Source organism: Maniola hyperantus, chromosome 16 (assembly GCF_902806685.2).
Source record: "Maniola hyperantus chromosome 16, iAphHyp1.2, whole genome shotgun sequence".
NCBI lineage: Eukaryota > Metazoa > Arthropoda > Insecta > Lepidoptera > Nymphalidae > Maniola > Maniola hyperantus.
Window position 1 is genome coordinate 248,438 of NC_048551.1, and position 72,089 is coordinate 320,526.

At 40.0% G+C, this 72,089-nt stretch overlaps 5 protein-coding genes across 8 annotated transcripts in view; 2 read left to right on the forward strand and 3 right to left on the reverse strand.

Moving 5' to 3' along the window:
• Positions 1-36,432: 36,432 nt before the first annotated feature.
• Positions 36,433-44,111, reverse strand: mdu (meduse). Of its 4 annotated transcripts, none has more exons than XM_034976675.2 (2): positions 43,910-44,111; positions 36,433-41,694 (listed from the first exon to the last, which is right to left on the reverse strand). In XM_034976675.2, the coding sequence occupies exons 1-2, from the start codon at positions 43,916-43,918 to the stop codon at positions 40,807-40,809; spliced, it is 897 nt and encodes a 298-aa protein (XP_034832566.1). In that variant the 5' UTR covers positions 43,919-44,111; the 3' UTR covers positions 36,433-40,806. The 4 variants fall into 4 exon arrangements, with proteins under 4 accessions (XP_034832566.1, XP_069359906.1, XP_069359907.1 ...); XM_069503805.1 differs by lacking the exon at positions 43,910-44,111 and adding an exon at positions 43,638-43,875; XM_069503806.1 differs by lacking the exon at positions 43,910-44,111 and adding an exon at positions 43,566-43,699.
• Positions 44,112-45,919: 1,808 nt separating this feature from the next.
• Positions 45,920-47,881, reverse strand: LOC117989326 (endothelial zinc finger protein induced by tumor necrosis factor alpha-like). Its single transcript, XM_034976673.2, has one exon. The coding sequence runs from the start codon at positions 47,748-47,750 to the stop codon at positions 46,215-46,217; it is 1,536 nt and encodes a 511-aa protein (XP_034832564.1). The 5' UTR covers positions 47,751-47,881; the 3' UTR covers positions 45,920-46,214.
• Positions 47,882-48,962: 1,081 nt separating this feature from the next.
• LOC117989327 (zinc finger protein 883-like) lies at positions 48,963-51,219 on the forward strand. The gene has a single exon (XM_034976674.2). The coding sequence runs from the start codon at positions 49,142-49,144 to the stop codon at positions 50,528-50,530; it is 1,389 nt and encodes a 462-aa protein (XP_034832565.1). The 5' UTR covers positions 48,963-49,141; the 3' UTR covers positions 50,531-51,219.
• Positions 51,220-66,018: 14,799 nt separating this feature from the next.
• LOC117989717 (gastrula zinc finger protein XlCGF26.1-like) lies at positions 66,019-68,210 on the forward strand. The gene has a single exon (XM_034977129.2). The coding sequence runs from the start codon at positions 66,028-66,030 to the stop codon at positions 67,522-67,524; it is 1,497 nt and encodes a 498-aa protein (XP_034833020.2). The 5' UTR covers positions 66,019-66,027; the 3' UTR covers positions 67,525-68,210.
• Positions 67,647-72,089, reverse strand: part of smg (sterile alpha motif domain containing protein 4 smaug) — an 11,657-nt gene continuing 7,214 nt past the window's right edge. Inside the window, exon 8 of the mRNA XM_034976702.2 lies at positions 67,647-72,089. This exon is cut by the window's right edge and continues 198 nt beyond it. The gene's annotated coding sequence lies outside the window, so the exon portion shown is untranslated.

Here is a 72,089-nt window from a genome sequence, read left to right on the forward strand (position 1 = left end):
CAAGGTGCTGTAATGGCGACCTCGCACCGGAAGACGCAGCGTTGGAAGACCCCCACTAGGTGGACGGACGACATTAGACGAGTCGCAGGGAGCCGCTGGACGGCGGCGGCGCAAGACCGTGGCGTGTGGAAGTCTCTACAAGAGACCTATGTCCAGCAGTAGACGTCTATCGGTTGATGATGATGATGATGAAGTAAGTAATTAGGGGTATGAAATATGCTGAAGCTCGAGTAAGAGAACGAGATCGTTTTTTGCTACACTTTTTTTAAATAAAATAAAATAGCGAGCAAACGAGCAAGCGGGTCACTGAACATTTGCAGCACCAGAGGAACCGCCAATGCGTTGTCAGCCTTTTAGGAATTTGTTGGGCCGCCCCTTGAATAACCCCATATTGTAATCCAATGGGAACACCGCCCAAGAGAGTTGATCCCACAGTTTGGCTTTACCTTCCAAGTGATCCTGAAATTGGACCTCGCTCGAAATTACTACTCCAAGAATCCCAATGGATTCTTGGCTGGAAAAGCTGTTGAAAAGGGTGAGGGGTCAGGGGAGTAAAAAAAGAGGTATTGTAAACGGGGTCTTCTTGTCGGTAAACGCACAAACTTGTGTCTTTGACGGGTTGAATTGCACTCGGTTTTGTGTACCCCATTCCGACACCTAGGTCGGCAAGAAGAAGCTCTGGAGATGTGGTGCTGGAGGCGAATGCTAGAAGTCTCGTGGACCGAATTTCGTACCAACGTGTCTTTACTCCACAACTACATTCAGCGTTAGTACAGAGTCGCATATTAAAATTCTTCGGACACGTCTCCCGGCGTGAGAGTGACTCCATCGAGCGTCTTGTCGTGCAGGGCAAGGTGGAGGGCACCAGAGGGCGAGGAAGGTCGCCCATGCGATGGACCGACCAAATTAAATCTGTGGGCGGTCCTTTGCACGAGTGCACCAGGCTGTCGGCCAGCAGGGGGAAGTGGCGAATACTCGCGAGGCATATAACATCTACCCTCAAAGACGTTGCTTCGTGTTGACCACGACCGCTCTGCCAAGAGTGCTACGACGAAGAAGAATAAAAACTAGGCAAGTTTGTATGTCAGACCCAAGCCTGTCTATCCAGATTTTTGTTGTATTTGGATAAAAATAAAATAAATAACGCATTGACCACCAATAATAATACTTTAGACTAATAGAGTTTCAAAGAGCAGACAGACAAAGTAAGTAGGAACATAATTCGGCGAGGATGAGGACGGCCGTGTATAATCGCCTCACAATCGCATCACACAATCCGCTTTGCCCCAACCGTGTAATTGGATTCCCATGCGTGGACGTGCGTTTTCACTGACACTAAATATCATACAGTTAAAAAGCCGTACCTAATGCATCCATTTTTATTTCTCACTCGCCATTTTAACTCTATGTGTCAAGTGTCATGCCAAAAGTACGGTTCGCCCATTTTCGACATACACAGTTGACACATACCTAGAGTTGAAATGCCGAGTGAGTTAGACTATATCTCTATATTATGTATGATCGTAATAGCCTAGTGGTTAAGACGTCTGCCTCCTAATTGGGATTGAACCCCCAATGGGTTCGATCCTGGCACCTCTAACTTTTCGAAGTTATGTTCGTTTTCAGCAATTAGATGTCACTTGCCTTAACGATCGTGAAGGAAACCTGAATGCCTGAGAGTTCTCCATAATGTACAAAGTGTGTGAAGTCTGCCAATTCTCACTTGGCCAGCGTGGTGGACTGTTGCCAACATCCTTCTCATTCTGAGAGGAGACCCATTCTGAGTATGGGGCCGTCGATGGGTTGACCATGATGATAATTTAGGGCCAGTGCAGATGACGGACTAAGAATTCCTTATTATTTACATAATAATATTACCAAAGTACTCTGTGCTGTTTACTTTAGTAATTGATGTGACGTGTGAAACGTGATATAATTATGAGCTTTTCTTATCTTAAAAATAAAATATTGATTTGCACATTTAAGTTTCTAAAATCAATAACAGCTGAAATATTTTTTATTTTATTTTTTTAATAGAGATAGCGAGCAAACGAGCAGGCGGGTCACCTGATGTTAAGTGATTACCGCCGCCCATGAACATTTGCAGTACCAGAGGAACCGCCGATGCGTTGTCGGCCTTTTAGGAATTTGTTGGTCCGCCCCTTTAAAAACCCCATGTTGTAATCTAGTGGGAACACCGCCGATGGGAGTTGATTCCACAGTTTGCATGTGCGTGGAAAGAAGGATCTGGCGCAGCGGACGGTCGAAGTGCACCAGACACCCGGGTGGTGAGGGTGAAATAATAATGTTAATCTGTCTGTAATATACGATAAGTTACTTAGCAACGTTGCTATTTTGTCCAAAAACCATATACCTACTTACTTTTTTCTTTAACTTTGTTAGGTAACTTATTGTGGAGATATTTTGATTACTATTAATTTCGGCCGTCAGTTCTATTCTATCGCTACTATGCGTGACGTGTTACAAGACGGCGCAATGGAAACAGTGTAAGGTACTGTATAATCTCCGTGTTTACTCACATCGTCGCACAGACCCGATACACTTTGTATATTATTTGGGTCTGTGCTGTACATGTGTGAAATGTACAGTTGCACAGGTCACAGAGTAACGAGACCGTTTCATGCAGACATTGTAAGTTAGTCACTTCTTACTTAAAACTAACTTGTTTAGGCATGGTTCTTTTAACGATACGATCAAAAGGGCTCTTGCCACCATAGACATTCCTTCGCTCATTGAGCCGGCAGGGATTAGTCGGGATGATGGCAAGAGGCTTGATGGATTGGCGCTGGTTCCCTGGGAACGGAGACGGGCGCTAATGTCTGACGCAACGTGCGTTGACACATTGGCCCCGTGTCATATCAGGGAGACGGCATCAAGACCGGAAGCCGCAGCAGAAACAGCTGAAAAGGGCAAGCGGCACAAACACAAACAAGTATGCCTCTCTTATCGAGAGTTACATTTTTGATCCGTTTGTCGTGGAGACCCTGGGGCCATGGAGTCTTAGTGCTAAAAAAATTTTACGAGACATTTCACTGCGATTAAAAGGCTCATCTGGGGGCTGGCTCATTTTTCAGTCTGGCTGTCCAGCGCGGAAATGCAGCCAGTATTCTTGGCACCATTCCACGCGGGCATGATTTGTATTATATAAGGCTAGTTTTAGAGTTTATTGTAATACTAGTTGATACCCGCGGCCTCGCCCGCGTGGATTGAGGTTTTTAAAAATCCCGTGGTCTCGCTCTTCGATGTCCCTCTCCAGGATATTATATCTTCTGTGCTCCAGGTCTTAAACTATAACCCATGCAAAAAATCTCGTCGATTCGTTGTTCCGTTGCTACGTGATTGAATTACAAGCCAACAAACCAATAAACCAACAAACGAACAAACAAACACACTTTCGTATTAATAATGTGAAGTAGTGAGGTCGTGAGTTTCATTAAAAAAGTTGTTTCTTACATTTTTCGTTTTATTAGTCAGGGTTGACCAAGAAGGAAGAAGATGGTGGGAAGCGGGTGGATGAGGAAGGCGGAGGACCGTGTTTGGTGGCGCGCTCTTGGCAAGGCCTATGTCCAGCAGTGGACGCATGCAGGCTGATAGAATAGAATGGAGTCAGGGAGCCAACATGTAAGCTGTGATCTATAATCTAATTATGCTAAGCGGGAATTCATGTAATGCATTCTAGCCAAAATAGTGGGACTGAATATAGAGCGTACTTTAACTTAAAGAGCTTAATAGATTACTTGCCTCGTTACAAAATATATTGCAGTTTGAAGCTAAGTTGTTAGCAACTTAGCTTCAAACTGCAATATATTTTATAAGGCACTATAAGGTGCCCTATAAGTCCGCACTAAATATCGTTTTAAACCAAAGTGCGGTGTGAATGTGTTACTTTACCTAATCCAATATTTGAAAATCGTATTAGCCTACTTGTTTTAAGCTCTTTAAATATAACTGTCCAATTGGATTTCGACACATCTGCTTTTTGTCTAACTCAGACTAACTCAGTTGTGCTCAATCTATAAACTAAAATGACAATTGAAACTATTGCAGTCCCTTTCGTCGAAAAAAGACTCGGCTGAGTTTGCTTTTCTCCGGACCTGGGCGCGTTTGGAACCCTCGTAGAAAGACTCAAAGAGTTCCCACGGGATTTTTAAAAACCTAATTCCACGCGGACGAAGTCGCGGGCATCAGCTAGTAAGAAATAAAGGAGGAATACATTCAATACCCTTTTACTTTTGCTGCCCCCCCCCTGCCCCTCTCGCGCCCCCCTCACATCACATGATGCGCTTGTTGTAATGATTCGGCAACACGCGATGATTGATGTTTTTGTCTACTTACACTTGAATCACAGTTCTGCTTCAATTGAACGGTCAGTGTCTAGTGGTGCCAATTACTATAATAGCTAACTAGGTACCGCATGTTCATTCCAAATGCGAATCGGACTCGTCCCCGAAGCGTGCCGTACCTTCGTACAAGAAATAACCGATACGAGACAGTGCTCTACAAATCTGCTGTCTCCTTCTAAAGATCGATGTTCATCACTTTTGGCCGCGTACTTTATCGATCAAAAGACTGCTATGAATATAGGTACCTACTACCTCGCCTAGCGTCTTGGCTGGCGCAAATCTGACACATCGCAACGCCAATGCCATGCGATTGCATTCCATCAGCCTGTTTGCGTCCACTGCTGGACATAGGCCTTTCCAAGAGCACGCCACCAAACACGGTCCTCAGCCTTCCTCATCCACCCGCTCTCCACCACCTTACCGTAATCGGGAATAGCAGGGCTGCCGGGAACTGGGGGCCTTTGTCTGTTGGCGCTGCTCATTAGAAGTAATGCCCATACTGACCACGCTGGGCCGGCGGGGTGGTCAGCGCAGGGCTGTAGGCTATTTCGCACCAGTGACGCTGCTGCCCGTCTCTGGTCTGTATTATTTAAAGCAAAGCCATATGGAATGGTTATCCCGCCATTCTTCGGTCGTCATATCCTCGTTCGCTGATTCGCAGGCGGCAGGGGGCACCGCGTGCAGGTGAGGTTGACATTCGGGGGGTTAAGATGTTAGTGCACCCCCTTACCCCCCATGCGATTGCATTAAACATGCAAAACTAAATATAGAAATATATGAATATATCAATATTGTAACTGTCAGTTACCGAGCTAGGTAATAGTATACAGTTACAAGTTACAGATTGAGACATTCGCGGTGAGATGTCCGCGCCACGTTCCCACTCAGTTACAAAGTGCACTATCGTACAATGGGCATGCTAATGATCTGACGGCTCTATAGAGAGGCAGGCCCATCTCTAACCATACTACAGTCCGACGAGGCTCTTATTGAAAGGATTTTTGAAGATTCAATCCCTAAGGGGGGTGAAATAGGGCTTTGAAATTTGTGTAGTCCACGCGAACCAAGTAACTAGTAATAAATAAAATAAAAATATTTTTTGTTCTATTAAACTTTTACAAGCACTTTTGAATCTTCAAATGCATCTACCACTCCACTTGTTCGGAATGATTTTCCTACCGAGAAGAACCAGCAAGAAACTCGGCAGTTGTTCTTTCAAAGATTTGATATACATAGGCCTAATAAATTATTATAAATGCTTGTTCTATTAAAAACACAAAAAAATTATACAAAAGCGAGACTGTGAGAAAATTTCTCTATAATGCATAGGTTCGAGCGAGTATGTAGTGGTACCTAGCTATGTAGGTATACGTCGAGGTGTAACAAAGTTGTTGTTAATGTATTACTTTCCTTGGAAGATGAATGATGGTGGGATGGTTCCATTTCATTTCACCATGAGGTCGAGCGGTAAGTAATGATGGTACGACCTGGCTGAATGGATGTTGCCAACAACAATGGCTTTATTTTTTGGCTGCTGTATTATTCAATTCAATTTTTTGCGGTGATTTTGTTTACTACTGGACACAGATCTCTCTCTGATTGAGAAGTCACAAGGTATAGTCCACCACGCTGGCCAAGTGCGGATTGGCAGACTTCACACACTTTTGAAAACTCTCAAGTATGCAGGTTGCCTCACGATGTTTTCCTTCACCGAAAGCAAGTGAAAAAAAGTGATACATATTTATAATTCTGAAAGGTGCGTGCCCGGAATTGAACACCTGACCTTAGCTCCCAAACGGGAAGTTGACTAGGCCATCACCGCTTTTTTCTCACTGAAAAATGTACCTACCTTAAAAATGTACATATTATATCAAAATAAATAAAATATTATTGCAAAATATCGAAAGCGAAACCCGATGAAATCGAATAAAAGAGAATTTAAATATCAAAGGATGTTAAACACAAGAAAAAGGACCTAGGTATTTTATTATCTTTCTGGGTTATCTACTAATTAATTGAATGATACAGATTTTGTTCAGATAAGCCAGCACAGCACTAGCCATTTCCATGTAAATAACCCGTCATATAATGACGAAGCTTTACGTAGGTACCTACATACCAGATAATATAATAAATAGGTGCGGTTTACATCCCAGGAACATTCATATGTTCGGTTTACGATTTGTTTTTAAATTATCAGGTTTTTAGGGTTCCGTACCTCAAAAGGAAAACGGAACCCTTATAGGATCACTTTATTGTCTGTCTGTCTGTCTGGCAAGAAAGCAACAGGGTACTTCCCGTTGACCTAGAATCATGAAATTTGGCAGGTAGGTAGGTCTTATAGCAGACATATGGAGAAAAATCTGAAAACCGTGAATTTGTGGTTACATCACACACAAAAATTAAATTGTGGTCATGAACTAATAATTAGTGTTTTTAAATTTCAAAGTAAGATAACTAGGTAAGTTTATCAAGTGCGGCATCAAAACATGAAAGGGCCTTCACTTGTGCATTCTAAAACAGATTTTTGTTTATTTTTATGCATCATAGTTTTTGATCTATCATGCAAAATGTCGAAAAGATATGACTGTAGTATGGAACCCTCGGTGCGCGAGCCTGACTCGCATTTGGCCGGTTTTTATAGTAGTTAAGTAGGTACCTACTCTTACTTTTGTAGTACGTGCGAACCGTTATGATTGTGTTTATTATTATAACCGGAAACTAAAGATCGTTTCATTGTCGAACGGAGGCGCTTACATTACAGCGGCGCCAAAAACCTTGGCTTAAACAATACGTAGGTACCTATTTACGCGATTCAATTCCATTTGTCTATCTCGAAAACTAGAATAACCGGAATTTTTAATTAGATTTATCGAATATATCGAAGTTATGTATACCTAGGTAGGTATATTTTATTCCAAAAGTGCTGAATTATATCTCAATAGAAGTCTTTCAAAGATGATGTTGGGCAATGAACCAAGGATTCACAAAGATCATTTATTTATTTTTATTTTTCATGTAGGTACCAAAATTGTAGTTACAAAGTAATATAGAATGCACAGGTAAAGCTCTTTCATAATATGATATCAAGTGGGATACCTACTTGATATCTTACTTCGAAAATTGAAAATACTAATTATTAGTTTATAACCTCAATTTAATTTTTTTTGTGTAATGTAACCACAAATTAACGGTTTTCAGATTTTTCCCCTAATACCTGCTATAAGACCTACCTACCTGCCAAATTTCATGATTCTAGGTCAACGGGAAGTAACCTGTAGGTTTCTTGACAGACAGACAGACAACAAAGTGATCCTATAAGGATTCCGTTTTTCCTTTTGAGGTACGGAACCCTAAAAATGCAATAATCACAATTGACTCGTCCAGACTGCAGTCCACTCAGGCATTGATAACTCACCAAATATCTACAAAATGGCGGACTTTCACCCCGAGTGAAACGCAAGCGAATGTTTAATAAAAACTGGTAGGTATTTAGTATTTACGGAATACCTGTACCTACCGTTTTGATCTTATTCCTATCCGGTTACTGTTGAGAAAAAATTACTTTCTATAGTATAGTAATGTACATCGACCTTTAGAAGGAGATAGCAAACTTGTAGAGCACTGTCTCTGTCGTTGTGACCGACAAAATGTCATATAGGTATGAGTGACAGAGACAACGCCGCGCCTACTAAGCCGAAATATCATTGTAGGCCGATGTACATTATTTTCAGCCGCGTACTGTAAGTCGTAGGTATACTATGTTACTCTCAAGAAGTCAAGAGGCATGACTCACGCAAGTCCTGGATTTGAGATCTCGGTGGGCAACTCGAGATCTAAAGTATGTGAGTGACGAGTGGCGACTCCTGTGGCATAGCGATGTGTCTCTCATAAATTAGAGGTTCAGGTTTCCATTTCAGTTTTTTTTCAGCTACCTTTGAGCCACATTTAGCAAGATCAGTTTAGTGGGCAGGTCAAAAGGCAACCGATAGATCGTAATATAAATGCGAAAGTGTGTCTGTCTATCTGTTAGTTTTTCAAGGCCCGTTAGTTTAGCTGATGTTGACGTTTGGTACAGAGATACCTTCCATCTTAAGGAAGGAGTAGGCACTTTTTGTCCAGAAAATCAAAGAGCTCCCAAGGACTGTCTAAAGACCGACGCTTATGCATACGAAGTCGCGGGTATTACTCGCTCTCGCCCGCACCGCCGCGCCCGCACCGGGTTAGCGCGGGGGTTGTATAGCGGGTATGCGGGGCGTTTCCTCCCCGATTGCCATCTCGACCTGTCGCGTACCTACTATACATAGATATGGAATATGAAAAAGTATGGATTATTTTGATAGAATCGGTACACATACCTAAGCTATTTAATAACATTTTGTGGGAAAACTACGGTTGGTTCAAAGATTAAAGCGGTTCTCTTTGAACGTTACATAACTCCGTTTACGTGTGATGATGTTTGAACTGCTCGTAGGTATGTTGAGATCACCTGTAATTTCATTGTCGCTTTCGAAAATAACGTTCGAAATTATATCGTTACAAATTGTGCACAAAAAGTTTAAAGTTCAGTCACGCAGATTACGTGGGAGACGACTGCTCATTCCTCAGGCAGAAATGTTACGTTATATAACGATAATCGCTTTTTTTTGTAAATAACTGTTACATTTAGAGATGATAGAAGAATATAACAATTGAAAACATCAACTACTGAGCTACTTCAAATTCAACTTTTTGGTTTGAAATTGCGTCGAATGTAAACCAAACGCATTCGCAAAGGAGCTTATAACTATCTATAATTCAATCCTAAGGAGTAAAATAGGGGTTTGAAATTTGTGAAAGTACGCGGACGAAGTCGCGGGAATAAGCTAGTTTATTATATTATCTGATCCCCTTTTCAATAGTTTATGATATAACGGTATAGTAAAGTATAACAGTAGATACGTTTGTGTGAGCTACCGTGTAATTAGAGATTCAAATCTTTTCCTCCATTAGTGTAGGAGCCACTTTGTTGATCGTAGGAGCGATTAAATATCTATAACTGTGGTATGAATTGTTATCTAATGTTTGATAACGTTAATTGTCACCACACGTATAACCTACTATAGCCGGTGGAGTTTGGACGATGTAGGACGTTTACAGCAGAGTTTAGATTATATTAGACTGATAGTTTTATGAATCGAACTGATAGTTTAAAATTTAAATGTATGCGAACCAAATAGGTACTTACTAGAGCTAAGCGATCCCTTGAGGAATCGCCACCATCTTGAAGAATACACTACCTTGAAAAATATAAGGGATATTTTTCGCAATAGGGTCGCAACTCGCAGTAGCAGTTTTGAAAAAAATCACGTACCTAATTACCTATTAATGTACGTACGTACATATTTTTTTAATAATTTCACTAAGAATATAATTAGAAAAATATCGTGATTAAGATTTCAGACAATCCCGTCAATCCACACTGAAGCCGAGAGTCCAGAGTTGCAGAGGGCTGGGGGTCTATCAAGACCTCGCTCTCGCCTTGCGCTCGGCTGCAATCAGACCTGCTAGCTACTGCAGATGCAGCCTAAGATGGAGGGCGCTTGCCTAGAAAGCTCTCACTCTTGACTTGAAGATGCCAGAAGGGCGTTCCATATCCTAGCGGTTCGAATTAGAAACGAGGAGGCAAATCGCTCCGTACGTGTCCTTATATAAATATAGTAAGGTTGTACTACGAGTATGTTGCAAGTAAGTATATGAAATTGAGATTTCCTAACAGTAAGATAGTATAAATGGTGACTACGTGTTATAAAATAAAAACAACAAAATAGACAATACACGACCCATTTTAGTAACGTTTTGTTCGCTCGTGTTCGCATTACAGCACTGTTAGATCACAGATAATCATTATTTGAGCGATGCTACGTCAACACACGTGCAATAATCATTTATTTTCACTTTCAAAAGATGCGCGGGCGCCGACTGTACGCGACCTTTGCGTGCCGACTGCCGACCTACCTAGTACCTACGCATCCTGCCCGAATATGTTATTTACTGACCACATTAACATAATTTCATACACTGATACGCATAATTTTTTTGTCTATGGAAGTTGATATGTTGCAAGATTTATTTGTTAGGTAAGTAATTGACTACTATCAAGGTTTTTAAAACAACTCAAATGGAGTGGGTGTTTGCAGATAGAACTGGAACGTAGGTACGTGGTAGGAACTGACCTAAATCCATATCCATCCCTACACTATATTCAAATACAAAAGTGTGTCTGTCTGCCTGTCTGCTTGCTTTTTACAGCCCATATTTTGATTAAGTTAATATATTTGACGTCGTAGTAACTAAATTCAAAATACGTTAGAACATCTCTCTACTGTAGTAATTTCCGTTATGTAATTAGTAATTACTTCCCCTACGACATATTGCTGTACAGAAGCGAAGTCTTGTCTAAAGTACCTATGTACCATAGTGGAGAATAGTTTACCGTCTGAATGTGGAGTGTAATCCACCTCTCCGAAGACAGGAAGACACGTTCTCGAGCCATCGCAGCATTGTTGCTATCGAGCGATTAGGCTACGTTCTAGTCGCTACAAGCACGATTTGTATAACTATTAACCATCGTTACTGTACAAGAGTCAAGAAGTAATTTATTATTAGGTAGGTACCTACTAGATAGAGAGTGGTTGAATAACTGACAGTTGTGATTGTTGTTGTGACAGAGAGGAAGTAAACAGTATCAAACTCCCGTCCCCCGATTCTCCCGACTATTTGAACGCCCTCTCAGCATTTTGCGCCTGAATCGCAGCCGTGAATTTTCCTGCGAATCACACGTGATGGGACAAATAATATCATGTCCCCCTACACCTTACTACTCACAACCTTTTAAAGTCTTTTTAGTAGTCTCTCAATTCATGGATAAGAAAACCGACGACATCGGACGAACGGAGAACGCCGCAAAGCGAGAAAGCTTTTACAACGGTGAGATCGCAATCAAGGGCTAACTTGTATCGGAATACAAAAGGAGTATAAGCGGACAAAACAAGCTTCCTTGTCCCCACCAAATTCTTCCCATTTTATACCTACTTCATATAAAACGCGTGGGCAAGAAAATATCAGCTTAAATTTATGACCATAATATTATTTTATCAAGTTAGATAGAAATAATAATGGCTTTTGTCAAAGTAGGTAGTTTACGCAGACAGCTCATATTAACGGTAGCCTCAATATAGTAAGTCTCCTAATATAGTTTGATTTTATAAGCCTCTGGCCTTGCGCTCTTATAATAAAACTAACTGATGCCCGCGACTTCGTCCGCGTGGAATTAGGTTTATTAAAAATCCCGTGGGAACTCTTTGATTTTCCAGGATAAAAGGTAGCCTATGTCCTTCCCCGGGTTGCAACCTATCGTTGTACCAAATTTCATTAAAAAGGGTTGTTAAAAATCTAAATGCACGCGGACGAAGTCGCGGGCATCATATAGTACTTAATATTATACTTTTTATTATTCAAATAAGTAGCTCCCCATTCAAACATAATACCAGACGAAAAAAACTATATGATCTAATTTCCCTCACTTTAGGTAAACAAGCCCAGGTTACGGCACGTTAACACGGAAGCACGCATGCGGCATGCCTCGCCAGAACAATATCATTTACCTTTGTCAGTTATCACACAGGGGGAGGTCCCCCACCGCACGCCGCCGCCGCGCTGTCGCGACAATGCAGCGTCACATTCCCGCACCAGCCTGGCACTGGGGCTTGAAAACCGGACTAGTTTTCAGCTCCGGAGTCGGGTTTCTATGCAGAGCGTTCCAAGCCAGGAGCTCCGGAGTGTCAAAGCTTCATTCTTTTTTTAAAAAGGAAATGCTGATTGACTGACTGACTGATCTATCAACGCAGAGCTCAATATACTGGACGGATCAGGCTGAAAAGCATGCAGATAGCTATTATGACGTAGACATCCGCTAAGAAAGGATTTTTGAAATTTCAATCTCTAAGAGGGTAAAATAGGAATTTGTTTGTGCAGCCCACGCGGATGAAGTCGCGGGGATACGCTTGTATGATTATTATAATGTGTTTGATTGCACATAAATGAATGTCGAAGTTTGTTGAGTATAAAATAATACAAATCAAAAATGAAAAGGAAACTTTATTTTACGACCTGATAAAATTAATTTGTAAGATTTTTCTTATAGGTATTTTTTTTTAAATTAATTTAAAATCAATTTAAGTGTAGATACAGAATATTTACATTTTGTGACTCTCGCCAAACTGGTGGGCCAGTTTGTTGAAGTGGATAAGGTTTACCATATTCCATATTATGTACAATTTATGAAGACTGTATATGCAAAATGTATATATGTAAGCGCTGAAAAAGTTCCACTGATTATATTTCTAAAAATATGAGAACTTCGGTTTTGGAAATGACTGTCGAAACATTCGAAACTCCGCGCCGGAGTTACACCAAAAGCGGGATTCCGGAGCTCAAGCCCTCCCACCTGTACCCGTAGTACAAGATTTTACGTCTCACCAAACCAAACCAAATTCGAGAGTCGAAATACTTCCGCGTTACAGTAAAATGGACCTAAACAGCCTTGAATTGAAGTCAAATATTCAATGCCACTGATTTTAATTTCGCAATGTTTCCGCTTGGAGCGCTGGCTGTAGAAGTGTAGACAAACTTGAGCTTTAAAACAAGGCATTTAAGATCCAGTTTATTGTAACGCGGAAGTATTTCGACTCTCGAATTTGGTTTGGTTTGGTGAGACGTAAAATCTTGTACTACGGGTACTGTTACCCAATCCGTCCCATTTGTTAATTAATGCGGTATTCCACACACTGCTCCGCCGCAACAGACAAACAGTTGTTTGAACTTCCGACAGATAACTAGTTACTAGTCCCTCCCCAGCTCATTTCCTTTCGCGGCTCCTTTTTTACACGAAAACTGGTATTTACTGTACTGTAATCGGCACATCCCATATCATATTATTAGAAACTAGCTGATGCCCGCGACTTCGTCCGCGTGGATTTACATTTTTCAAAATCCCTCAGGAACTCTTTGATTTTCCGGGATAAAAGTAGCCTATGTGTTAATACAGGATATAATCTATCTCCATTCCAAATTTCATCCAAATCCGTTCAGCCGTTTTTGCGTGATTGAGTAACAAACATCTAAACATCCACACTTTCACATTAGAATAGGTATTAGGTACTGAAATGGTTTTACCTAACATTTCAATCAAACCTATTTCCTGTATAAGCCATTGGTACTAATATTTCAAAGCGGTGATAGCCTGGTGGTTAAGACGTCGGGGAGCGGGATTCGATCCCGGGCACTCAGGCTTTACCTATTAAAATAAATATCACTTGCTTGAACGGTGAAGGAAAACATCGTGAGGAAACCTGCATGCCTGAGAGTTCTCTATAAAATGTTCTCCAAACTATGTAAAATCTACCAATCCGCATTTGGCCAGCATGGTGGACCATGGCTAAACCCTTCTCATTCTGAAAGGAGACTCGGTGCTCAATAGTGAGATGAACTGGCAATGACATGATGATGATGATGATGATGATGCCAAGAAACTTAGCCTAAACGGTGTAAATATCTTACATATGAAATATATTGTTAAAAAGCCCAAAATGTAGCTACTTAGGACCTGTTTTACAACCGCCAGATAAATTTTATCTACCGGATAAAATTGTCATTTTGAAAGATTCCCAATTCAAAAACTGTCGTAACGTCAAATTTATTCGTTAGATAAAGTTTATTTGGAAGTTGTGAAACAGGCCCAATATTGTAAAGGTTGCAGGTAAGAAGCCCCAGCCGTGGGTGGTCTCACGTCCTTATAAATGAATATGCAAACATCGGCGCGCTAACCCCCCAACAGGGGGCCCCCTGCGGCTCTTTATGGGGACCGTGAAGGCTTCATTGTCACTCTCTACGTGTAAAAGTGACGCTGTAGGCATGGTGCGATGCTGTTTTAACAGCTTGTTTCAGCCTATACGGAGCTATATTTGGCCACCATTGTCATGAATATGTAATGTTCGTATTGTATAACCTATATAATACTATATATAATTGTATACTAACCACAGAACTCTCAACGCACAGCCTAAACTGGTGGGGTTAGAAACTTGAATTTAACGGCGAAGATACCCACTAAGAAAGGCGTTTTGGAAATTCCATCCCAAGAGTTAGCGCGCACCACGTTGCGGTGAGTTGCGGTGCATTTTAAAATCCGTAAATTTGAATTTAAATCTATCAAAATCCAGTGCGGAATTAATTCCGCATTTTGTTTACACATATTATTTTACTGATTATTAATTATTATAGTGGTTTTGTAAATTAATTGATTGTGTACCAAGTGATTAATAAACAAATTCTAATTCTAATTCTAATTCTTTTTTTAAATATTCCTTGAAGTACGGGGATGGTTCTTACGGAGAGAAAAATTTAAAAAATTTGAATCGACTGTTAGGCGGAACGAAGTTCGCCGGGGCAGCTAGAGGGCAGGGCAGAGCGAGGAGAAACGTACGGAAATTGACCGTGCAGGTGGTGCGCGCTAGCTCTAAGGGGGTGGATATAGAAATTGTCCGTGGTGCGCGCTAGCTCTAAGGGGGTGGATATAGAAATTGTCCGTGGTGCGCGCTAGCTCTAAGGGGGTGGATATAGAAATTGTCCGTGGTGCGCGCTAGCTCTAAGGGGGTGGATATAGAAATTGTCCGTGGTGCGCGCTAGCTCTAAGGGGGTGGATATAGAAATTGTCCGTGGTGCGCGCTAGCTCTAAGGGGGTGGATATAGAAATTGTCCGTGGTGCGCGCTAGCTCTAAGGGGGTGGATATAGAAATTGTCCGTGGTGCGCGCTAGCTCTAAGGGGGTGGATATAGAAATTGTCCGTGGTGCGCGCTAGCTCTAAGGGGGTGGATATAGAAATTGTCCGTGGAGCGCGCTAGCTCTAAAAGGGTGGATATAGAAATTGTCCGTGGTGCGTGCTAGGCGCTAGCTCTAAAGGGGTGGATATAGAAATTGTCCGTGGTGCGCGCTAGCTCTAAAGGGGTGGATATAGAAATTGTCCGTGGTGCGCGCTAGCTCTAAAGGGGTGGATATAGAAATTGTCCGTGGTGCGCGCTAGCTCTAAAGGGGTGGATATAGAAATTGTCCGTGGTGCGCGCTAGCTCTAAAGGGGTGGATATAGAAATTGTCCGTGGTGCGCGCTAGCTCTAAAGGGGTGGATATAGAAATTGTCCGTGGTGCGCGCTAGCTCTAAAGGGGTGGATATAGAAATTGTCCGTGGTGCGCGCTAGCTCTAAGGGGGTGGATATAGAAATTGTCCGTGGTGCGCGCTAGCTCTAAGGGGGTGGATATAGAAATTGTCCGTGGTGCGCGCTAGCTCTAAGGGGGTGGATATAGAAATTGTCCGTGGTGCGCGCTAGCTCTAAGGGGGTGGATATAGAAATTGTCCGTGGTGCGCGCTAGCTCTAAGGGGGTGGATATAGAAATTGTCCGTGGTGCGCGCTAGCTCTAAGGGGGTGGATATAGAAATTGTCCGTGGTGCGCGCTAGCTCTAAGGGGGTGGATATAGAAATTGTCCGTGGTGCGCGCTAGCTCTAAGGGGGTGGATATAGAAATTGTCCGTGGTGCGCGCTAGCTCTAAGGGGGTGGATATAGAAATTGTCCGTGGAGCGCGCTAGCTCTAAAGGGGTGGATATAGAAATTGTCCGTGGTGCGTGCTAGGCGCTAGCTCTAAAGGGGTGGATATAGAAATTGTCCGTGGTGCGCGCTAGCTCTAAAGGGGTGGATATAGAAATTGTCCGTGGTGCGCGCTAGCTCTAAAGGGGTGGATATAGAAATTGTCCGTGGTGCGCGCTAGCTCTAAAGGGGTGGATATAGAAATTGTCCGTGGTGCGCGCTAGCTCTAAAGGGGTGGATATAGAAATTGTCCGTGGTGCGCGCTAGCTCTAAAGGGGTGGATATAGAAATTGTCCGTGGTGCGCGCTAGCTCTAAGGGGGTGGATATAGGAAATTGGTGATTTTCAAAATCCCACTCGAGCGAAGCCGTGGCGGATAAACTAGTCGCGTTTATATTTTAATCATTGATTTATCTATAAACATTAAATTCCACTTTAATACAATGACTTTATGAAGCAGTGTATTTGATACAGATAAGTACTTACTTAAGTATTTTATTATCTATACCTATTATGTATGTCTATAGCTATACATTTTATTTATGAAAGAAAAAACTGACTGAGAAATATCAACATACCTACCTACGATAGCTCCAGCTGCGTGATGCCTCTAGAAAATTGTGGTTTTTTTATTCAGATACTACAAGTTAGCCCTTGACTGCAATCTCACCTGGTGGTAAGTGACGATGCAGTCTAAGATGGAAGCGGGCTAACCTGAAAGTTTTTAATTTTAAGAAACAGTTTTTAATAAACCCATGCCTTTTTGGTTTCTACACGGCATCGTACCGGAACGCTTAATCGCTTGGCGGCACGGCTTTGCCGGTAGGGTGGTAACTAGCCACGGCCGAAGCCTCCCACCAGACAAGTAAAAATAGTTTGCATGTAAAAATAACTATACTGAAGCTGAAGCTCAATGAATAATTCATCTGACCAAGATTGGAACCCATTTGTTTGTAAAGCGAATATAATATTATACTATATATAGTATAATATATAAGCCTCGATAGCTCAACGGTTAGAGGAGCGGACTGAAATCTTAAAGGTCGCTGGTTCAAACCCCACTCGTTGCACTATTGTCGTACCCACTCCTAGCACAAGCTTACCGCTTAGTTGGAGGGGAAAGGGGAATATTAGTCATCATTGGCTAATATTTCTTGTTAAAAACTTAATCCGCAATCATTATCAACCCATCGCCGGCTCACTACTGAGCACGAGTCAGTGCAGGCGAGTGCGGGTGACGTGCGGGTGTGCGAGGCGTCCCCCTGCCTCATGCGCCGATTGCCATCTCGACCTGTCGCAAATATGACTGACTGACTGTCTATCAACGCACAGCTCAAACTACTGGACGGATCGGGCTGAAATTCTGCATACAGCTAGGCGAATTCGCGACAGGTCAAGATCGCAATCGGCACATGAGGCAAGGGGACCCCCGCACACCCGCACGTCACCCGCGCTCGCCTGCACTGGCCAGCGCGGGGGCTGTGCGTTAGTGCAGGGCCTTCTCTCCCCGATTGCCATCTCGACCTGTCGCGTACTACAATACAATATCGACAACAATGTTATGAAATGCAGCGAATAAACATTGATGTTAGATGTGTAGACATGGCATGTGCCGCCGACATCTACAGCACAGTACCTACCAGTTGCAACTTGCAGGTAAATAGTAAATACATAATAACGGTACGAGTGTAAGTAAACCTGAGCTTACATGTTTATCTGCTTACCTACTCCGATATAGCAGCACCATTGAGTTACAGACCATAGAGGTGCAAAGTTTCTCATGAATCAGGCGTCAAAACAGCCCCGCGCCTAAATTCAAAGACGTCTGACGTCCTTAATCCATACTAATATTATAAATGCGAAAGTGTGTCTCTGCTAGAAGGTATCTCTGTGCCAATTTCGTCAAGATCGGTTCAGATTTTGAGTCGTGAAACGGTGACGGACAGACAGACACTTAACACATTTGTAATATTTAGTATCATCAACCTAGCGCTGGCTCACAACTAAACACAGATCTTCTCTCAGAATGGCACCACCAATTGGTTTGGCCCCCACTTGTGCGAATCAGCAGACTTCAGACACCTTTTGAGAACAATAGAGAACTCTCAGGCATGCAGGTTTCCTCACAATGTTTTCTTTCACCGTTAAAGCAAGCGCAATTGCTTAATTTTTTCTTTCGCTTAAGTAAATTAATCGAACTCCGTCCCCCAAATAGAAGGCTAACATCTTAACCACTAGACTATCACCTATTATCACTATAATACTAGGCTTCTGCTACTACACGGCGCTACTGGTTCACCAGGTTGCGCCTGATCCCCACGGTGCGTGCTCATTTTATTATCACATACGGCTGACGACTACGGACAGTCACGCGCTGCACAAACGACATGTCTGCGCTACCACGGACGATGCTCTCCTCATGGTGCGTCGCTCGGTGCGGGATGCTCTGCGTCCGTCTGTAATATCACGCACCGTGGAAATCCGGTATACAGGTCCAAACGCACTTACACTGCGTTGCGCGACATGACGCGACGCGGCTTGATCCATACAAACGAACTCATATAAACCATATTTGACGCGCCGCATCGCTCAAGTGCGCTTTGCTCCAACTCATAAACGCGCAACGCAGCGTTAGTGCGTTTAGAACTTTGTACCTTTAGGAATGACGCGGTTTTGTAGGACATCGCCTCCTCTACCGGCACCTCTCCGGCTCAAACACTCGGTCAGTGCCGCGCGGGCAATCAGTTAGAATCATCGACACCAGCTGTTATCTGTTATCAGTCGCTATCTCTCGCAATTTGTCATCTTATCAGAGCATTGTGATATCGAGCGGTTGAAATTGATTGTGTCCATTTTACAATAACATAATATGTATGTATTATACACTTTGTAGTTTTATTGGCACAGTAAATATTATATCGACATTAGGTAAGTACTTAGGAGAATCGATTTTTAATGTTGTTATTGAACTATAGGTACTTAAAGATATCATAAACATAAAAATAACGTTATCGATAAGGATTAAAAGATCTTTAATTCAAATAAGTAAGTAGGTAAACTTGTACAAGTGCTTTTGAATCGTCAAAACCACTGGTTTGGAAATGAAATGAAATGAAATGAAAATTTTCCAAATCACGTCCCGTTCCGTTGCGGCGTGATTGTAGGAACAAACACACTGCATTTATAATATGGGTAGTGATGACTCCGGACCCCCACTGGGGTGGTGGTGGTGGTGGTGGTGGTGGCTGTAACCATAGCGCACGCCAAATGCCAATACACAGAAAGGCTGTCAAAAAATCTAAGGGCTAACTTGAATTTTTTGAATTAAAAAAAACCCACATAAGTAGGTAGGCTATACTTATCTATCTTCTATCTATATACCTACCTACTTAGTCTCGGTTTTTATCTAGTGCTTTGGTTATGGCTTTTGGTCTTAAAGTGTGGTGTAAAATGTTCACTGTTCATTAAGTTAAAATAAAATTAAAAAATTAAAAAAAAAACTTCCGAACGACTGCACCAAATTGGATAATTATTTTTTTGTATTTGTCATTACTGTCAGATCCCGCGTGACACGGATGAAATCGCGGGCAACAGCTAATAAAACATAAATCCAAAACTAAATAATCGGTCGATGGAAGAATAAGATTTTACGGCTTAGTAGGTATAAGATTTTTACTTTTCAGGAACGTTGATAGCACACGAGTAGATATTAGAATATCTACTCGTGTGTTGATAGTATTTGACAGTCGATACACTTTATCGTTAAAGTAAAATGGCCCTTAAATGTCTTGTTTTAATGCTCAAGGTTTTACATATATTTACAGTCAGCGCTCCAAACGAAAACGTAGCGAAATTAAAATAAATGGTACCTACTGAATTTTTGACTTTGAATCAAGTAATGTTAGGTCCATTTTACTTTGACGTTATTATATTTTGTCTCTCGAATACTATCAAAATTGGTGAGATGTAAAATCTTACACAAGGGCATAGACATTGCCAACCCGCGTATATAGGTCAGGGCTGAGCGGCCCCGGCCGGCGCGGCGGCCGAGCCCTGCGCCGCCCCGCTGTCCGCGCACCCTCCGCCCCGCCATTGTTATGGTACGACCTTATCATGTCGTACATATACCTGCCAACTGGGTATACCTCATAGCACGAGAGAGCTGTACCCGTAGTACAAGATTTTACGTCTCACCAAACCAAACCAAATTTAAGAGTTGAAATACTTCCGCGTTACAGTACCACAGCCTACAGTACGGGCGCCCTAAACCCAACACAAAACCGAGACCTCGAGGCCCTAAGCCAAGAAGGCAGGCCTTAGCCGACAACGGCTTAAAGGACGTTACCGGGGAAGCGTTCTTCCCCGCGCCACACCCGGGCAAGGAGGCCATGCCTCGTGGCCCGTACCCCCGTTTTGGCCTAGGTCAAACGGAGAAGACCCCGCTGCTGAATATTTGACCTCAATTCTAGGCTATTTAGGTCCATTTTACTGTAACGCGGAAGTATTTCGACTCTCGAATTTGGTTTGGTTTGGTGAGACGTAAAATCTTGTACTACGGGTACCTACTGTTGTCGCTTGTCGACTACTTGCGAGTTGCGACAATTACATTTCCTCGACAATTTTCATAGGCTGTATCTACCTACATTATTTTATGTGCTACATGCACATAAAATAATGTAGGTAGATACAGCCTATGAAAATTACACATTAACTTCATCGTAATCATCCCATCAGCGGCCACTACTGAGAACTCAGTCTGATAGTCTGCCACGCTGGCCAAGTGCGGATTGGCCGACTTCACACACCTTTGAGAACACTACGGGAGTTTCGAGCGTGCAGATTTCCTTCACAAAGTTTTCATTCACGGAAAAGCAGATGGCACGTAACTTTGAAAATCTAGAAGTGCGTGCCCAAGATCGAACCGCCGACCCCACGCATAGGAGGCTGACGTCTTAACAACTAGGCCATCACCGCTTTTTACCTTACTACTTATCACTTACTTATACAGGATGTAACCAGAACGCTAGCAAAAACTTAGCGTTATTGTTATACTACTTAAACACAATCCAATACCAATAACAAGACGCGGCAATGACTCCAAGTGGCTTACTTACGCAACGTTCGTTGACTCTAGCGCTAGCCAAATGTTTTATTTGCAATATCTCGTGAACTTTTACGAAATATAGGATTTTTTTTTAAATCGCGGTTTTTTGTAATTTCATATCAGTATATTTTATCAGTACTACCACCTGTCTTCTTTTTTGCTAGCGTTCTCGTTAATATTAGCTATTTATAGTAATCTGTTGCAAGTAGAGTCAGTCCTCTCGTTGCTAGATGTAGTCACATTACATACAGACATAATGTACTAATGATAGCAATACTACAAATGATAGTATTACATAGCCAAGGCCCGCGGTAAATAGGCTATCACAATGTATAGCGTTACAGTTACTAGTTACTACCTGCCTACTGGTCCCTTTGTACATATTACATACTAGCTTATGCTCGCGACTTTGTCTGCGTTGACTACACTTAAACTCCTATTTCACCCTCTTAGGAGTTGAATTTTCAAAAATCCTTTCTTAGCGGATGCCTACGTCATAATAGCTATCTGCATGCCCAGGCCGATCCGTTCAGTAGTTTGAGCTGTGTGTTGATAGATCAGTCAGTCAGTCAGTCAGTCACCTTTTCATTTTATATATTGTACAAAATTACAACAACAGTGTTCTTAATCCTACTGAACAAATTATCCTATTATAAATGCGAAAGTGTGTTTTAGTACGGAACCCTCATAGTGCGAGTCAGGCTCGCGCAATGAGGGTTCCGTACTACAGTCGTACTTTTTCGACATTTTGCTCGATAATTCAAAAACTATGATGCATAAAAATAAATAAAAATCTGTTTTAGAATGTACAGGTGAAGACCTTTCATATGATACCCCACTTGATATAGTCACTCACTTCGAAAGTTGAAAATACTTATTATTAGTTCATGACCACAATTTAATTTTTTTTTGTGTGATCTAACCCTAAATTCACGGTTTTCAGATTTTTCCCCAAATGTCAGTTATAAGACCTACCTACCTGCCAAATTTCATGATTCTAGGTCAACGGGAAGTACCCTGTAGGTTTCTTGACAGACAGACAGACAGATAGACAGACAGACAGACAACATAGTGACCCTATAAGGGTTCCGTTTTTCCTTTTGAGGTACGGAACCCTAAAAACCCTAAATACATGCGAAGTCGCAAAAATCAAAGCTAGTAGCTTAATTCACTGAGTGTAGAATGTAGAAATAACTAGTTATTTTACCGAGTAGGTACCTACCTTCCTACCTATTTATTTTATATCTCAGTAAAAAAACTATTATTTTAAACTTGTAATAAAAATTTACAACGATATTTTCCTCTACTTAACCTTTGGCTCAGAATACATAATAGATACAGGTACTTTGCCTTGTTCTTAGTTCACATACATTGTTATCACGCGCCACGCCTTTACAAGCATGTCTCCTTCAATCCGGCTTTGCTCTTGAAGGAATTCTCGGCGCGAGCGGTTTCGAAAATAAACTGTTTCTGTACTTTACTGTAATTGAAGGAATTTGTTTTTTATTTTGAAGTCAATAAGGTACAAAATATGTGGAGTTGTCTATGGCAGTTACATAGTTCAACTATCATACAGTAGGGCAACGCCTTTTTAAAGACCCACAGCCAGATGGCGCTTCCACTGCTACAGCGAAACCGTGGTTAGCGTTTTATAGAGTTTATCAAGTCTAAAAATTCATTAAGAAACTCTGCTAAGTTCATTGAGCATTGAATTGAGGTCTTCCAGTCTCTGCAATAACGACCATGTCATCGGCAAATCGAAGGTGAGTGATTTACTCGCCGTTGATGTTAATGCCAAGTCCGTTTCAATCCAAGCTTAAAGATGTCTTCCAAAGCTGCGGTAAAGAGCTTCGGGGGGATAAGTAAATATAGAATGCAGATTTCTACTTTTATTTCATAGTATTCATAGAAAAGTTTAGAAAACTAATTACCTCACCTATCCCTGGAACACGGTCCGTTGGCTGTTTTCGCGCACACCTGTGTTCTGCGCAGATATTAAGTACGTTGGTTCATATTATCATCTAACTGAATGTTTGCTGAACTGTGAGCGTATCTACAGGGCGTGTTGCATGGGTTACGGCCACGGGACGTATATGGCGCACCTGCGTCAACTCTCTGATGGTATCGCTTCCGAGGAACGCGAGGGTTGAGGGCTTTACTACATACAAACTTACACTTCTTACTTCACTTATAGGCAGAGAGCCAGCGCGTGCCACACCTTCGTTATTTTATAAAAGCTGAAAGTTTCTCTGCGTGTTGTCCCCAACACTGGGAGGAACGATCAGTGACTATGGAGTTTGGATCATGGTGACTTTGGGAGATAACAGGTAATAAAGGTGTAAAAAATCTTACGTCAAAGTATAAACTCATTTTTTTTTACATTTTGTTCGGAATAGTATTAGAAATCACGTAATGCATTGCCAGACAATTATTATCGTGGCAACTGGCAACCTCCCGCCAGATGCTCTTAAACTTTAACAATTTATTGAACTTTAGGAATGGTTACACTCCACTGATTAATCACGATCATAGTATGTCCTTTTTAACCGACTTCAAAAAAAGGAGGAGGTTCTCAATTCGTCGAAATCTTTTTTTTTCACTTCTATACAATTGTGCATGAGAGAGCTGCCTATGTTAGCTCGACTCATTGAACGAGATATCTACTCGTGTGGTTATAGTTCATAACGACAAAATGGCGTTGACATAAGTCATAAACTAACATACATCGCTAGGCCAATAAACACTCAATAAATAATTCAATTTCACTAATAAGTAAATCACTTTAGACCGTAAACTTAATATAATGATGAAATTGCATGTTTCAGGTACCTACTTACCTACAGTCTACCTAGTTATATAGCTACCTACACTTACATTACTGCATTACCTACTGTATACATTCACATTATATGAAACTCATGAACACTTTCTATTTGACCGGTTACTCTGCTTTATATTACGCAATAAAATATTATAATTCATTAATATTGCATTGTAATTTCGACTTTCTCCTTAAAAGCTCTAGGCGCATTTTTATCTGCGATCATTTAAAGTTAAATGTAGTGCTAATAGCTTCATAGTACTATTATAAATTCTGTGTTTCAGTCTCAGAATACATGATAGTACAGCTTCAGGTTAACATATAGTGCCTACTTAATTATTAATTAGGTTTACTTACGTAATCCGCCGAGTCCGCTCACTCCGCTAAAATAAGCGGAGTGAGCGGACTCGGCGGATTGCATTAAATAAATGCAAACTTTACTTTTTTGTTGACGTCTTCGATAGTTAATTAATTTTGATTGACTTGCGAAAGTAAAAAGTGCCCCGCTGTTAAATCTTGTTTGTTTGAAAAACAATTGGTACTATGTGGTAGGTATTTACGTAGGTATACCTAACATCTATATCCATATTCCATACGAATACAGTAATAAATGCGAAAGTGTGTGTCTGTCTGTAAGTATTTCTTTGTTTCGCGGCCCATCCGTTTTACCGATTTTGACGAAATTGTGTACGAAATTGTGTACGTAGCTTGCATCCCGGAGAAGGACATAGGCTACTTTTTATAAAAGCAATTGGGTAGGTATGAAATATCGACAAATAAAAACGCCAAATGAATCGTGGTATGTACCCGTTATCTACATTAAAATATTATGTGGACCACGAAATAAGCTTAAAATCATTAAAATTAATAATTTCTTATGGGATTTTTAGAAAACGTAAATCCACGCGGACGAAGTCGTGGGCATTATCTAGGTGATTTAATAAATAGCTGCAGACCATTAGCTAAATTGCAAGCAAGCAAAGCTTTTTGTTAGATTTCGTCTTATAATAACGGTTTAGATGATAAAAAGTTTTGGCTTTTATGGTTTCTATTTTTAGATAAGCAATTGTTTTGATACAAAAACATGCGATAGAACGCTGTAAGAAGTGTAGGAAATCGTGAAAAGTGTGCAATATTTTGATTATTGCCGTGCAATATTAATTTAATTTCTAAAATCTTCTTAACTTAACACCTTCGCGAATTGCAAGAACTTTACTCTATATTGTATTATACATTATACATACCTAAACAAAGAAATAATGTACCTACAAGAAAGAAAAAAACTATGCAGAAGCGCGCAAAGGCAATCTTATTGCTAGCGGTCTCTAGAGACAACCTTCAGAAAAACGCTCGAGTTTTCAGTCCTACAAATGGAAAACCTTGAACATCTATAATACAAGTGGTGTCGACTATCGAGTTGAGCGATTGTTGATGGACTAAGAGCCCGCGCGTGCCAGACTTTCGTCATTTTATAAAAGCTGAAAGTTTCTCGGCGTATTGTCCCCAACATTGGGAGGAACGTTTATTTTGGGTGTCTGTTTGATCATGGTGGCTTTGGGAGATAACAGATAATAAAGGTATGAAATTTTTTAATATTTTTTTAGGAATAGTATTAGAAATCATCTCGTGCATTGCCAGACACTTAGTATCTTGGCAACCCCCTGCCAGACACGCTTCAAGTTTAAAGGTTTAACTGTCTGGCAGGGACTTGCCACGACACTAGATGTCTGGCATGACTTTTATAAAATAACGAAGGTCTGGCACGAGCTGGCTCTCTCTCTATGACAACTATACTTAGCTTAGATACACCGATGTAGGTCAACAAATTAATGATTCTCCATGATCCATATCCATAATGATATTATTAACGCGAAAGTGTATCTGTCTGCTAGATTTTCACGGCTCATCTGTTTAAGCGTTTTTGACGTTTGGTACAGACTACAGAGATAGCTTGCATCCCGAGGAAAAAGAAAATACTTAGTCCACTTTTGGTCCCAGAAAATCAAAGAGTTCCCACGGAGTTTTTTAAAACCTAAATCTATATGGACATAGTTGTTGGCAACATGGCATGGTCGTTTGCATCCTGGAAATGGACTAAGACAACTTTTGTCCCGGACAAAGAGATCTACAAAATCTAAGTCGCGGGCGTCATCTATTATGAAAATAAGTAAAACGATAACTTTGGTTTGAGCTTTTTTTTTTTTATTCAGATACAAGTTAGCCCTCGACTGTAATCTCACCTGGTGGTAAGTGAAGATGCAGTCTAAGATGGATGCGGGCTAACCTGGAAGGGATATGGCAGTTTTTATTAAACCCACACTGGGTCGCACTTGGCCAGTTTTTTTTTAAATATTTTACAGGCACTTGAATTGTATAAATTTACTTGACTTATGAGAAGTGTTTGGCCATAGTCTGTAGATATAAATAATTAATTAATCAGTAATTTTCAATAGATCATAATACACTGTAGTTTTTTTTGTTTTTCACTAGTAGGTACACGCAGTTCCTTGTATCGAGATGAGGGGCTCGCATGCGCAGCGCGTAGTTACAACGACTAGGTAACGATCTATCGCGTGGGCGCTTTTTGCTGCAGGCAAAGAGCCCACGACGCAATATGGTAACTAGTTGAAGCTTGTGGCGGACTGAAATGCCACAAGTTCAATATAATACAATTTTTTTATTTTTTAGAAACATACATTGGTTTACATAAGGTCTTACAGAGTTAAACAGTGGAGTGAAGTGGAGTCAATATGTGAATTTGTCGCAAGGTATTCATGGCATACCTAAATAAAAGGGGAGGAATGTTTTAACAATCTCCCGATGTAGTAGTGTGAGATCTTGGGACTATTATTATAGCCTTATTATAATATAGTTTTGTTTTCGCGGTGGACTCTTGCATGGGGGTCCGGGGTTTGGTCCCGGATACGCACCTCTGACTTTTGCGAACTATGTTAAGCAATTAAATATCACCACCTTCAACGGTGAAGGAAAACACCGCGAGGAAAGCTGCATGCTTGAGTGTTCTCCATAATGTTCTCAAATGTGTGTGAACTGTGAAGTCTTCCAATCCGCACTTGGCCGGCGCGGTGGCGTGGCGGACTATAGTCTACCCTTCTTATTCTAAGAGCAGATCCGTGTTTAGGAGTGGGTCGATAGGTTACTTTGACGACCTTCCTGGCGCAGTGCTGACACTGTGGTCTTATGTGTGGGAAGTCCTGGGTCCGATTCCTCATCCTGGCAGGGGTTTGGAATTTTATAATTTCTAAATTTCTGATCTGGCCTGGTGGGAGGCTTCGGTAGCTAGTTACCCTACCGGCAAAGCCGTGCCGCCAAGCGATTTAACGTTCCGGTATGATGCCGTGTAGAAACCAAAGGGGCGTGGGTTTAATGAAAACTGCCATACCCCTTCCAAGTTAGCCCGCTTCCGTGCATCATCACTTACCATCAGTTGAGATTGCGGTAAAGGGCTAACTAGTATCTGAATAAATAAATAAATATTCATGATAGTGATAATAATATATCTAGCTTTGCTTTTCGCGATGGACTCCTAGACTTCAACCGATAGCAATCATCAAGGAACTGTGCGTCAGTTGTCTACTTATCATCAAAGTGAAGGTGTTTTCAATAATGATTTTTCATACGATAAAAGTCGACTGTGACTTGATTAGAAAGTACCTAGGTATAGGTACCTACAGATTGATTTAATAAGTATCGGAGATAATTTAATCTATAGTTACGTAATAACAAAGGTATTATAAAACTCCCGATAGGCAAAGCTCATACTTGTATTTTAAAAAGTGAAGACTCATTATTAGAGGCTCTCAAAATGAGAGGGGTTTGGCCGTAGTCTATCACGTTGGCCAAAGTACAAATTGGCAGACTTCACAAAACTTTGAGAACATTATCATTAGCATATTTATAGTCAGGCATGCAGGTTTTCTCACGATGTTTTCCTTCACCGTTAAAGCAAGTGATTCTTAACTCCCTAAAACGCACATAGCTCCGGAGAGTTAGAGAGTTTCGTGCCCGGAATCGAACCCCGGCCCCCCGCCTAGGAGATCGATGACGATGATTAAGTTCTTTACCACTGAGCTATCAAAACAATTAAGCAAGTATGAGTAGGTATATTATAACTAGTTACCGAAAAACTGAGAAACAATTATAATTAAGTATTATCCACACATAAAGGGTGTAACCAGAACGCTAGCAAAAACTTAGCGTTATTGTTATACTATCTAAGCGCAATCTAATACCAATAACCATTTGCCTCATTTTGTTGTTTTAGTATTTTTCACACCCGCTATGTATAGCGTGCAAAACTAGGGTCAATGCCCCGCCTACGACGCGGCATTGACTCCGAGTGGCTTACATACGGAACGTTCGTTGACGTCTAGCATCCGTCAGATGTTTTATTAGCAATATATCGTAAACTTTTACAAAATTATAGGATTTTTTAATGTTTATTATCGCGTTCTTTTTTTTGTAGGTACCTATATCGTATCAGTAATCATCAGTACTATCACCTGTCTTCGTTTTTGCCAGCGTTCTGGTTACATCCTGTTTAAACGGCTGAACTCGTAGGACTCACTCAAGCATCCTCTCTTCTAGGTTTGACCACGTCCGCGTCACCACGAACAATCAATAGCTAGCTGCATTTTCGCGTTGAGCAGATTTCTAAGTAAGCACAGCACACTTTCATCACCTAAAGAGCATATCATATTACGCATTCCAACATGTTTCCAAACAGACCAAATCACCAGATCAAGTTCATTCTTAATCACATGTAGAACGGAACTTTGGACAAAAAATGGCGAAGACAAAAAGTGTTGCTAGTTAAAAGACGATACACCGATAATAGTTGGCGTACCTGTACACAGCTGTGCACTGTACACTGTGCACTGTACAGTTGTACACTGTGCATTGTACACTGTACACTGTGCACTGTACAGCCATGGCAAGTAAAACGAGCTCAGAAACTGAGTAGGTTCCTCCGGTAAAAGAGCGGCGTGGGAGGGATGTGATGACGTGATGTGAGATCTCAGCAAAGAATTTGCAAGTACTACTACGTGGATCTCAGTGATTCGTCAACTTGTGACAACTTTACTGTCACCCTTCCGCACCGCTCCACTACCACAGGAGCCAACTCAGTTAAGCGCTTTACGCATTCTCGACTCGACCGATTTCGTCAAAGCAGTGATTCAGGCAACTGCTTCAACGTAAGTAATAAGTGTGTTTTATAGTCGCCTTTACAAATTGTTAAACTTTTTGTAATAGCAAAACTAAAACGCGCGACGGCACGGGGAAATCCGTCCCTGTGCGCTTTGGTGCATCAGTCAACCTATCCTTGCTGCAGCCTAGATCATACCCATATTATAAATGTGTTTGTTTGTGGGTTTGTCCTTCAATCACGTCGCAACGGCGCAACGGATAGACTTAATTTTTTTCGTGGGTATAGTAAATGACTACCTTTTATCCCGAGGAATAAAAGGTAGCCTATGTCACTCTGCATACCTCTTCCAGGAGGTTCACACGGAACTTTTTAAAAACCTAAATCCACACGTACGAAGTCGCGGGCATCAGCTAGTATTGAAATATTTAGTTTAGTTTATGGCCAACTGACACTGTATGATTGTCAAACTGAGTAGAATGGCGATGTATAATAACGAGACGCACGCCCGAATATCTGAAACAATACTTAGTTATTGATAGAACAGGTTAGCTAACTTTATAGGTACCAGTTTAGATCTTGTATAGGTATTTAGGTGTTTAGCTTAGCATTAGGAATAACAGAGGAAAATCACTACCTACATAAAAATTATTGGTTAAAATTCGAAAGGTACAGTACCTACGCCACAGGTTGAAATGGCAATCGGGGAGGGGGCGTACCCGCACAGCCCCGCGCTTACCCGGTGCGGGTGGCGTGCGGTTGTATCCTGCCTCGTACCCTGATTGCCATCTCAACCTGTCGCGGAATTATACATATTAGAAGGTTATAGGTACCTACTTAGGCTATAATCAATGCTACTTGTATGATGATAATATTGTAAATGAAGTGTCTTGTAAGTCTCAAGTCTCGGGAGACGTGCAGATGTGAGGGACACGCCCCTCCGCCTCATACCTCGATCGCCAGCTCAACCTGTCGCGGACTATACCTTGTTACTTATTCTAAATCAGCTCGGACTGTTTTTCAGATTTTCCTCTCACCAAGTATTTATTTTATTTTTATTCGATTACAAGTAAGCTCTTGCCTGCGATCTCACCTGGTGATAAGTGATGATGCAGTCTAAGATGGTAGCGGGCTAACTTGGAAAGAATATGGCAGTTTTATTAAACCCCATATCAGTTTCTACACGGCATCGCATCGGAACCATATGAGTACCGGAACGCTATATCGCTTGGCGGTAGGCTTTGCTGCTAGCTACGGCCGCAGCATCCCAGGGCAGTGACAATTCTAGAAGTTATAAATTCCGCAACTGTCCCTGCCAGGAATCGAATCCAGTACCTCCCAAGATAACAGCGCTCACCAGGGAAGTCGTCTCATCAGGTAAACTCCCTATTTACTTACTGTTCAAGGTAGATATAAAATAAGTCATCAAGTTCGAACTACTATACCTACCTACCCATTGCTTATGTATAATATATATGCGCAGGGATTTCCGAACAATCATCAGGCTGATGATTCACGACAAAATCTTAGTACTGCACTTTTACCTGGGCATTTTTCTTCCTTTGCATTTGTCCTCAAACTCAGATAAGGTATTGATCGTACTGAAAACGGAAAAGTCGGAACACATAGGTTCTTAAGCAACATCTTACATCACTAATTTATATTTACCCTCTTCTTATTTTGAAGAGAGATCTGTACTCAGTAGTGGACCAGCCTGGGTTGATGATGATAATGAATCACTCTGAAACCAATTTCTATTCAAAAAGTGGGGCATTTCTCAGGTAATGGATAGGTACATTCTGCAGACACAAAATTATACGTTTTCGGTATTTTGATCCAAGAAATTGATATTGCAACGAAGCGATAAAAATAAACCGACATTCAGTAGAAAGTTAGTGCTTATTGATAGGTATCATTACGAATAATAAAATTTTGTACGCTTTGAAAATAGTAGGACTGTTGATTTTACAGTTTTCACTTAATCTAGGTTATAAGTTAAAACTAAAATAGTCTTAACTAACTTAGACTTACCTACTCATGTCCTCAAGTGTAACTTTTCAAGTTAACGTTAACTGTGCGTGACAGCATGGACAGGAACTTACGGGAAAACTTCATGGTCGTGTTCATTTCCAAACTATAATACATACTATAACATACTATAACATTTGCCACTAATATAATACTTATATATGTAGTTAGTTATTAACGACTGACACTCACTGCTTCTTTACCTTCTTCTTATTTTGTTTTATAGCTTTTTAGGGTTCCGCACCTCAAAAGGAAAAACGGAACCCTTATAGGATCACTTTGTTGTCTGTCTGTCTATCTGTCTGTCTGTCGGTCTGTCAAGAAACCTACAGGGTACTTCCCGTTGACCTAGAATCATGAAATTTGGCAGGTAGGTAGATCTTATAGCTGACATTTGGGGAAAAATCTGAAAACCGTGAATTTGTGGTTACACCACACAAAAAAAATTAAATTGTGGTCATGAACTAATAATTAGTATTTTAAATTTTCTAAGTAAGATAACTATATCAAGTGGGGTATCATATGAAAGATCTTCACCTGTGCATTCTAAAACATATTTTTATTTATTTTTATGTATCATAGTTTTTGAATTATCCTGCAAAATGTCGAAAAATACGACTGTAGTACGGAACCCTCATTGCGCGAGCCTGACTCGCACTTGGCCGGTTTTTTTTAGTAGGGCCACACTAGTGAAATGCACTTCGCCAATGTCACGTAAAACTTTTTTATCATAAGCACAAAATAAGACACTTTTTTTAAAAAGCGGCTAACTCTTAAAAGTAGTTTTTGAGTTAACGCCAAAACGTGTGTATTTAAAAAAAATGTTTCTCTAAAATAATAAAGTGAACTTTTATTAAGGAACATCAGCTTTTTTAATTCCCTTGTTTTTAAAAAGCAATATTGTGGATATGACTTGGGTTTCGTACGCATCTCCCTCGCTAGGAGAGTGAATGATGGTGGCAAGTGGCAGACGGTACCATTGTAAGGAGGCAGTAGCCCACAAGCACCTACAGTCACAAACCGGTCGGGTGACATGACTTGGGTGCAATTTTCTCGTGCGTTGCAACTTGCAGTTCGCAATCTATTTTTATAGCGCGATTGCAAACCTTACTTACCTTTGTCTTGCGACATCTTCTTTTGATTTGTAGCTTTTTTCAGTTTAATCCATACTATAATAATAATTATAAATGCGATGTACTTGTCTGGCTGTCTGTCTGCTAGCTTTTCACGGTCCATCCGTTCAACCGATTTTGACGAAATTTCGTACAGAGATACTAGATAACTTGCATTCCGGGGAAGGACATAGGCTACTTGTTCCGAAGAAAATATTTTAAAAATAGACTTTATACTTAGTCTGACGCAAGATTTCGCTGATCATTCCTCCCTGTGTTGGAGACAACACGTAGAGAATTTTTTAGCTTTTATAAAATAACAAAGGTCTGGCATGCACTGGCTCTTAGTCCATAATGAAATCTCGAGGTAGGTACCTAATGTATTCATCGATATGTGGCTGTGGTAATTAATGGACATCATCACGTCAAAACAACATGTCGATCCTAAATATCAATCGATTGCGCTTTGTACGTAGGTATGAATGTTGGATTAACTCAAATGTTTGTGGTAGGAATTATAGTCTGTATAAAGCAGCATTAGTATGCAAGCGGCGCGGCGGCGGCGGCGCGGCGGCGCGGGCCGCGGAGCGATGAGCGGAGGACGACGTGTTACCAATGTTACATAATGTGAATATAACTTACAGTATACATACTGTACAGTACACATACTGTGTGTCATTTCTGATTGCCTGGTACATATCTACACTTCTACACTAATATTATAAAGAGGAAAACTTTGTTTGTATGTTTGTTTGTTTGTACTGAATAGGCTCATAAACTACTGGACCGATTTTAAAAATTCTTTCACCATTCGAAAGCTACATTATCCACGAGTAACATAGGCTATATTTTATTTTGGAAAAAAATAGGGTTCCGTAAGATATTTGGGTTTTTCGGACACAAGGTGTAAAAAATCAACCAGAAAAGTTACTTATTTTGCGTACGCTGCCTAAACTATAAAAGATAGAACCATAAAATGTTCTAATTAATTGTAGATCTTATAAATATCTACAAAAAAGTCCGCGACACACTATACCCATCTATGTCGAGTGAGGCACAGCAACCATTTTTTTATTTAAAAATCTTGAATTTTTTTTGGACTACATTTAAACGCGTTTATTTTACTCATGCTATTAATCCTTATCAAAATAAATGATTTCATCACTAAGAACAGTTTATGGAGATAATATTTGGTCTTTGAATGATTAAAATTGGACGTTTGGTTTTGAAGTTATGGCGAAATTAAAATATTACGATTTCTGCTGCACGGCCCGTTGTATATTATATATTTTATTATATAAAGAGGTTATGTCGTTAAGTTTGTTTGTAGGGGGTAATCTTTAGAACTACTGAACCGATTTTAAAAATTCTTTCACCAGTAGAAAGCTACATTATTCCTGAGTGACATAGGCTATACGGGATCTTTAAAAACCTAAATCTACGCGGGCGAAGCCGCGGGGATCAGCTAGTATCCAATATAGGTAGTTTAGGAGAACTGTTTTATTATTCTGTTTCCGTATTTGATAACAACAAAGATCTGTTGATAGTGTGAGTTATTATTCGCTAACTTGTTAATCTTGCCGTGACCTCAGCACTCAGCACACAGCAGTCAGGCTACAAAAGTCGTGACTCGCTCCAGCTGTGGGCACGCCGTGTGCTCGGCTAAATACCCAATCTTGTTGATAAAGTCTTAACTTAGAGCCTTAATAAAGAGGCCTTATTGCTTAAATTCTATCGAATCCAACGTATTCCAAGATTATCAGAGTATCTAGGGATTTCCAATTTAAAAACAAGGTTAAGACAAACCTAGGTAACTAGGTAATGTAAGTAGGTATTGCGCTACCTAGATTTCGTAAACAAAATAATATACATCGGTAATAATATAATGGGTTCCTAGTCCCTAGGGACCCACTATAGATATAGGTACGAGTAGGTAAGGCCATTATGTAAGAAGTTTGATTTAATGTAAGAGGGTTGGAAATCTTCTTTTCTTTTTATTAGCCCTGAAAAAAACCGATATAGGTAGGTCCTCAAGGTACTAAAAGGAAATGCTGAAAATGCGTTAGAAGACACGATACTTTTACCATTTCTACTAAGGGATAGAAAGTTCGAATTCGGAAACCTTAATCTACGCGGATAAAGTCGCGGCCCGGCGAGTGGCGGTGGCGGTGGCGGTGGCGGTGGCGGTGGCGGTGGCGGTGGCGGTGGCCATCTAGTTATAGCACAGCTACTAACTTATTATATCCGAAGGTGATACGTATAGAATACTAGCTGATGCCCGCTACTTCGTTCGCGAGGATTTTGAGATTTTTAAATCCCGTAGGAACTGCTTGATTTTCCGGGATAAAAGTAGCCTGTGTCACTCTCCACAGTCCAGGTCTTTAACTATATATCCTTGCAAAAAATCACGTCGGTCCGTTGGTCTCTTGCCGCATGATTGGAGAACAAAATAACAAACACACTTTTGCATTTATGTATTTCGCATAATATATGGGTAGTGATATTACCTATATGTAGTTCGCGACAGGTTGAAATTGCAATCGGAGTGCGGACGCCCCACACACCCGCACAGCCCCCCGCAAACCCGGTGCGGTATAGCGCGCGTGACGTGTGGCTGTGCAGGGCGTCCCCCGCCTCATACCTCGATTGCCATCTCCACTTGTCGCATACTATACCTACTCCGCTAACAATTCAAGGTCGTAGATGACAATAACCAATTAAAGAGGATTACCTACCTAACGATAAAATAATCTTTCGTTCACTAATTAGCTTAGTGTCGTCCGACTAGCCACTAGCCACTAGCTACAGACAGTCTGCCCTTTGACTCGCACGACGCCCGCGCCCTGTGCACTGTGCAGATGAGCACACGTCGAGTGAACTTGACACTGGGCGTGAAGGCTGGACTCAATGCTTTCTGAATAGACTGGTGGAGCGAGGAGAAATCATCACCATCATGATCAACCCGTGGCCGGCCCACTACAGAGCACGGGTTTCCTCTCGGAGTGGGAAGGGTTTAGGCCATAGTCTGCCACGCTTACTCTTAGGCATGCACATTTCCTCAATATGTTTATCTTCACCTAAAACTCGGAAAAGTTAGAGATGCGTGACCCCGGACTTCCCGATGAGGAGGTGAACGTCTTAGTAAGTAGGCTATCACCGCTTACGTTCACATGACAATATCCAAAACCAAATTAAATACCAACCTAATGGAAATCTTTCCTTCACTATCTCTCTGCCCTTTGATCCGCACCGCGCCGCGCCGCGCGCCGCCAGCCGCGTAGATGAGCTCACCTGGTAGAGGAGTGAACTTGACATTGGGCGTGAACTAGTGAAGGCTGGACTGGCTGTAAACAATGCTTCATCGACCTCAGAACATTTGCATCCAATAGAGGATGGGATGTACCGGCTTACATTAGCATTTTGACAGGTAGGTATACTTCATATATACTTAGGCAGTGATGTGGTTATCTCTTAGGTATTGTACCTGCGAGGGCCTGCAATTATCACTATCCATATTATAAACTAGATTATGCCAGCGACTTTGTCCGCGTGGACTACTCAAATTTAAAACCCCTATTTTACCCCATTGGAGGTTGAATTTTCAAAAATCCTTTCTTAGTGGGTATGTAATAATTGTGTATGCCATAATATAGAAGCCAGCCCGATCCTTACGACTTCGGGCTGGAAATGCAGATATAGCTACTATGACGTAGACATCCGCTAAGAAAGGATTTTTAAGAAACCCCTAAGTGGGTAAAATAGGGGTTTTTTAAATTTGTATAGCAGGTTACACGCGGACGAAGTCGCGGGAATAAGCTAATAATTATTATTTTTTATAACGAATATTAGCCATGTTAAATGTATAATATTTCCCTTTCCTCTCCAACTAAGTGTCAAGCTTGTGCTAGGCGTAGGTACGACAATAGTGCAACGGGCGGGGATTGAACCGTCAACCTTTCGGTTTTCAGTCCACTCCTTTACCCGTTGAGCTATTGAGGCTCAAATTGCGGCCGAAGTAAAAGTCTAGGCACTAGTTGATAATCTTGACACTACATATTTCGTTCACCGGTGTTGGGTTAGGTTACCGCGGGTCACATAGCTCGTAACACGACACCGGGTTGCGACACTGCGAGGCAACACCACAATGACACACAGACATGCGTTTGACGATGCATTTATTGCGAAAACCTTAACATAATTTAACATTTCATCTATTAAGCTGAGGACTCATACGCGAGCTGTACCTAACTGTAAGTTGAAACTCGATGCACTTTAAAAGTTACCGAAATGAAAAACCGCTCACAGTGCGATTTCGAAAACTAATAGTTTTGCTATATATATTTTAAATGAACAAAATCAATATGGCGGATGTTGCACCCAAAAAAGTGGGGATCCCAAAAAAAAAAATTTGTTATCTTATCGAGTGGGGTGTCACATTAAAGAGAAGAAAATTATGAGTTCATAAATATAAATACACTACAATATTAAAATATACCAAGCGGAAGAAAAACAATTTTCATATAATATTTCAGCGTTTATTACTTGGCGATCGTAGTCGGGTTTTAGTTTTCAACTTTATCTTGTTTGTTTATACATTTTAAGATCGATCTTTCTGCATAAAGTAACGTTTGTACACAGAGTGTTTTTGTCCCAGACTTTATGCGACGCAGCCTTACAACTGTTAGTTACTCTAAAGTTACAGATCGCACGTGAGCACTCAGCTTTATGTACAATAATTCACTTTGTTTACATAGCTCGATATAAATAGGAATCTTCATTGAAATACATATAATGAATACGAACATTTTTAACTATAAGGCAATTTTATATCACATTGGTGGTTTAGGCCCATCGAACATTATAAGGACGGCAAAACAATAATTATTAAATCATGTACCTACTTATCTAATTAGTATTTTTGGAACATTCTGTCAATGTAACACACCTAGCAAAGTTTGACAGGTACAGTGCGACAATCACGATCGTCTCTGATTGGCTTATGCCTTATACTATCTCGCAATTGGCTGAAACGCAAAAATGCAGCAATAATACCATAAAATCAGCCAATTACAACAATTGTGATTATCGCAAAGTCATAATCAAAGCTTTCGTGCTTCCGAGCTGTCTGATTCCTATGAAGTTGAATTGTGCGTTGCTGATGATTGAGTCAAGTTAGTCTGAAAAATCATCATTTGTATCATCATCCAATTGATATTACTTAACTGATTTTGCTATGCCGTCAGCCGTCCCTACAATGTACGCTAGGTATTTAAAAAAGGCTACACTCTAGTCGAGTAAAAAAAATTAACATGCTATTTTTTATATTTTTTAATGGAACGATTAAAAATGGAGAAGTTTCATGATGATTTATTTGATGCAATGGAATTAAAGTTAGTAGGTACCTATAGGTAGATCATAACGAAATTATTCTTGCAAAAATAATAAAGTTCCGTAACGTTTTCATAATTCATTGGTTCAGATATTTTAATGATTCTTTAATATTTTTGTTATATTTTACTTAACTTTTTATAACCAATTTATTTAAAAAATGGAAACTTCTCTATTACAGGTTCTTCCCGAATATTTCCATGTCTCGCAAGAGTGTAACCTAGAATATAATATTATTTTACCAGTTACCAAACGCTTTAACAGATTATTTGTAAGTTAAACAATTTGCCACCATTCCTGGCACTGCATACAAAAACATCTAAATCTAAAACTAACCCAACAATAGTATACCTATCAATCTCATTAATTGTATATTTATTAAATAAGTTTATAATTAAATTAATTTGACTATTATAATATTATGCTTAATTCATATACGGCAGGTTTTTATAACATTTGTATTAATTATATTATTTATACTTATCAAGTTATTGTTTTTAATAAGACACGGTAGGTAGATTTAAATTTTAAGTACATTATCATAAGAACTTGCTAAGAGTGAACAGTCTACTCTAGAAGATAAATTGTCATTGGTTTGTCATTATCGTAAAATTACTGACGATATTATTGAAAAATATTATGAATATAAAATACTTAAGGGCTGTATGTAGGTATCCAATGATATCATATTTATATTAAGTAATATTTTATTATATTAAATGCAGCCAGTATTCTAGGCACCGTTCCAAGCGGGCATAATTTGTATAGTAATTTAGATAAGACTAGCTTTAAGTTTTATTGTAGGTACCTACTTACCCAATATTTTCATTAAAAAAATTTAATATGTAAAAAAGTAGATATTGATGATGCATTGCATACATAATATAAGCGTCTTGACACTTTAGAGTGAAAATTTTGAACTACCACATTTGGGTCTCATTCCTGGATTATTATATAGCTACCTATCTTTTGTACTCTCGAGCACTATATATCTTCTGTCTTAATCGTCAGCGAGAACGCATTTTATACGCCACATAATATGGTATAATAATATAATATCATTGGCTGTACTTATTGTGTATATTCAAGTATTTCATGATTATATGTGACAGTAATTGTAAATATATATAGCTAAATATATAAAATGCATGTACCAACTAGGTGTAAAACGAATTTCTAACTTGTGCAGCATATTATATGTATAAAGATTGTTATCAATATTAGTTTAATATATTAAGGCACAGTGCTGTTTTGACACATCTAACTATTTCCTACATTATATACTTAAATATCTTTTAATATATTTAAATTTTAATACAATACGAACGACATTTGATGATTTCAGAATCTAGATAAAACTTTTTCTATATTAAATCTTTCGTTTTGGACTTGTCTGAAACAAGATGCAAAAACAAAAATGCATATAAGTATGTATATTGGTAAAAATACATATAAATAAATGTTATACTTTAAAATACAATAATAACATCTACGCCAAAAAGGGCTACATGTAAAATGCACACTGAAAATGCATTCCCATCGCACATCGCTTTAAAAGTTATATAGGTAGATACTGAAATAAATTATTAATAATAATAATTAATATGTACTCGACATCATAGTAAATATCCCTAGTTAATGAATTCCAGCTTCATTTTTTAAATATATATCTACATTAATATTGAAACACTTACATACAAAGTTTAGTACAGGTTGTGTAGATAATAATGTGAAAGTAATTCTCAATTGAATGTGAATTATACAGTTTATACATGCCGGCAGACGGCGGTCGCCGATTATGTGCACCCAATCGAAAGTATGCGGAGATACTCTGGGCACGGTCGCGGACACAAGTACTCGCTTTAAACACAAGGAAAGTAAGTAATTCGGTAAGTACATTCATTAATATAATCTAATTCGTTGTTTCTCAACCATTTGTATGTAGATCCACGAAAAATCAAAACGATAAGTAAAAAGTCTTGCGAAACCTTCATTATAAATTTATACTTAATAATACTTTAGTAATTAATATTTTTTATATGCTGAAAGTTGCGATGCGAGGTCCTCTGCCAGGAAGGTCCAATTTTATTGCAGCAGTGGGATGTAAGATAAGATCACATGCGTTCTATAAAATATGTATCTAAATATCGCAGGCGATGAAAACGCAAGAAAGAACACGCTTTACAAATATAAATTATCGCGTGTGTAGCTGTTGTCTGTCTATTTTATGTGATAATTAACACTACATTAAAGTTCATTTCTTCGATACACCTATCTTTTGTATTTTTGATATGATATGATTATATGATTGCAACCCCTTTTACGACCAAATACGACCCCCAGGTTGAGAAACAATAATCTAATCTAACCCCAAAAATAAATCAGTCCTAAACATTCTTGGAAATGACTCGAACGAATACAAAATTAACAACATCTAGACACGTTTAAATTATAACGGCATGAATTCAATATATCTTTAATCTATCGATAAGTTACTTAGCAACGTTGTAATTTGTCAAAAAAGACCATTAACTTATCCCTGTAGAGGACAGATAGGAATGGATTGATTTAATTTTAGCCATTAAATAAAATCGATATTAAAAATTAAAACGATAATGGCGGGAACAACGTGACTGAAACTTCAAGTGAGATGTTATAGCTTATAATATTTACATTGCAATGCCGGCGCATGTTTTCCCACGGAGGCGATTGAAACCTCACAAGCCTCGTGTGAGGCTAAACTGCAGTGCGATACTGCGGGAAAGCGCCACAAAAACTCCATCAGTTTTTCAGTAGGCTGTAAATATCGAACAATAGGAAGAAACTGTCTCACTCACATCGTCTACCGCGTCGCTTTCCAACGCCGCGAAGATAATTGCCGCCGTGGATAACCATCATTTGCATTGTTCTGGAGAAAATTAATCGCTCCACATTCGATCGGCCGGCGAAACAAATCGATCGGCAATTCTTCCCGTTTCGGCTTGCTGGAACCTAGAACCGTACACTACGTCCCATCGTCCACCGGATGGGCACTCACACCACCGGGCGACGGACACATTCCACGCGGAACGTTCCGCTTGCTTTATTTACGAAACTTTGGCGTCATACGCCCTAACATTACGCATCCGGTCCGTTACCTTACAACTAGGCCGCTCCGGCTTCCTGCTTCTGTTGGATTATGGACTCCCACTGCGCTATGAGGCGCGTGGAACTTGGCGCGAGGAACTCCTGACCGGGTGCCAGGTCGCAGAGCTCCGCCAAGGATTTCGCAGGCTTCAAACTACCCAAGGACTCCTGTCCCGAACTATTTCTCGGCGACGGCGACCTCAGTTCGTCATTCAGCGCCTCGTATAGTTCACCAATAGATTTCGTGGCTTTCAGTTTCCCAGGCATGGGTATGTCTTCCTCGTCGGATTCCGAGGTCACGTCGGTATCGCTCAGGTCTATATCGAAAGGTTTCTGCTTTTTTCTCATCTTTTTTAATTCGTGTTCCCTGTCCTTCATTTCTCGCAATTCTTTTTGGATCTTCTCTTCGACGGGAACGAAGCCTTTGCGAACAGGTTTGCCTTCTGATGTGCGCGTGATGACAGCCGGCGCGTCGATCGGTGTGACCACGGTCGGTGGGAATATTAGCTGGGGAGCGATCGCCGTGGGCGACGTCGCGGAAACTGAAGAGGCGACCGGCAACTTTCCCTTGTTGGCGATAAACCTTTGCATCATACCTTTGGTGCCGTTTTGAGGTGTGAACCTGCGCGTGTAGCCGTTGGTGTTCAAGGTCGTTTGAGTGGAGGGCGTGGAGGGCGTGGCGGGACCGACGGGGCCCAGCAGGTGCGAGGTCGACACTGCCCTGTTGAGAGACCTCTGCGACTCCGCATTTCCATTGACATGCCCGTTCTGCTTGTTTACATCGATCGTCGATTCCGACAGGAGCCTGTTAATTCTGAAATGACCTTCTTTGAATTCCCGTTCCCTTTCCGTCACTTCGTATATCTCCCTCTGGATCCTCGAGAGAGAATCTTCTTTCATCATTGACTGTAAAGACAGAAACAGATCGTTAATTTATGTATGTATTTTATCCATTGGAGTACCTACTTGCGGTGAACGTTCTTGCGAACTGCAATCAAAGCCATATTACCAAGTAGATAAGTAGGTATGTATGTGATATTTTTTGTTCAAGAAGTGCCCGCTTGTCCGTGGTACAGCTACGTACTAGTTTGTATTGACCTTACGCGTGACATAAATGCATGAAAACCGGTTTTTTCAATCTGCACATGCACACTACTTATTTAACTTTTATTTATAGATTTTTGCAGGTAGCATATGCCTACTTATCACGTAATACTGGCGTGACTAGAAAAATTAATATAATATGTATGTATTTAATTAAAATGAGTCACGTGATTAATTACACAGCTTAAGCACTTTCTAGAACAGATGTTAATTAAATTGGATACGACATAATTCACGTCATTTATTTAATCGAATAGATTTTTGGCTTGACCAAGCACATGTATGAATCCATACTGCCATAAGTAGGTACCTACATAATTATAGTCTGTACAAAATGAGTTCTCACGCGCCATTTTAACTCTGTATTAACTGTCATGTCAAAAGTACGGTTCACCCTCATAGATTTTTTAAACTTCTGTAAAGGCAAGTCTGGTCTTTCCGGTGCGAGGTCACCATTCTAGCACTTTAGGACCCCAGGTTCTCGAATACACTGTATCACTTCGACTGTCTCCGATTGCCACCACTTCACATTTCCTTGTCAAATCCTGTGGCCGCCAGATACAGCAGCACTGTTTTGACTGGAATTGAAGTAGCATCCTCAGGGTATCTTCGCTCTGGGCTGGTTTCCGCACTTAAACGTTTCCGTCTGTTGTGCATCCTCAGGGTATATGAAGCACCCCAACGTCTACCGGTTTTTAGAACTACGAGTAGGTATGCGCCCTGGCGGCTGGCCATTGCCACAAACTTAAACATGCGGCCAAAAACAAAGGCAAATAGGCAATTACGTATAATATCCAGTCATTTACTGCGTCGATGGGCGCTCTTAGTAGCATTCGCTACGAGCGATTGTTATTTTAATTTCGCTTTTCACGCTCTCCTCGACGGCTATAGCGTGAAAACTTGCCGATCAGCTGAACTGATCGATATTGATCTCTCTTTACAAAACATGGCTGGTACAGTGGCCGGCACAGCTTTCAAAGCGAATAGAGTCCGACTAAATAGGTTTTGAACCGGATTTCACACACAGATCAGTATATAAAATACTTACCTATTGTAAAGGTATATAAAGTATATAATCCTGGACTTCTAGCGAAAACAGGTTAAATAGAATTTGAATTTAAAAAAAAAATGTTTTTGTAGTTTTTTCAAATGTTATCACTTCGTAGGTATTATTTCAATAAAAAGTTTGAAAACATATTATTTCCGGTATTATAACCTTCCTTATAATATCGAATATCTACCTACCTCACATTTAATGAATTAAATACCTTAATTAAATACTTTATACATAAAGAGTTCCGCCTGTGGGAGTACCTAACTATTTGGGAATAGGTAATTGCGGGTAGTTTTGCCGGACTCCAGAAACATATTCGGTTACGTAGGTACCTATGTACCTATTCGGTTTGATTCATAGCTAATGAAATATCGCTAATAATATTATAAGTATGCATAATATCTGGGAATGGATCGTAAGTGTATGAACTACCTAGGTACCTACTTACCTATAATGCTTACTACGTGGAAATCATTAAGTGGACTGATAAATGAAATGGAAACAGTCGATAATCACGTTATTAGCATCGCACGGTCAATGATAAGAGCCCACTCGTTTTATTAGAAAGAATGTTCGATACCAATAAATAAGGAATGGAATAATATCGCAGATAATGTACCTATCGCCGCGTTGCCTTATCATAACAGTACATGGCTAATCTCGGCGGATGCAATGCGAAAGAACCGCATACCTCGAGACCTCGTAAAAGCTTTCTAGTTCTACCTCCTGGCCTGGACCCGGCGCACATTGTACAACGTGTATGAACAGCTATGGAAGTGCATTAAATCCGACACACGACGGCGCTACCACGGTACCACCACTAACACCACGCACACTGCATAGTGGACCGAGCGGGTCCGAGGCGACGACCTACGAACTCGCGATTAGAATCGCAGGACCAAGAATGAGAGCGCGCTCTCCAACGAGGCACGCATTCCTCTTTACACCTTCCAGGATACTCACTTCAGTCATGATGAACACTTGAAGAACAATCCGATACGAGTAGCGAGTCACTAAACTTCACGATACACACATCACGGACACCTGCCACGATAGCGGGACGGTTGCTTGGTGCGGAGACGCGCGTCGGCGACCGGGCGCGGGCTAACGTCCTCTGTGCCGTCAGCCGTGTGTTCGCGGCGCCGACGTATCGCGCTCACCTACTTAGCGCGAGCGAGAGAGCTAGCCTTTACCTGTACAAAAAAGAAAGAAAGGGGCATAGCGCTTATTAGACCGGCCGCAAAAATTGTCTGATAAAGTAAAAATTGACAGAAAACCTCACACACAGCGCCTTGGAAGGAGATGTCCCGACGTTGTACTATAACTAAAAAGCCCTTATCATCCGTTTTTCAGTTATCGTCAAAAACGTGGAAATTTATAAAAACTAATGTTTCTAAAAAAATGCCTAGAGCCGCATGCGTAGGTTTTAGTTAGTTTTTAGTTAGGTACCGACTACCATCCTACAAAGTGCCTAAACTTTTATAGAAACATAAGTTTTTCTTAAATCCTATATTTTTGGTTCTCTTACTGTTTTTAGGGTTCCGTACCTCAATAGGAAAAACGGAAGGTTATTTATAGGATCACTTAGTTGTCTGTCTGTCTGTCTGTTCGTCTCTGTCAAGAAACCTACAGGGTACTTCCCGTTGACCTAGAATCATGAAATTTGGCAGGTAGGTAGATCTTATAGCTGACATTTGGGGAAAAATCTGAAAACCATGAATTTAGGGTTAGCTCACTAACATTAAATTGTGGTCATGAACTAATAATTAGTATTTTCAACTTTCGAAGTGAGTGACTATATCAAGTGGGGTATCATATGAAAGGTCTTCACCTGTACATTCTAAAACAGATTTTTATTTATTTTTATGCATCATAGTTTTTGAATTATCGTGCAAAATGTCGAAAAAATACGACTGTAGTAAGGAACCCTCATTGAGCGAGCCTGACTCGCACTTGGCCGGTTTTTTTTGCAGTTAACGGCTTTTAAGTAGGTATAGGATGGCAGCATGTTAGACTCCACCAACTTTCAAGAGTCAAAAGTCCTAAAGTCCGGTAAGTCAAAAGGCTTCACACATTTTGTACGAAAGAACTTTACATAAGGTTAAAAAAACTATTAAAAGTATGTTCATAAAATAGCATATTACCTGCCCACATTCCAAATCGAAGCTTATGCTAATGATAAAAGAGCGTGAATTTGACTCGCAGCTATCTCCATCAATGCGCGGGACTTCAATTAACACTTCACGTATTACATGGCATAGTATTTGAATATTATGCCATGCCGGTTCTTCTCGGTAGCAGGGGTATCTGGAACTAGTGGTAGATCCACATGACGATTCAAAATCATTTGTAAAATTTTATTTGTATAAAATCTTTCTATTTCTAGAACCATCAGATACCTATTTGCTTCAGAATTAGAGTTGAAAGTTAATCGCCAACTAAGCTCATATTTGACAGAGCATTTCTAATAATGTGTGAATTAGTCTTCTAGCATGCCTCAGAAATTTTTCTAATGGACTTTGGTATGCGGCCGGCCTTACACAATTTACACCTGGTGCTGCATTACCGACGCAAACTCAAAAGTTTAAAACTGCTTTACCGATACTAGTCTGAAATTTGAGCACGGATTTACGCGCCACTGAACTTGGAAGGGCTGATCCCCGGGCCTCGGCTGGCGAGTGGCGACTCGACAGGAAAGAGGGCTGTTTGGGGAACCAGTTACTTACCAGACTATCACTAACCAATCTAGCCATGCATAACGAATTATTTACGAAATAAATGAGGAAGCTATCTGTCTAATATGTACCTGTCAGAGATTTTCAATTTCCACCAAGTTCATAACCATAGGATTGATTGTGAATAAGAGTACCTACTTGGTAACTAGTTAATTTTGAATCATTTTAACGAATCAATAAAAAGAAATTAAGAACACAAAAAATCTATTTTATTACCTATCATTAGTAGGTACCTACCCACTTAGTAATCATTAAAATCTATACTTATAATAATAATTACAGGTATATTTAAATATATTCAATATTGTATTATGTACAATGCACATGTATATTGTGCTATCTATTACAACTAATTTTAATTATTATAATCAAATTATGACATTAGGGGCAACTTAAGGGAATATTATTTTAATTATTATTAATAATAATTATTATTAAATATCGAGAATCATAAATTATTGTATTCAAAAGAAATCACATAAATGTAATATTATTATGAATGACTAGGTTTATACATTGCTACTCAGTCTTTTTTAAGTATAAGTTGTTTGCTTAGGCATCAGAGTTTTAAGTGTAGACTTTAAGTTTAGATCCATATGAGTTCCCTTCAGGTGTCGCGAAAGGTCACTGCCACGGAAGAAACTCCGAGGGCAGTGCTGGCATACGTACGGAGTGTGATTCGTGTGCTGCTTGAGGAGATGGAACTCTAGCATAGTGGCCGTGGGGAAGGACTTGGGGCAGTCTCCTATGGAACATTTGAATTTCCCAGCATTCTCGTGCTTGAACAATATGTGGTGCGCCAGACTCCTCTTGACAGCGAATGCAGCATTACATGTCCCACAAACATAGGGCTTCTCCCCTGTATGTTTGCGCATGTGCACTTTTAAATCAGAGAATGTTTGGAGGCATACGGAACACTGCCCAGACTTTTCTGAGTGCATGCGACGGATGTGAGTCTGCAGGTTGCCTTTCATGGAGAACCCCATGCCGCAGAAGTTGCACATGTTCTGTTTCTTGTTGGTATGAAGCCCTATATGCACGTTCAGAGCCGTTCTTGTCTTCATAGACTTGCTGCACAGGTGACATACATATTTTCTTTCTTCACTATGAACGCTCTGATGTTTTTTGACCAAACCTTTATGACCAAACTTTTTACCACATATTGGGCATGCGAAAGGCTTCTCTCCGGTGTGAACTCTTTGGTGGCGATTCCTTGAAGCTATTTGACGAAACCTCTTCGAGCAGTACGGACAGACGTACGGCCGCTCATCAGTATGTACTCTCAAGTGTGTTATGATATCATTTTTTCTGTAAAAACTACTGCCACATGTTTCACAAGTGAATTTCCTTTCTCGGGTTGAATGGAATGTTTCATTGTGTCGTTTTAAGGACCCTTTGGTGGGGAACTTAGTGTTGCAGGTGTCACACACGAAGGGTTTTTCTCCCGTGTGAGTGCGCATGTGAATCTCCATCGCAGAAGCACTAGAAGCCATGTGACCGCAAATAACACACTGTACAGGCCCTACCTTGCCACGCCTGACTTTCTTATGATTCAATTTACCTCGGACATTTCCGTCACTCTTCTCATTTTTGTCCTCGAACCCAAACTCAATTGCAATATCAATATTACTAGAACCATTGTTTTGTTCCTCGTTACCTTTCTTAGTAGCAAACGTCCTATCATTATCAAAACTTGTCTTAGAAGTGTTATCAAACAGAAAACTGTTGTCAAACACATGAGCACCTTCGTCTATTTCATTTTTAATTTCTTCCGCTTTTATTTCCGTTCGATGCCTTTCGGCTTGCAAGTCGGAATAAAGTTCGATAGGAGTACTCAGGCAGCGAAGCGCGCGGTCCGAAGCTTCACATTTCAGCACGAACTGATACGAGAGTGACAACTCGGCGGTGCAACCTTCGCACATCATGCTCGGCAATCCATCGTCTTCGGAAACCATAATATTGACCAGTTTCTTCAACTTCGCACCGTATTGAACGTTATCAGGTTCACTTTCAAAAACGGATATTGTGCCCGTTTTGTCCAGACAAATTCTACATATTAAAACCTCCATTATGTAATTAGTTCATTATCGCAACAAATAAGAAATAATTAGCAGAAATCAAGCCAATATTTTAAAAAATAAACGAATAAAACTTTCATAGCCATTTCAATTTCACTCTTGTTTTTGTTTTTTTTTTGCCAAATTGGTATTTCGCGTAGATAGAGTAATAAAGGTAGATACAGGAACGTTTGCTTTCTCATTCACACTAAAAAGAGAGCACAGATAAAGTTACTAATGTGATAAACAGAGACGCATCTAACCTATTTTTTGTCCCTTATCGTGTAACCGGTTTTTTTCAAGAATACATACAACTTTTGAGCCTCAATAGCTCAACCGGTATAGGAGTGGACTGAAAACCGAAAGGTCGACGGTTCAAACCCCGCCCGTTGCACTATTGTCGTACCTACTCCTGGCACAATCCTGACGCTTAATTGGAGAGGAACCCGGGAATATTAGTCATTTAACATGGCTAATATTCTTTAAAAAAAAAAAAAAACTTACATACAGGGCATGCAACTTTAGTTGCGAAACAAACTTTGAGAATTCGTGGCGTAATTGTATTTCTCATTAGTTATTTACTTGTTTTCACATAAAAACGTTCAATACAAATATTGTTGATCGATTAATACAAATATTGACTACTAAACAATGGTAATAATTATTGTCGAGTTACGTTACTCATCGTTACGTCGTGCTATCGCTATCTCATACGCGGTTACACAGTACTTCAATCTACCTTTATTACTCTATCTACGGTATTTCGGTAGTGATTTAGAGCTTGACACTTGACACTGACAGTCTGACAGTTACATTTTTTTTTTAATTTATTTTACGGCCCTGGATATCACAGTTATATTGAAAGATTTTCAGATTTAAGTGCCAAGAGAGCCTTGTCGCACTGTATAACCTAGTTTCATTAATCTACAGTGCGACAAGGCTCTCTAGGCACTTGAATGACATTGAAAGGGAGTTAGTTCTGATTTTCGCCACGCGCCAAGATAGCCTTGTCGCACTGTAAGGAAGCACAAGCCTTGCACAAGCCTGGCTATGGCCTGGCTAGTCTGCTGTGGCACGGTCAAAGAGTAATGAGTATGTAATCACCAGTAATCACTACCTACATTTTCATAGGCTTTGTCATAGATTATAATATATTTGGGCTTTGTTTTGTTGTTTTTTCAGGTTCGATTAGTTTTCGTCTTTTATTTCTGGTCGGTGGTTTTCGTGTGAATTTCGTATTTTAAAATACTATAAAATGCCAATAAAACTATGAAATTCATGGCTCTGGCTCATGGGAGTTGAGACAATAATTAATTAAAATTCCATTTAATCAGTCCCTGTTTATAGATTTTATAGTGATGTAGGTACTCAAAAGACTTAATTTAATTTATAAAAACTTTAAAATGGATCAAAATATATGCCGTTTATGTAACGTAAACATTGGTGTTATTTATCTATTTGACTCTTTAGACGGTGAAACACAATTGAGCGCGAAAGTGAATCACTGTGCTAAGGTAGAAATCGTCCAGGGCGACGGTCTACCTGCTAACATTTGTGTTTGCTGTGAGGAAAACCTCGCATCTACGTACCGCTTCGTCCGGAAATGTGAAGAAACGGACCAAAAGCTCAGGTCTCTGCAGTTCACTGTCAAACAGGAGTGGGAAACCAAATGCGATGTAAAGGTGGAGACAGCCTGTGATAATGAGGATGATAGTTTCCCACCAGACAATATTTTTGAGGATCCCAGCGACTCTCCACTCGATAACGTCAAGGTGGAAGATAAACATCCGGTGAGGACAAAACGGAAGTATGTAAGAAGAAGTACTGTTAAAAGAGAGTCAACAAAGGGTGACCCCATCAAGTGCAAGGTTTGTGGACGCAAGTGCGCTAATCCATCGACACTAGCGATCCACATGAGGTCACACACCAACGAAAAGCCTTTCACTTGCCCCACGTGTGACAAAAGGTACAAAGATGGTGGTGGTTTGAAACGGCACATCGAGAGAAACCACAACGATGACAGGCAAAAGGCTTTCATCTGTGAACACTGCGGGAAAGGTTTCTACTCCAAATCCGACTGTAAGATTCACATGCGAGTACACACTGGGGAGACACCTTACGCCTGCACCAGCTGCCCCGCACGGTTCACCCAGGTGGGCTCCTTGCGCAGGCACGTCCTGACTCACACCGGTGAAAGATCACATATGTGCTCAAAGTGTTCCAAAAAGTTCCCCACTACCCAGCAACTAAGGAAGCATTATTTGGTCCACTCCAATGAGAAGAAGCACAAGTGTCCCATTTGTGAGTTGCCCTTCAAGTACAGCAACAGCATGCGAAAGCATATGCGACTACACCTGGATGGAATGATTAAAAAGTTCATGTGTGACGATTGCGGCCAGAGCTTCATGGTGAAAGGGGGTCTCCAGTCGCACATAAAGAGACTGCATTCAGCAAAATCTGGATACTGCAGCGAGTGTTCCAAGCATTTTCCAAACTTGGAAATGCACATGTGGAGGCATGTGGGTGTGCGCCCCCTCAAGTGTGAGCTATGCCCCAGCAGTTTCTTCGACTCGAGGGGTCTATCCAGACACGTTAGCTACCGCCACAAGTGTGTAGACAAGTTCCAGTGCACGACGGACGATTGCCCGGCTAAGTTCCCCGCTCGAGCCATGCTGGACTATCACGTGATGAGATATCATAAATCAGTTAAACCATTTTGTTGTGACAAGTGTCCCAGATGTTTTTATAGAAAAAGTGATATGGTGAGACATAAAAGAGGCACCCACAAATAACCTTTAGAATTTACAGTGTCTAATGCCAACAAAACATCCACACTAATGTTAATAACTAGCTGATGCCCACAATTTGTCCGCATGGAATTAGGTTTTTTAAAAACCTGTGGGAACTCTTTGATTTTCCGGGATAAAAAGTAGCCTATGTCACTCTCCAGGTCTTTATCTATACCCATGCAATAAATCACGTCAATCCGTTGCAACGTTGCGGTGCGATTGAAGGACAAACCAACAAACACTTTCGCATTTATAATAATGGTACTGATAATTTGTTATGGCTTCAGCTTCACAGCTAGAGAACAGCAGATTTCAGTTATAAAAATATAATAATATAAAATGTCATCTGTATATTTTATTTCAAATACTAAGAGCTAGCGCGCACCACGGTAAATTTCCGTACGTTTTTTCCCCTCAAAATCTGAGAACTACATAGAAGCGCGCGCACTGCGGTATTCATTCCGGACATTTTGATAGATCAAAATTAAAAATTTACGGATTTAAAAACGCACCGCACCGTGGTGCGCGCTAGCTCTAATACAATACAATACATATTGACTAGATTTTACTGACTGTTAGCAACACAGAACACATTTGTTAGCAATAAGGTAAACTGTGACAGCAAAGTGAAAATTATATAAGAATTAATAATGTAAGCGTGAATGTAAGTCATGTAAGAATTAAATAAATGGTTTATTATTTATTTAATTATATATTTACCTACCTACCTACTTACTGAGTGTAGTTAAAAAACCGGCCTAGTGCGAGTGGGACTCGCACACCAAGGGTTCCGTACTACAGAAGTAAAACGGTGAATCACTTTTGTTAACGAACCGCAAAAAAGCTTTGTTTGTAGAGGTTTATAAAAAACTAGCTTATGCTCGCGACTTCGTCCGCGTGGACTACAAAATTTCAAAACTCTATTTCACCCCCTTAGGAGTTGAATTTTCAAAAATCCTTTCTTAGCGGATGCCTACGTCATAATTGCTATCTGCATGCCAAATTTCAGCCCGATCCGTCCAGTAGTTTGAGCTGTGCGTTGATAGATCAGTCAGTCAGTCACCTTTTCCTTTTATATAGATTATAGCTAATACTTTAGTATTAGTTTTATTTTTTCTGTAAAATATTAAATTTTATCTCTCAGGCATGCAGGTTTCCTCACGATGTTTTCCTTCATCGTTAAAGCAGGTGATATTTCAATTACTTAAAAACGCACATAACTCCGAAAAGTTAGAGGTGCGTGCCCGGGATCGAACCCCCGACCTCCGATTGGAAGGCGGACGTCCTACCTACTAGGCTACCACAGCTTTTGAGGTACGGAACCCAAAAAATTAATTAAAAAAATATATTAACGTTTAAAGGTGTCAGGGGCCCCCCCCAGGCCCAGGGGGAGGTTCCCAGGACAAGTGTCTGGCAATGCAAGACACCGACCAGAAAAAAAATGCAAGACGTGATTTGTAGGTAATACATGGTAATACATAGGGTAATACGGGTAGGTAGTTAGTTCTATTTTACCGGCCAATCTGCTATGTGCCTCCTTCAAGCTGCTTGACATTAGCGAAGTGCACAATCGTAGATAGAGTAATAAAGGTAGATTGAAGTACAGTGTAACCGCGTATGAGATAGCGATAGCACGACATAACGATGAGTAACACGACAATTATTGCCACTGTTTAGTAGTAATGTTTAGGCTCGCAGGAGGTGGATGGAAGAAAACTAGTCGGCGATAATATCCTTATAATAATTATATTCAAAGTTACATTTAAATGAAAAGACTAAAAACTAGTGCTTATCTCTACGGATGAGAATATTCTAACTTAATATTACGATTCCCACATCGCGCGGGTTCTGATATTACGCCGCGTCAGCTATACGGGTCGTATTCGTACGTGGGAATGGGAATGCATGTTGCGCTGGCTCACTATGTATCAGCCGCTGGCTTCGCCTGCGTAACACCTCCCCCATCAGATCGGCGCTTATGGAACACCTTGGCTGTGAATTGCGCCGGGAGGTCATCGGATGAAGAACTCTGAATTTCGGCTGTGCTTCTTATCTGCAATGTCTTCGTGCGCTGTATTTTACGATAAACTATGATGATTATACTCAGTCCGCAGGTTCCAACCAATATGGTGTATATGGGTATGGTTGTGTGGTAAATACTTCCGTGGTCCGAACTCGGAGATAAAGTGATAGGTGTTTGAGATGAAACCTTTGCACTTGCATGATGTAGGTGATCCAGTTTTGTGGACTTCAATTCATAATGCGGAGATGGTCTTGAGTCAGAGGGTTCTTCTTTAGGTAAATCCATAACTTGAATTGCTTGGCCTTTTATGCGATCGTTTCTATTGAGAATCATAAACTCTGGCGTTTTCAAAAAGCAATTTTGTGGAATTACTGCCAAGTAGCTGCCTCGAAGTGTCCGGTACAGGTCGTGGCCACACGATAGGTGAACTTTCGTGGGCAGCGGAAAACTCATTGTATAGTGACGTTCGTCAAGTTGCTCGAACGCTGGTTTTTCCAAAGTTACTTTCACTGGATGGCAAAACCTACTTCTATTTTGGGCGGTTATAAGTTGTTGGATACAATCTGGTTGATTTGAAGTGTCACGCTGTAAGCTTCTAATATCGGCACATAGATAACCCTTGCTGGTCTTCGGGCATTCAGCCTCTATGTACCTGTACTCGTTCAAGCTTATTGCCAGGAATGGATGATAAGGAATTAGGATCTCATGATTCTTGTTGGGTACAATGGATAATTTATACATATCATATACTTGGGTTAAAATTATAGGAAATTTATAAACTATGAATATTTCGTTTCTTACATAATACGAACCTAATCCTATAATATCATAATACTCTCTATCATCTAAAGATATAATTTTACCAATACCATAAAGACTGGTTAACCTACTAACTAAATATTTAATTGTACTTAAGCTTATAACTGAATGATGTGCAACCGAAACCTTGATAAAACCTAATACATTTTGTAATTTCACAACTTCTTGAGAAATTGAATCTACATTGTCACTAAGAATGAGAAGAACTTGTGCTAAATGTGCATATTTTATTAAATCAGAATCTCTTTCTGAATTGCTCTGACTTATTCGACTTACTAAGGCTGTTAATCGATTTTGATTTTCTACAATACTATCTACGACCTTTGCATACTGCGTCATCCAGCCTTTGGATATACTAACATGACTATTATATTCGGCCACTAATTTATTGTCATTTTCTTCCAATGATTTTATAATGCTATCATAATGTAAGGCATCAGTATAATCGAGGTTACCAGTAATACTTTTAACGACAGGTCCGAGACCATCTATGAGTCCTCTTTTTACTCGAGTTGTTTCGAAACTCTGAAGCTGCTCAAGCACACTCAGGAGTTTTTTCTTTAAATAGTTTAAATGAGGTTCAAATAAGTTCTTTGTTTTATTATTTAAATCAGGAGTGACGCTATCTAGTTGGACATTTATGGAGCTGATTTTCTCTTGCAATTCCGAAAGATTAATACATTGTACAAATGAATGGTAATGGGAAATAATAAAGGTACTTCCTAATTTAAAAGGTAGCAGGCCGGGTCCATCGCTGAGATTTTCAAGTTGGATCTCCTGCATTACCACTGGCTGCAGAAGTAGATTGATTATAAGGAGGATCCTGCAACAATTGGGCTGTGTTAGGAACTCTCTTTAGTCTTGACTTCGCGATTGGGCCTCGTTTTTTTCTAGTGTAAATGTGGATTGGGAGATTTGCCACAACTACATCCTGAGTATAGCGGGGAGCTGCCTTTTGACGAGAGGCAACAGGGTTTCTAACAAAAACTTGTTGCTCTGGGGAATAATTTGCTTCGGGCTCTCTAGTTCTATTACGACTATTAGTTAAATCTCTGCGTAGACTACTACAGGATTCGTGGATAAGGTTATATGTAATTTTCATTCTATTTTTATGATCCTGTATGTACTGCTGTAAGACATGTGTCGTGAGGTCTATGTCGAGTGGGTCGCGTGGGTCAAAATGTCCAGTTACTATTTCGATTGGTCTGCATTTTGTGAAACTATGAATACTGCTATTGTAAGCTAGAAGAGCATAAGGTATCAGGTTCCTTACTGATTCATCCTTTTGACTGATTCTAAAGATACGAAGGTGTTCTAAGAGTGTTAAGTGAAATCTTTCAACGATACCATTTTCGTTAGGAGTATGTGGTGCGACCTTATGATGCTGGATTTTATGAAGTTTGAAGAACTCAGATATAAGTTGATTGCTAAATTCCGGACCGTTGTCAGTAACTACAGTTAAAGGATTTCCATGATGCGTACTAAATTTAAGTAATGCTTGAACTACACTGACTGCCGTGCTGTCTCCTAAGAAATATGCTTGAGCATATTTGGAGAAAGAGTCGACTATTGTCAGAAACTTACAGCTTTCTACACTTAAAAGGTCTAAGTGCACAAGCTCAAAAGGTTTACTGGGTGGTGGAACTACTTGAAATTGCTGTCGGATTGGATTACGGTCATACTTAGCCTGTCCGCATATTTCACAGTCGTTGATAAATTTTGAAATATGCTCTCGCATTTTTGGCCAGTAAAATTTTCGAGATAAAGCAAGAAAGCATTCATTGATACCACGGTGGTTTGTCTTGCCATCATGGTACTTATCTATAATTTGTTGCTGCCTTAAATATTCTCGAACATTTTCTACTTCTGTTTTAGCTAAATTGAGTATCATTGACGAATTTTTAAAGGTTTTCTGTATTATTGGAATTATCTTATACATAGCCAATGGTGGATTGATTAATAAACCAGTTTTAATTTTAGGTTGAACAAATTCTTTAATAGCATTGATGACATCTATTTCTAAATTTGATTCAGATAATTGAACAGTCGTACGCTTATGGTTTTCAAAGGGGTTTGTAGTGACTGGTTTGGTTTTAATATCACCTACAACGTTAAAAACGATTTGCTTAGTAAATTTATTCAACGGATGTTCTGTAATCGGGATTTCCAAGATGGGGCTTTCGTCATCAGTATGGACAGTTGCTGTTCTAGAACCATCTTCAGCCTCCGGAGCTGAGAGAGTTCCAGAGTCATCTAAAGAGGGAGCTCCGTCCGATAGATTCACAGCAACCGAACTTAGCTCTTCCATATGAACCTCAATGCGCGATAACGCGTCCGCGTTGGTATTAGACTTTCCTTGCTTATACAACACCGTAAAATCGAACTCGCTGAGTTTTAAACGCCATCTTGTAAGTCTCGAATTAGGTTCCTTAAGACTCATTACCCACTGCAGGGGCTTATGATCTGTAATAATTTTAAATTTACGTCCAAAAAGGTAAGGCCTGAAATACTTGGTGGCCCAGACGATTGCTAAGAGTTCTTTTTCTATCGTACTATAGTTCAATTCGCTAGAATTAAGAGTTCTAGATGCATATGCGATCGGTTTATCAGACCCTACTGGGCCCTGTGATAAAACGGCACCTACTGCGACATTAGAAGCATCAGTTGTTAGCAAAAATTCTTTAGTAAAATCCGGATACTGTAAAATGGGATCATTGGTAAGCAGTTGCTTACAGTGCTCGAAACACCTTATGTATTCGTCATCGAGTATTATTTTAGAATTTTTCTTCAGGCATTGAGTAAGGGGCTTTGTTAGACGTGCAAAATCAGGGATGAATTTTCTGTAATATCCTAGCAATCCGAGAAAACGTTTGATCTGTGTCGTAGTCTTTGGTAATGGATATTTACTTATGGCTGCTATTTTATTGGGGTTTGGTTTTACACCATCTTTAGAAATTATGTGACCTAAAAATTCGGTTTCTAACTTCAAGAATTCAGACTTATCCATCTGTATCTTGAAGTTTGACTCACGCAATCTCTGAAATATCTTTTCCAAATTAACTATGTGCTCTTGAAGACTTGTGCTAAAGCAAATTATGTCATCAAGATATACTAGACAAACTTTGTTCTGTAGATCTTTGAGAACATTATCCATGACTCGCTGAAAAGTCGATAGAGCATTTTTCAACCCCATGGGCATCCTTAAAAACTCATAGTGCCCATTCTCTACATTAAATGCAGTCTTGTGAATATCAGCAGGGTCCATTTCAACCTGGTAAAAGCCACTAGCTAAATCTAGGGTAGTGAAGTAATGACATTTCCCTAATTTGTCTAGAACATCGGTGATGTTGGGAATAGGGTACTTATCATCAATCGTTTTCTCGTTTACTTTTCTGAAGTCCACGACAAGACGCCATTTACGACGACCAGAAGCATCTGCCTTTTTGGGAACCACCCAAATAGGAGAGCTCCAGGCGGAGTCAGAAGGTCTTATAATATTTTGTTCAAGCATTTTACTGATCTGATCTCTGATTTCTTGTCGGTGGACATAAGGATATCTGTAACTTTTTGTATGTACAGGAATTTCATCGCTGGTCTTAATTTTATGTTTAATCTTATTATTGAACGTTAAAGGTTCACCTTCAAGATAGAACACGTCGGCATACTTTGCACACAGTGCTTTCAAATTAGCTGCTTCTTCTGGATTTAAATGTCCAGTGCGAAGACGAGAAAAAACTTCTTTAGCACGATTCGAAGAAACATTGGTTTGCTCACATTCAAAATTATAAAGTTCTGCTGATATGGGTTTGTCTATGGAAAAACTATATCTTCTTATCTATTCTTATTTTTAACGCGTGTTATACAATCGGAAATAAAACAGTTGCATATAGTTTGAGATGGAATCAAGACATCACCGTCCTGCGAATTAATAGGCAATGCAAATAGCTTTGAAGAATGAGCAGGAATAATTTCTTCGAACAAATTAACGTTACGCGAATCATACATTTTTATTGGAATCTCAGCGTTACGCGTTACTAATTTTCTGTCTTTAAGATTAATAGTGGACTCCAATTTTTCAAGTAAATCTAGGCCTAAAAGACCGTCAAAGTATTCGTGAAAATTATATACGTAAAAAGTAATGTCACCATCTTCGTTAAATTCGGAAAACCAAGGTAATGTAATGGAATAGTCATTTTTAGTTGTTGCGTGCACGTTGGTTACTTCAAAGGGTTCATAGTTAAGTGGCATATTACTAAAATACATTTGTACTGCTTTAGGACTGATAAAAGATTGATTCGCCCCGGTATCGATAAGAAATCTGAGTGGTGGACTACTAATCTGTACATAACCAAGTTGCCGCTGGACATAAAAATTGACATCTATCCTGGTTTTTCGGATTCGCTGACTATCTGAAAATTTTCTTTCTTAAAACTGACTTCCTGTTTCTGATCAACTTCTTCTGTTATTGGACTTGGTTCAACGTTCGAGGAGCTTTCCTCATAGTTATTATAGCATTCATTCGTGAATTGTTCGTAATTGTCATAGTCATAATCGTAGTCATAGTCATAGTCATAATCATAATCATAGTCATAGTTAAGTTCATTAAAATTGACGTCGCGTGATTTCATATAGTTAGTTGGTGGTGGATTACCAAATTTACGCCAATCATGTCCCGATGGTGGTAAATGTCTAGGGGTGAAATGACTCACACCGCTCATGGGACGTGGGAAATTAGAATTGTTAGGCGATTGGTGTCGATTTGGAAATTTGAAAACGTTGCTCTTCGGGTTATAATTCGGTGGAGGAGCGCGAAACATTAATTGGGTACGACTAGGACCACGCATATGCATTTGAGGGTTAGGTTTCCAACCAGGTCTAAAATGCATAGGTTGCTGACTCTGAGGTGGTCTAAAATGTATGGGCTGCTGCCAAGATGGCCCAGGCATAGCGAAACCTTGTGACCTTGAAGGACCTGTGTAATTTGATACGGAAAATTTATGTCCAAAATTTTTCTGAGAAAACCCGCCTTCATTTCGTTGTTGTATATATAGGGTGTTAAGTTCCTCTTGTACAAATTCGAGGGCTTTTTCCATTGACACTGGCCGCATGCACCGTATCCTTGAGCCTAGCGGGTCTTTTAGACCACGTAAATAACACTGCAAGGTTAACTTTTGGTAAAGTTGCCGTTTAGCCTCTATTGTGGTAGGTACGGATTCATGTAGGGAAATGTAGGTCATAATTGTGCTAAACAGGTTTTGGCACTTTTCGTAAAATTCTTGTGGGGTGCTAGAGCCTTGTGTCTGTAGAGACAAATCATTGTATAAAGCGGTCTCATCGCGATGGTCTGCGAAATTATTAATAAGGGCATTTCGTATGCCATTCCAACTATCTGGGATACCGTTTGCATTAATTAACCTAGCCGCGGAACCTGTCACTCTATTTAATATTCCACTAATTAATGCCGAATTTTGTAACTCATGTCCCGGACTAACGTCAAAATGGGCAATCACCAATTGGTCACACAAATTTATAAACCGTGTTAACACATGAGGATTTCCGTCAAATTCGGGTAAAAATCTAATAGATTTATAGATAGTATCTAAATCGTTTGATGCCATGTCTTCTAAGTTCCTAGATTCGTCTACGGCTCTTGACCTATTAGCCGAACCTACGAAACTACGTCCTGACCTTGGATAAAAAATCTTGACGAATAAAAATTAAACTAACACACACAAAAATACATTCAAAAAACTTTTATAAAAAAAACACTCAATAAAAAAATTACTTCCCTAAAGTTCACGTAAAATTATATTAAATAGGTCTATAGATTTTGTATAAACCTAGATTATAAAATTTTAGGAATAAGGACGATATATAAATGAGGATTCAATAAACGTACGATTTAAAAAAAATCAATTAAAAAAAAATTAAACACAATACCTCTTTTTCTTGTTAGTCGGAAAAGGATAGGTAAAAGGAACTTGAACGATTCAAGTACTTACCGCATCGCCGATCTATTTCTTTCCACGAATCGAAGTTTAGATTCTCCACTACACTGCGGCCTCCGAATGGTAGGTTCTTAGGATAAGTTGTTCTCCGTCACAGTTGTCCGATACAGCTACAGGTACAGCTTATCCTACCCCGTCACTGCGCCAGTAATGTTTAGGCTCGCAGGAGGTGGATGGAAGAAAACTAGTCGGCGATAATATCCTTATAATAATTATATTCAAAGTTACATTTAAATGAAAAGACTAAAAACTAGTGCTTATCTCTACGGATGAGAATATTCTAACTTAATATTACGATTCCCACATCGCGCGGGTTCTGATATTACGCCGCGTCAGCTATACGGGTCGTATTCGTACGTGGGAATGGGAATGCATGTTGCGCTGGCTCACTATGTATCAGCCGCTGGCTTCGCCTGCGTAACATAGTAGTCAATATTTGTATTAACCGATCAACAATATTTGTATTAAACGTTTTTTTATGTGAAAACAAGTAAATACCTAACTAATGAGAAATACATTTACCCCACGAATTCTCAATGTTTGTTTTGCAACTAAAGTTGCATTCCTTGTGTGTATTCTTGAAAAAACCAGTTACACGATAAGGGACAAAAATACGCACAACAGACGGAAACGTTTAAGTGCGGAAACCAGCCCAGAGCGAAGAAAGAAAGAAGGGACAAAAATAGGTTAGTTGCGTCTCCGTTTATAACATTAGTAACTTTATCTGTGCTCTCTTTTTAGTGTTGAATGAGAAAGCAAACGTTCCTGTATCTACTTTTATTACTCTATCTACGTGCACAATGCACTTCGCCAATGTCACACAGTGATAGATAAAACTTACTTGACATTTTCAACATATTCCCTAAAATATTTTTTACTAGCTGATGCCCGCGACTTCGTCCGCGTGGAATAAGGTTTTTCAAAATCTCGTGGGAACTCTTTGATTTTCCAGGATAAAAAGCCTCAATCACTCTCCAGGTCTTTATCTATACCCATGCAAAAAATCACGTCAATCCGTTGCACCGTGACGACGTAATTGAAGGACAAATCAATAAACCAACAAACAAACACACTTTCGCATTTATAATAAGGGTACCTACTGATAGAAAATATTACAATTGCCTAAAATTGAGATTTTATTTGCTGGCAGCCTTTTTTTTTTTTTTTTTTTTTTAATGGCGCGCGGCTGCACCAAGCGGGCGCAATTTACTTCGCCAATGTCGTGTGGAATTGAAGAGACACGATACGAATGATTGGTGATAGCTGGGAAGAAGACTATCTATTAATTTGGATAATTTATAAGTAGCAGGTTTTTTCAAAGAATAATATATTATTGTATAGGGTTAGTTTCAGGCCTGGAACAACACAATTATTAGGTACACAAAATACACACTATATTACATAAATATTTACAGCTTAATATTATTATATTTGACATATTTACATAAGAATTTACAGTAAGGACTAAAAACAGACATTAACAAACACTCAACATTTACTGGACGGGGAAATTTTGGAGGAAGGACATCATAGAGGGGGTGAAGAAGTTTAGGACAAGAAAAGAATATATGGGAAATAGTACCTTCGTCTAAGCCACATTCACACAGGGAGTGATCTCTAACTCTGATCTTGTGCAGATGGACAGGTGTGCAGGAATGACCAAGGCGTAAGCGACATATTGTGGAGGTAACCCACCTGTTTGCGTATCTATGGGAGAAGAACCATGGGCGCCTTGGAATATCCGGTTGAACTGAGGCATAGAATTTACCTTTAACCGATTTTGATTCATTCCAGTATGTGTTCCAGGACTTGTCCAGATATGTTTTAGATAATGCACTCAGATCTTGGGAAATGGTTTTAAAATGTTCATGGGAACCCGTTTGTACAGCAGATTTAGCGCAAGAGTCAGCCGTTTCGTTGCCTGCAATGCCAGAGTGACCTGGAATCCAGACAAGTGTTAAAGCTATTCCATTTTGATGACAGGAGAACAGAGCTTCCCTAATCTGTAGAATAATGGGAAATCTTGATTTACTCCTGAATGGGTTTTCCTTAATGGATAACAAGCAACTAAGAGAGTCAGTAAAAATAACAGTTTGTGTCATGTTATGGGAGCGGGTAAACAGGATTGCTTCTAATAAGGCAATGGCCTCTCCTGTAAACACCGAAGACTCAGGAGGGCATTGGAATTGTAGAATTATTTTAAACCTGGGCACCCAGCAGGCTGCACCGACACAACTTTCTGTGGACATTTTTGAAGCATCGGTGTAGATAAGAAGATGATTTGACCAATTTTGATGAACTAAGCTTTGAAATTTTGAGTTAGTATCAGGAGCACCTTTGACCAAACCAAGATCAGTAACCACAGAGAAATTGAATACCAGGGCTTCATATGATGTGGAGAATAGAGGATTTTTTGATAAAGATAACAAGGGATGAGGGAGATTGGTAAACTTACGGAGACTATCCAATAGGTAGGAGGAAGGATTGCGTGTGCTAAGGACTTGTGATAACTGGTCCAATTTGGTCCACAATGGGTGAGAGGAAAGCTGTAACATTTTGCTGACAAAGCGGTCACATAGGTATTGCCGTCGGAGATGTAAAGGAGGATCAACACATTCAACCTGTAGAGCATTAGTAGGGGAAGACTTCATTGCACCCAGAATGATTCTGAAGCAACGGTACTGAATTTTATTCAACTTCTCAGACACAGTTTTATTTAAGGGGTCTAATACAAATGAGCAGTAATCAATGTGGCTACGAACCAAAGCATTATATAAGAGTTTGAGGGAGTAGGGATGAGCACCCCACCAAACTCCCGCCACCGCACGTAGAACATTGATGCCCTTTTCACATTTATTAATTATATATTCGGTATGAGCCAATCCGTTCAGTCTGTAATCGAGAATAACTCCAAGGAACTTTGCCTTATCTACAAAGTTGATGAGTTGACCCTCATAATAAAAGTTAAAGTTAGGGATAGATCGCTTCCTCGTAAACACGACTGCTTGGCATTTAGCCACTGACAAAGATAGGCCGTGGTCAGAGAGCCACTGCCCTAGATAATACAAAGCAGAGTTAAGACATTGGGATATTTCCTCTACAGAGCCTGAGCTATGATAGAGGACGATATCGTCAGCATACTGCAAGATGTTACAAAAATTATTTACAGACATTTCTAGATCTTGGGTATATATGCTGTATAGCAGAGGACTGAGAACAGAGCCTTGGGGAAGACCTTTCCAGACTAGTCTGGGGGGGAGAGTGGATGACTGGTGTTTTACCACAACTGACCTGCCAGCAAGCAGGTTACATATGAAATGTGATATCCTCGGCGGTACACTCAGCTGGTGCAGCTTTTGCCTGAGCAACGGAAGAAGTACATTATCATATGCAGAAGCTACATCGAGAAAGACACCCACAAGGTATTCACCCTTACCAAAGGCAGTTCGAATGTCTGTAGTGAGTATACTGAGGCTGTCTGCTGTACTGAGACCCTTGCGGAAACCAAACTGCGAAGGGGCCAGTATTCCTCTGCTTTCCATTATCCATTCCAATCGGTTTTTAAGGAGGACCTCCGTAACCTTCGCTAATGTGGACGACAGTGCAATAGGCCTGTATGAATTAGGGTCTGAAGCTTTTTTCCCAGGCTTAAGAAGTGGGATCACTATTTGGGACTTCCAGGAATCTGGGATTATTCCTTTTTCAAAAAAAACCGTTAATTAAATTTAGATAGCGATGTTTAGAGTTTTCATTTAAATTTACCAAAAAAGAGTAGGGCACACCATCTTCCCCTGGGGTTGAGTCTTTTAGCCCACCGAGAGCAATCTGAAGCTCTGAGAAGGAAAAGGGGGCATCCATTTCGCCCATAATGGGTGCTGGTGTAAAAACAGGGAATTCGTCCTGATGGGGAACAGACGGAGGAGCAACTTGTCAGCAAAAGTACTAAGCCATTCAGAGGGATCGTTGGAGCTTGGATCGGAGTAGTTAAGGGTTCTGCGGAATCTTCTTATGTTTAACCAAACAATCGAAGAGGGAGATCTAGGGTTAAGTGATTCGCAGAACTTAGTCCAGCCAAACTTTTTCTTTTTTGAAACCATTCTTTTTGTTTTGGCATCAATACGCTTATATTTAATAAAATTTTCTTCTGTCATATGAGCTGAGTACTCTTTCTCTGCTGCCACTCTCTGCTTGAACAAATCTTTGCATTCCTCATCCCACCAGGGAGGGGAAGGCAAATGATTTGAGACAGAAGGATTTTTACGGGGAATATTGGAGTCGGCCGAAGAAATAAGAGATTTGACGAAGTGATCATAGTAAATCAAGAGGTCACCATCACACGGAAGATCAGGTAGAGAGTCCATCAGGTCATCCACGGTTTGAGCATAGCGGGACCAATCTGCTTTGTGCAATTTATATTTTAACAAGGGGTTAGGGTTGGGGGAAGGATTTTGTTCTATTATTCATAGTTAGGATGATAGGGAAGTGGTCGCTACCATAGGTACTAGGAAGAGTTTGCCAGGATAGCTGAGATGCAAGAGAAGTTGAAGAAAGAGATAGATCTACTGCAGATTTTGGGTTCTGATTGGGGTAAACTCTGCGAGTCGGGGAGCCATCATTCAGGATACAAAGGTTCATATGCTCAAAAATGTCAACCAACGACGGAGCGAACCCGTCACAGTTATAACACCCCCACAAAGTGTGGTGGGTGTTAAAGTCACCCATAATCACAGTCGGACTGGGGAGAGAGGAAAGGATACTTTCAATTTCTGGAATCAGGGAGGGGGTTGGGTGAGGGATATACAAAGAGAGGAAGGAAATATTTACAGCTCTCACAGCAACAGCATTAATCTGATTACTGTGAGAGGGGATAGGAATTGAAGAAAAGGGGAGATTGTGCCGAATGAATAAGGCACTACCTGCATAGCCGTCATCCCTGTCATCCCGCAAACAGAAGAAACCAGGGACCCGAAATCGGGCTCCAGGCCTCAGCCATGTCTCCGAGATGGCAACTATGACAGGACTATGCAGGTTAATTAAGGATATAAGGTCTTGTTTTTTGGAACGGATGCTTTTACAATTCCATTGAAGTAGAACTGTTGGGGCCATTGTTTAAAATATTAAAGAGACGGGATAGGTTTTGGGCAACGTTGGGCGGTAATGGGAGTTCGCTGCATGGAGCAACGATGCTTAGGAGCAATGCGGTAAGGTCTTCTAACATTTTTCCTTGGGATAGCGGAAAGTCGGGTTGGCTGTTGCCAAGAGCACAGCCATTGGGTAGGGAGGAAGATGGGTTGTTAATAATTGATTCATGTGCCTGTTTATTGTAGCCCTTCGGTAAGGGGGCACGGGGACGAGGAGAACGAATAATTGTTTCCCGGTATGATTTTTTAGGAGTAACATTGGGACGAGATGAGTTTGTAGGATGGGGAGGACGGGGAGAGAATGTAGGAGTTGAGAACAACTCCCTAGTCATCTCAGCATATGACCTACGGACTGGGGGGAAACGCGCAGATGCCTCTATATACGAAATGTTGTCTTGAGACATGACAAGCTTAATGCTTTCCTGGCGGGAAAACTCTGGACAGTCCTTATCTGACGCGAAATGGCTACCTGAGCAATGCAAGCAGGTAGCCTTTTCCTTCGAAACATCGCAGGACTCACCTGTATGGGGCTGGGCACACCTGTAACACCTTGGCTTAGACCTACACTGTGATTTAATGTGGCCAAAACGGCAACAATTTAGGCACTGAATGGTCGGGAATTTGTAAGACTCAACAGGGAGGGACGTGTAAAAGGAGAAAATTCTTGAGGGGAGCGTCTGGCCTCTAAAGGTTACAACCACCGACTGGGTGGGCACCCATTCAACACGACCTTCAATGGTATTTTTACGGTTCAGGCGGCGGGCTTTTAAAACCTCGCCACAGCCAATCGGTAGTTCAAGGGATTCGACGAAGTCCCCCATAGACCAGTCTATAGGAACACCCCGCACTAGACCCATCCGAGTGATATTGAATGTTGGGATGTTGGCCTTATACTTTGCCAACGTCAAGATCTGGCTTGCTAGGAAGTCATTGGCTGCTAACGCGGTTGAGAACTCTACGCTGACTCTATTGCGGCCAACACTTTTAACGCCGTCTTTAATGATGTGACTGAACTTGTTATGGTGCAGAAACTGGCCAAACTGCAATGCTCTAATTGATGTGGCTGCGGATGGGTCCGAGACCTCCTTCGAGACGTGGACTATGAAGGGACCTTTGTCATCCCTACTATAACCTTTAGGGCCTTCAGAAAATGAGGGATGGGTGTATACAGAATGCACAGCTGCATGGGGAGGATTCAACACCGTTCTTTTTCCGCCTTCTGCGGCAGGCTCATCGATATCGACAGGTCGCTTCCGAGAGGAAGCCGCCTGTCGAGAAGCGTCACACGCGTCTCCGTTCCGCGACCCATCAGGGTCCGGGGGCTCCGGAGGTGGGTCCACCTCCATTCCCATCGCACCGAGTTAGTCCCACCACCAAAAAACACTAGTTAAAACGCAAAAACTGGCTACTTTTTAACAAGAAAAACAGTCCGAAAAACGCCGCACGTGTGTCGACAAAAGCCAACACAGACCCTGGCAGCCTTTGTTCTCCAACAGCGCCTCTCTGTCAATGTCATTTAAGTGCCAAGAGAGCCATGTCGCACTGAGGGTAATAGATAATATTCTAGTTTTTAACTTTAGTGAATATTTTAGGGATTTTTCAAACTATGAGACATTAGACAAAATCAAAATGGATCTTAATTTATGCCGCTTGTGTACGAAGAACATTGGTGTTACTTCTCTTTTTGACTCTGCAGATGCTGGAATACAGTTGAGCGCAAAAGTGATGTACTGTGCTAAAGTGGAAATCGTTAAGGGCGACGGCCTACCTGCTAACATTTGTGTGTGTTGTGAGGAGAAACTCGCGTCTACGTACCTCTTTGTCCTAAAATGTGAAGAAACGGACCAAAAGCTCAGGTCTCTGCAGTTCACTGTCAAACAGGAGTGTGACCCCAAATGTGATTTAAAGGTAGAGACAGCCTGTGATAATGAGGATGATAGTTTCCCACCTGACAATATTTTTGTGGAGCCCAGTGACTCTCCACTAGATGATATCAAGGTGGAAGAGGAACATCCAGGGACGAAAAAACGGAAATATGTAAGAAAAAAAAAGCGTGTTCCCCTCAAGTGCAAGTTTTGTGAGTACAAGACCACTCAGCCAGCGACGCTCGTGAGACACATAAGGTGCCACACCAATGAGAAGCCTTATGCTTGCGCTCTGTGTGACAAAAGTTACAAAGACAAGGACACGGTGAGACAGCACATGGAGAGGAACCACAATAGCAACAGGAAAAAGACTTTCATGTGTGAACACTGTGGGAGAAGTTTCTACTCTAAACCTGAATGTAGGAGTCACCAGCGAGTACATACAGGGGAAAAACCTTACCCTTGCACAGACTGTCCCAAACAGTTTGCCGCATTGACTACCCTGCGCCGGCATCAGTTGCTCCACACTGGTGAGAAATCACATACGTGCTCAAAATGCTCCAGAAAGTTCCGCACAAAGCAGCAATTAAAATCGCATTTCACGTTCCACACTGATGAGAGAAAGTACAAGTGCCCCGTGTGTGACATGCGGTTTAAGTACTACAACTCCATACCGATCCATATGAGACAACACACGGATAGAACGAATAAACAGTTCCTGTGTGACGATTGTGGCCAAACTTTCTTGGCAAAAGGGAATCTGCGGGAACATATAAAAAGAATTCATTCAGCAAAATCTGGATACTGTAGTGAATGTTGCAAGCATTTTTCAAACTTGGAAATGCACATGTGGAAGCACGCAGGTCTGCGTCCCCTCAAGTGTGAGCTTTGCCCCAACAGTTACTTCGACACGAGGAGTTTGTCCTCCCACATCAACATCCGGCACAAGGGTGCAGAAAGGTATCAGTGCACAGTGAACGATTGCACTGCCAAGTTCCCCACTCGAGCCATGCTGGACTATCACGTGACGAGATATCATAAAGCAATCAAACCATTTTCTTGTGATAAGTGTCTGAGAAGTTTTTATAGAAATGGTGATTTGTCGAGACACAAAAAGGGCACCCACAAAGAACTTTTATAGAAATAGCGATTTGTCGAGGCGAAAGATAATAATTATTATTACAGAACCAATCTTTATGTATTAAGAAGCTAACTTATAAAAGTTAAGTGTGGGAAAATAGAGATTTCAATAAAAGATATAAATGCCATCTATATATTTATTTCACATACCAATATATCGACTTTAACTACAGCATCATATCACAGTTGAAAAATAAAACAGATAAAAGGTAAAATGTGACAGCAAAAGTGAAAATTAAATATGAGAAACATAAGAATTAAATAATTTACTGAGTGAAGTGACTACATATCTCATTTCACTCATACAATAAAAATGTAACATTACCATAGATTATACACCTTCACCTAGATATACTTTTAAATAAAACTAAGCAAAACAATGTAAAAAAAAATCGATAGAGGTTGATTTATCTGCATTTAAATAGAATCAAAAAATAAATAAGTCGGAAGATTACTAGATTATTGCATTATAATAATATGAAATTGACTTTAAGTAAATGAGTTTGTTAATTGCACATAATATCTATCTATTCAGGTGCATAATCCAAGCTTTATAAAGTGTAGTCTACATTGGTATTTACATGAAACCTTCACTCACATAAAAAAAAAGAATTGCACAAAATACAATCAAAACTTTTGATCCAGTCAAAATATTAACGTTTATAATATTAAGAAAAATTATATGTTGTACATAAAACAAAATTAAATATGTATGGAAATGAACATTTGCTAACATTATAAATTATGCAGTCAGTCAACAATTATCTATACCTAAACCCCCGCGGTGCAATCTGTCGCACTTAGTAACAGATAATAAAATGTCAACAATCACGCCACAGACAACAGATACCGTATAATCTACATTCAAACTCGCAGCTAACCGTCTTAGGCCGACTCGTGCCTGTTATTCTATAATAAGCTCTGCTATGTTACCCATGTCACTAGAATTAAACTAATATAGTATTTAGCCCTAGTTCAATTATCACTAATGACTAACTGAAAATAAAATAATGCAGAGTAGCACCAAACAAATTAGGACATAATGTTTATACACGAGGCACACGTGCACGAGCAACATTTGCCTTGGCAACTATTTCCTCTCCTGCATCTCTATACCATATTTTAATGGTTGTTTTCCCATGGCAGAACGATTTGTTTGAATTTCCCTCAGTAGTAATGTTGAAACAAAGATGAATTTAAAAAATTAAAAATATTTTTTGCCCGGCATCAACCCCCAGATCCTCCACTAGGAAGCAGCACGTAGATACAACAGAAAATTTACAAGTTTTATACAAAACTCATGTCACAACTTTTTTTGATGTAAACAAAAAAAATGGCAACAATTTATACTACATTTTGTGAATACATGTTTTAGACCATGTTGTAAACATGGTGGGTGAAGTTTTTCAGAATACATGTTTTAACTTTTAGACCATAGTGTAGAAAACTTTCTGGATACATGTTTTAGACCATGGTGTAAAAAATATGTCAGAAAAGACTTTCAGAATACATATTTTAGACCATATTGTAAATGCAGTGTTAGAAAAGACTAAGAATACATGTTTTAGATTATGGTGTAATTAATGGTTAGAAAAACTTTTGGAACACATGTTTTAGACCATGGAGTACATGCAGTGTTAGAAATGGCTTAGAATACATGTTTGACTATGACCTGTGACTATGGTGTAATTAATGTGTTAGAAAACACTTTTGCAATTCATATTTCAGACCATTGTGTAAACGCAGCGTAGAAAAGATTTTTTTCACAGGAGCAAAATCCGAACAACTCTGCTATAGATGAGGAAACTATTGCAAAGATAAACATAGCTAGCGCGCGCCACCCTTACAGAGCGGTTGCAATTCAAAAATGTTTCAAAATATTTACATACAAATAGTGCCTTTGTATAATACATACAAATAGTGCATTTGTATAATTATTTATTCATAATCTATATAGGTGCAGTACTACCACTTTTATAAGTCACAAAATTCATCTGCGCAGAAAAGCAACCTAACGCCTACTAAAACCGAATATACACCAATGAAATACAGACCTTATTGTTTGACGTTAAGATTTTAAATACAAGAACAACAGAGACTCGCTCATAATTAGCGCGTATAGGTAACGACTAATTGCGGACATCCGCGCGTATTGGCTGAGATATTTTCGCGCTATTCAAAATAATTTTACTGCACAGGTACATCGGCGTAACATATAAAAGTGGTAGTTCTGTATCACGATTGAAGTGATTATTTTAATCTCGCATATTACTATACTGACAGAGGCGGATAAGTCGATGTCGTTGTTCTTCATTATTTTATCTTAGTCTACCGGATGCGTCTTAACTACTAACAAACATTATTAATCAATCTATCTGTAATATTATGTCGACAAGTTGCTTAGCAACGTTGCTATTTGTCAAAATAGACAATACAATTTCTCCATAAACGTGACACTGGCGAAACACTCTGTGCCCAGCTGGCACACCTAAAAGCCAATAATTGGGAATTGAATTGAATTGACAATACAATTTTTGAAGTGAATACTTTTTTATGCGAATTTTGAGAATGGTAAAAACTTCAAGGCCATAGACATGCTAAATTTCGCACAGACAAAATGATAGATAGGTACTATAAAACAATCACAATAAAATAACTATATAATACTAGTTATGGAAAATTAATCTTAACTCTCAAAGAAATAAAGTTTAAATTTAATTGCAGCAAAATCAAAAGAGTCCAAGTATCCAAGGTTTAATCTGTTTGGAATTTTGTTGAGTTCTTGTTCATGATGTCTAATTCTTGGTGTCATTGTTACAAATGACACCTAGGATTTGATTAATGCAAGGATTAATGTAATTTTTTTTGTATAATTCTGTTGGTAGTTCAATAAAATAAAACAAGACAAAATAAAAATACTGATTTGAAAACCGAAAAAAGAAAAAAAACTTAATTTTCACTTCTGTCTGCAGTTTTTTTAACAAATAACAATATCGACATATTACAGATATGATTATTAACAAGTTCGGCCATAAGGCTAGAAACCCACTAGCCTATTACATAATGGCAACACTATGGTTGCCCGTCAAAAGGTAGATTTCTACTGCATGTATATAATAATTGCACAATGCAGCAAACAACAAAAATATTATATAAAATAAGCAACTTTGCTAGTCGAAACACATATTTCTATGAAACATAAGTTGTTTGACGTCACATAAATTGTAATTATTAAAAAATAATTTAATCAACTCTGATTTAAAAGCATTCGTTTTTCATCAAATCTCTTGGTTGAGCGTTAAACAATAAATAATATTTGTAATTTTTTTTCCACTTAAAATAAAATAAACTATAATAACCATTGGTTAGAGGGTCTTTTATGCAAGTTACCTAATTGTATCCAACAAAAGGTCACAAATTCCGATTTGTAGCATTAACCCAATATAATAAATTGAGAAGCTGGCGAGCAAAACAGTGTATTTGCATTGCATTCTGCTGAAAGCTGTTGAAACTACTGAAATTGTACCGTTTTGATCGAAATCACGAACTTTGTACCCAATTTTAGAGTAGTTTTAGGCCATGTTGCTTGGAAATGAGTCAAGTTTGTATTTAATATTCAAAATTATAAACTATGGACTTAATTCCAGTAGTTTTAGGCCGTTTTTCTTGGAAATGAGTTGAGATTTGTTTTTTAGTGAGCAATAAACGTCCAGATTGTAGAAAAAAAGTATTCTGATTAGAAGTCCAATCACACCGTTTTGTGCCAGCTCCTTACTTTTTACAAGCTAAACAATGCATGGACCACAAAAACATAGAACTAAATAATATAACATAATTAACTACACACTTTCAATGTACATTATCAGTACAGAAAAATGTATAGTTTTGTCACTGGATTCATATTAGTTACTAGTACTAGTACTAGTACTACTATACAATTTATTGTAAGTGCTATTTGTGTCAAATATTTAGACCGTCAAAAGGACCTTGGACATTTGGTCCAATTCCTCGCAATACCTCAATGGCCAATCCTACCTGTGTCATCAGTGGCGTGCACAGGGTTTGAAGCCAGGGTAGGCACTAGTTAAGTAGGAGCCTGTTTACTGGCAGGTCATTATGAAAAATATGCATTGAGCTATTCAACTGGGGTAAGCAGTGCATTTATGCCTCTATGACCTGCACGCCACTGTGTGTCATACATGAAAGCTTTTGGGGTTCAATTTATTTCATACTATGGCGGCAAAGTCCAAATCGAGCGCGTATAGTGCATATATTGTGAGAACTCACTCGCCATATTTGGCGTGTGCTACGTACGTGTCATGTCAAAAGTGCAGTTTACCCCGCCTTTACCCGTAAATTAAAGACTAAAATCGTACTTTTGACACGACAGTTAACACAGAGCAAATATGGCGAGTGAGTTCTGAAAATGATGTGTACATATTATACATGCAAATACATGGTGTTCTGGTACGTTTTCAAAACTGAGAAGCATTAATTAATTAAAAAATGTAATTAGATTAAATTAGATTAGATCTTGACTTGGCTCCATAGTATGAAATAAACTGT

Excerpts from the sequence above, each read along its gene's own strand:
- mdu (XM_069503805.1), bottom strand. The coding sequence starts at position 43,694 with ATGTGCGCCGGGTCCAGGCCAGGAGGTAGAACTAGAAAGCTTTTACGA. Across the intron at positions 41,695-43,637 it reads AGCTTTTACGAGGTCTCGAG|TCAATGATGAAAGAAGATTC; the intron begins GTATGCGGTTCT and ends CTGTCTTTACAG.
- LOC117989327 (XM_034976674.2), top strand. The coding sequence starts at position 49,142 with ATGGATCAAAATATATGCCGTTTATGTAACGTAAACATTGGTGTTATT.
- LOC117989326 (XM_034976673.2), bottom strand. The coding sequence starts at position 47,750 with ATGGAGGTTTTAATATGTAGAATTTGTCTGGACAAAACGGGCACAATA.
- LOC117989717 (XM_034977129.2), top strand. The coding sequence starts at position 66,028 with ATGTCATTTAAGTGCCAAGAGAGCCATGTCGCACTGAGGGTAATAGAT.